The sequence below is a fragment of the Anarhichas minor genome, unplaced genomic scaffold (genome assembly GCF_050575085.1).
Source record: "Anarhichas minor isolate MPS153535 unplaced genomic scaffold, ASM5057508v1 ptg000018l, whole genome shotgun sequence".
Classification (NCBI taxonomy): domain Eukaryota; kingdom Metazoa; phylum Chordata; class Actinopteri; order Perciformes; family Anarhichadidae; genus Anarhichas; species Anarhichas minor.
The window spans coordinates 2,262,263-2,334,351 of NW_027466464.1; positions in this window are offsets into that span (position 1 = coordinate 2,262,263).

Consider the following 72,089-nt stretch of genomic DNA (forward strand, 5'->3'; position numbering starts at 1 on the left):
TTCGGGACTCCAGCGCCAACTTTCAAAATGTGTCGTCATGGGTACCTGGCCGGCCCGAGGCCCCCAGCCCAAAGCAATGGGTATTAATGACAGCCATGAACAGAGGAAGCCGCTAAAGCCACCAAACTTCGAAAACGGGCGCGACGGCATGCCAGGAGTCCACACACGGACTTTCGGGACTCCAGCGTCAACTTTCAAAATGTGTCGTAATGGTTACCTGACCAACCCTGGCCTGCCAGCCCAAAGCAATGGGTGTCAATGACAGCCATAAACAGAGGAAGCCGCTAAAGCCACCAAACTTTGAAAACGGGCGCGAAGGCATGCCAGGAGTGCACAAACGGACTTTCGGGACTTTAGCGCCAACTTTCAAAATGTGTCGTCATGGGTACCTGACCAACCCTGGCCGGCACAAGGCCACCAGCCCAAAGCAATGGGTATCAATGACAGCCATAACCAGAAGAAGCCGCTAAAGCCACCAAACTTCGCACACGGGCGCGAAGGCATGCCAGGAGTGCACACACGGACTTTCGGGACTCCAGCGCCAACTTTCAAAATGTGTCGTCATGGGTACCTGGCCGGCCCGAGGCCCCCAGCCCAAAGCAATGGGTATCAATGACAGCCATAAACAGAGGAAGCCGCTAAAGCCACCAAACTTCGAAAACGGGCGCAACGGCATGCCAGGAGTCCACACACGGACTTTCGGGACTCCAGCGCCTACATTCAAAATCTGTCGTCATGGGTACCTGACCAACCCTGGCCGGCACGAGGCCACCAGCCCAAAGCAATGGATATCAATGACAGCCATGAACAGAGGAAGCCGCTAAAGCCACCAAACTTCGAAAACGGGCACGAAGGCATGCCAGGAGTGCACAAACGGACTTTCGGGACTCTAGCGCCAACTTTCAAAATGTGTCGTCATGGGTACCTGACCAACCCTGGCCGGCACGAGGCCACCAGCCCAAAGCAATGGGTGTCAATGACAGCCATAAACAAAGGAAGCCGCTAAAGCCACCAAACTTTGAAAACGGGCGCGAAGGCATGCCAGGAGTGCACAAACGGACTTTCGGGACTCTAGCGCCAACTTTCAAAATGTGTCGTCATGGGTACCTGACCAACCCTGGCCGGCACAAGGCCACCAGCCCAAAGCAATGGGTGTCAATGACAGCCATGAACAGAGGAAGCCGCTAAAGCCACCAAACTTTGAAAACGGGTGTGAAGGCATGCCAGGAGTGCACAAACGGACTTTCGGGACTCTAGCGCCAACTTTCAAAATGTGTCGTCATGGGTACCTGATCAACCCTGGCCGGCACGAGGCCGCCAGCCCAAAGCAATGGGTGTCAATGACAGCCATGAACAGAGGAAGCCGCTAAAGCCACCAAACTTCTAAAACGGTCGCAAAGGCATGCCAGGAGTCCACAAAAGGACTCTCGGGACTCTAGTGCCAACTTTCAAAATGTGTCGTCATGGGTACCTGACCAACCCTGGCCGGCACAAGGCCACCAGCCCAAAGCAATGGGTATCAATGACAGCCATAACCAGAGGAAGCCGCTAAAGCCACCAAACTTCGCACACGGGCGCGAAGGCATGCCAGGAGTGCACACACGGACTTTCGGGACTCCAGCGCCAACTTTCAAAATGTGTCGTCATTGTTACCTGACCAACCTGGCCGACCCGAGGCCGCCAGCCCAAAGCAATGGGTGTCAATGACAGCCATACACAGAGGAAGCCGCTAAAGCCACCAAACTTCGAAAACGGGCGCGAAGGCATGCCAGGAGTGCACAAACGGACTTTCGGGACTCTAGCGCCAACTTTCAAAATGTGTCGTCATGGGTACCTGACCAACCCTGGCCGGCACGAGGCCACCAGCCCAAAGCAATGGGTATCAATGACAGCCATAAACAGACGAAGCCGCTAAAGCCACCAAACTTCGCACACGGGCGTGAAGGCATGCCAGGAGTGCACAAACGGACTTTCGGGACTCTAGCGCCAACTTTCAAAATGTGTCGTCATGGGTACCTGGCCGGCACGAGGCCACCAGCCCAAAGCAATGGGTGTCAATGACAGCCATAACCAGAGGAAGCCGCTAAAGCCACCAAACTTGGCACAATGTCATGAAGGCATGCCAGGAGTGCACAAACGGACTTTCGGGACTCCAGCGCCAACTTTCAAAATGTGTCGTCATGGGTACCTGATCAACCCTGGCCGGCACGAGGCCACCAGCCCAAAGGAATGGGTATCAATGACAGCCATGAACAGAGGAAGCCGCTATAGCCACCAAACTTCGCACACGGGCGTGAAGGCATGCCAGGAGTCCACAAACGGACTTTCGGGACTCTAGCGCCAACTTTCAAAATGTGTCGTCATGGGTACCTGACCAACCCTGGCTGGCACAAGGCCACCAGCCCAAAGCAATGGGTATCTAGACAGCCATAACCAGAGGAAGCCGCTAAAGCCACCAAACTTCGCACACGGGCGCGAAGGCATGCCAGGAGTGCACACACGGACTTTCGGGACTCCAGCGCCAACTTTCAAAATGTGTCGTCATGGTTACCTGACCAACCTGGCCGGCCCGAGGCCGCCAGCCCAAAGCAATGGGTGTCAATGACAGCCATAACCAGAGGAAGCCGCTAAAGCCACCAAACTTCTAAAACGGTCGCAAAGGCATGCCAGGAGTCCACAAACGGACTTTCGGGACTCCAGCGCCAACTTTCAAAATGTGTCGTCATGGTTACCTGACCAACCTGGCCGGCCCGAGGCCGCCAGCCCAAAGCAATGGGTGTCAATGACAGCCATAAACAGAGGAAGCCGCTAAAGCCACCAAACTTGGCACAATGTCATGAAGGCATGCCAGGAGTGCACAAACGGACTTTCGGGACTCTAGCGCCAACTTTCAAAATGTGTCGTCATGGGTACCTGGCCGGCACGAGGCCACCAGCCCAAAGCAATGGGTGTCAATGACAGCCATAACCAGAGGAAACCGCTAAAGCCACCAAACTTGGCACAATGTCATGAAGGCATGCCAGGAGTCCACACACGGACTTTCGGGACTCCAGCGCCTACTTTCAAAATTTGTCGTCATGGGTACCTGGCCGGCCCGAGGCCCCCAGCCCAAAGCAATGGGTATCAATGACAGCCATAAACAGAGGAAGCCGCTAAAGCCACCAAACTTCGAAAACGGGCGCAACGGCATGCCAGGAGTCCACACACGGACTTTCGGGACTCCAGCGCCTACTTTCAAAATGTGTCATCACGGGTACCTGACCAACCTGGCCGGCCCGAGGCCGCCAGCCCAAAGCAATGGGTGTCAATGACAGCCATAAACAGAGGAAGCCGCTAAAGCCACCAAACTTCGAAAACGGGTGCGAAGGCATGCCAGGAGTGCACAAACGGACTTTCGGGACTCTAGCGCCAACTTTCAAAATGTGTCGTCATGGGTACCTGACCAACCCTGGCCGGCACGAGGCCACCAGCCCAAAGCAATGGGTATCAATGACAGCCATAAACAGACGAAGCCGCTAAAGCCACCAAACTTGGCACAATGTCATGAAGGCATGCCAGGAGTGCACAAACGGACTTTCGGGACTCCAGCGCCAACTTTCAAAATGTGTCGTCATGGGTACCTGATCAACCCTGGACAGCACGAGGCCACCAGCCCAAAGGAATGGGTATCAATGACAGCCATGAACAGAGGAAGCCGCTATAGCCACCAAACTTCTAAAACGGTCGCAAAGGCATGCCAGGAGTCCACAAACGGACTTTTGGGACTCTAGCGCCAACTTTCAAAATGTGTCGTCATGGGTACCTGGCCGGCCCGAGGCCCCCAGCCCAAAGCAATGGGTATCAATGACAGCCATAAACAGAGGAAGCCGCTAAAGCCACCAAACTTCGAAAACGGGCGCAACGGCATGCCAGGAGTCCACACACGGACTTTCGGGACTCCAGCGCCTACTTTCAAAATGTGTCATCATGGGTACCTGACCAACCTGGCCGGCCCGAGGCCGCCAGCCCAAAGCAATGGGTGTCAATGACAGCCATAAACAGAGGAAGCCGCTAAAGCCACCAAACTTCGAAAACGGGCGCGAAGGCATGCCAGGAGTGCACAAACGGACTTTCGGGACTCTAGCGCCAACTTTCAAAATGTGTCGTCATGGGTACCTGACCAACCCTGGCCGGCACGAGGCCACCAGCCCAAAGCAATGGGTATCAATGACAGCCATAAACAGACGAAGCCGCTAAAGCCACCAAACTTGGCACAATGTCATGAAGGCATGCCAGGAGTGCACAAACGGACTTTCGGGACTCCAGCGCCAACTTTCAAAATGTGTCGTCATGGGTACCTGATCAACCCTGGACAGCACGAGGCCACCAGCCCAAAGGAATGGGTATCAATGACAGCCATGAACAGAGGAAGCCACTATAGCCACCAAACTTCTAAAACGGTCGCAAAGGCATGCCAGGAGTCCACAAACGGACTTTCGGGACTCTAGCGCCAACTTTCAAAATTTGTCGTCATGGGTACCTGACCAACCCTGGCCGGCACAAGGCCACCAGACCAAAGCAATGGGTATCTAGACAGCCATAACCAGAGGAAGCCGCTAAAGCCACCAAACTTCGCACACGGGCGTAAAGGCATGCCAGGAGTGCACACACGGACTTTCGGGACTCCAGCGCCAACTTTCAAAATGTGTCGTCATGGTTACCTGACCAACCTGGCCGGCCCGAGGCCGCCAGCCCAAAGCAATGGGTGTCAATGAAAGCCATAAACAGAGGAAGACGCTAAAGCCACCAAACTTTGAAAACGGGTGCGAAGGCATGCCAGGAGTGCACAAACAGACTTTCGGGACTCTAGCGCCAACTTTCAAAATGTGTCGTCATGGGTACCTGATCAACCCTGGCCGGCACGAGGCCGCCAGCCCAAAGCAATGGGTGTCAATGACAGCCATGAACAGAGGAAGCCGCTAAAGCCACCAAACTTCTAAAACGGTCGCAAAGGCATGCCAGGAGTCCACAAACGGACTTTCGGGACTCTAGCGCCAACTTTCAAAATGTGTCGTCATGGGTACCTGACCAACCCTGGCCGGCACAAGGCCACCAGCCCAAAGCAATGGGTATCAATGACAGCCATAACCAGAGGAAGCCGCTAAAGCCACCAAACTTCGCACACGGGCGCGAAGGCATGCCAGGAGTGCACACACGGACTTTCGGGACTCCAGCGCCAACTTTCAAAATGTGTCGTCATGGGTACCTGGCCGGCCCGAGGCCCCCAGCCCAAAGCAATGGGTATTAATGACAGCCATGAACAGAGGAAGCCGCTAAAGCCACCAAACTTCGAAAACGGGCGCGACGGCATGCCAGGAGTCCACACACGGACTTTCGGGACTCCAGCGTCAACTTTCAAAATGTGTCGTAATGGTTACCTGACCAACCCTGGCCTGCCAGCCCAAAGCAATGGGTGTCAATGACAGCCATAAACAGAGGAAGCCGCTAAAGCCACCAAACTTTGAAAACGGGCGCGAAGGCATGCCAGGAGTGCACAAACGGACTTTCGGGACTTTAGCGCCAACTTTCAAAATGTGTCGTCATGGGTACCTGACCAACCCTGGCCGGCACAAGGCCACCAGCCCAAAGCAATGGGTATCAATGACAGCCATAACCAGAAGAAGCCGCTAAAGCCACCAAACTTCGCACACGGGCGCGAAGGCATGCCAGGAGTGCACACACGGACTTTCGGGACTCCAGCGCCAACTTTCAAAATGTGTCGTCATGGGTACCTGGCCGGCCCGAGGCCCCCAGCCCAAAGCAATGGGTATCAATGACAGCCATAAACAGAGGAAGCCGCTAAAGCCACCAAACTTCGAAAACGGGCGCAACGGCATGCCAGGAGTCCACACACGGACTTTCGGGACTCCAGCGCCTACATTCAAAATCTGTCGTCATGGGTACCTGACCAACCCTGGCCGGCACGAGGCCACCAGCCCAAAGCAATGGATATCAATGACAGCCATGAACAGAGGAAGCCGCTAAAGCCACCAAACTTCGAAAACGGGCACGAAGGCATGCCAGGAGTGCACAAACGGACTTTCGGGACTCTAGCGCCAACTTTCAAAATGTGTCGTCATGGGTACCTGACCAACCCTGGCCGGCACGAGGCCACCAGCCCAAAGCAATGGGTGTCAATGACAGCCATAAACAAAGGAAGCCGCTAAAGCCACCAAACTTTGAAAACGGGCGCGAAGGCATGCCAGGAGTGCACAAACGGACTTTCGGGACTCTAGCGCCAACTTTCAAAATGTGTCGTCATGGGTACCTGACCAACCCTGGCCGGCACAAGGCCACCAGCCCAAAGCAATGGGTATCAATGACAGCCATAACCAGAGGAAGCCGCTAAAGCCACCAAACTTCGCACACGGGCGCGAAGGCATGCCAGGAGTGCACACACGGACTTTCGGGACTCCAGCGCCAACTTTCAAAATGTGTCGTCATGGGTACCTGGCCGGCCCGAGGCCCCCAGCCCAAAGCAATGGGTATCAATGACAGCCATAAACAGAGGAAGCCGCTAAAGCCACCAAACTTCGAAAACGGGCGCAACGGCATGCCAGGAGTCCACACACGGACTTTCGGGACTCTAGCGCCAACTTTCAAAATGTGTCGTCATGGGTACCTGGCCGGCCCGAGGCCCCCAGCCCAAAGCAATGGGTATCAATGACAGCCATAAACAGAGGAAGCGGCTAAAGCCACCAAACTTCGAAAACGGGCGCAACGGCATGCCAGGAGTCCACACACGGACTTTCGGGACTCCAGCGCCTACTTTCAAAATGTGTCGTCATGGGTACCTGACCAACCTGGCCGGCCCGAGGCCGCCAGCCCAAAGCAATGGGTGTCAATGACAGCCATAAACAGAGGAAGCCGCTAAAGCCACCAAACTTGGCACAATGTCATGAAGGCATGCCAGGAGTGCACAAACGGACTTTCTGGACTCTAGCGCCAACTTTCAAAATGTGTCGTCATGGGTACCTGGCCGGCCCTAGGGCCCCCTGGCCGGCCCGAGGCCCCCAGCCCAAAGCAATGGGTATCAATGACAGCCATAAACAGAGGAAGCCGCTAAAGCCACCAAACTTCGAAAACGGGCGCAACGGCATGCCAGGAGTCCACACACGGACTTTCGGGACTCCAGCGCCTACTTTAAAAATGTGTCATCATGGGTACCTGACCAACCTGGCCAGCCCGAGGCCGCCAGCCCAAAGCAATGGGTGTCAATGACAGCCATAAACAGAGGAAGCCGCTAAAGCCACCAAACTTCGCACACGGGCGCGAAGGCATGCCAGGAGTGCAAACACGGACTTTCGGGACTCCAGCGCAAACTTTCAAAATGTGTCGTCATGGTTACCTGACCAACCTGGCCGGGCCGAGGCCGCCAGCCCAAAGCAATGGGTGTCAATGACAGCCATAAACAGAGGAAGCCGCTAAAGCCACCAAACTTCGAAAACGGGCGCGAAGGCATGCCAGGAGTCCACACACGGACTTTCGGGACTCCAGCGCCAACTTTCAAAATGTGTCGTCATGGGTACCTGACCAACCTGGCCGGCCCGAGGCCGCCAGCCCAAAGCAATGGGTGTCAATGACAGCCATGAACAGAGGAAGCCGCTAAAGCCACCAAACTTCGCACACGGGCGCGAAGGCATGCCAGGAGTGCAAACACGGACTTTCGGGACTCCAGCGCCAACTTTCAAAATGTGTCGTCATGGGTACCTGACCAACCCTGGCCGGCACGAGGCCACCAGCCCAAAGCAATGGGTATCAATGACAGCCATAAACAGACGAAGCCGCTAAAGCCCCCAAACTTGGCACAATGTCATGAAGGCATGCCAGGAGTGCACAAACGGACTTTCGGGACTCTAGCGCCAACTTTCAAAATGTGTCGTCATGGGTACCTGATCAACCCTGGCCGGCACGAGGCCACCAGCCCAAAGGAATGGGTATCAATGACAGCCATGAACAGAGGAAGCCGCTAAAGCCACCAAACTTCTAAAACGGTCGCAAAGGCATGCCAGGAGTCCACAAACGGACTTTCGGGACTCTAGCGCCAACTTTCAAAATGTGTCGTCATGGGTACCTGGCCGGCCCGAGGCCCCCAGCCCAAAGCAATGGGTATCAATGACAGCCATAAACAGAGGAAGCGGCTAAAGCCACCAAACTTCGAAAACGGGCGCAACGGCATGCCAGGAGTCCACACACGGACTTTCGGGACTCCAGCGCCTACTTTCAAAATGTGTCGTCATGGGTACCTGACCAACCTGGCCGGCCCGAGGCCGCCAGCCCAAAGCAATGGGTGTCAATGACAGCCATAAACAGAGGAAGCCGCTAAAGCCACCAAACTTGGCACAATGTCATGAAGGCATGCCAGGAGTGCACAAACGGACTTTCTGGACTCTAGCGCCAACTTTCAAAATGTGTCGTCATGGGTACCTGGCCGGCCCTAGGGCCCCCTGGCCGGCCCGAGGCCCCCAGCCCAAAGCAATGGGTATCAATGACAGCCATAAACAGAGGAAGCCGCTAAAGCCACCAAACTTCGAAAACGGGCGCAACGGCATGCCAGGAGTCCACACACGGACTTTCGGGACTCCAGCGCCTACTTTAAAAATGTGTCATCATGGGTACCTGACCAACCTGGCCAGCCCGAGGCCGCCAGCCCAAAGCAATGGGTGTCAATGACAGCCATAAACAGAGGAAGCCGCTAAAGCCACCAAACTTCGCACACGGGCGCGAAGGCATGCCAGGAGTGCAAACACGGACTTTCGGGACTCCAGCGCAAACTTTCAAAATGTGTCGTCATGGTTACCTGACCAACCTGGCCGGGCCGAGGCCGCCAGCCCAAAGCAATGGGTGTCAATGACAGCCATAAACAGAGGAAGCCGCTAAAGCCACCAAACTTCGAAAACGGGCGCGAAGGCATGCCAGGAGTGCACAAACGGACTTTCGGGACTCTAGCGCCAACTTTCAAAATGTGTCGTCATGGGTACCTGACCAACCCTGGCCGGCACGAGGCCACCAGCCCAAAGCAATGGGTATCAATGACAGCCATAAACAGACGAAGCCGCTAAAGCCACCAAACTTGGCACAATGTCATGAAGGCATGCCAGGAGTGCACAAACGGACTTTCGGGACTCTAGCGCCAACTTTCAAAATGTGTCGTCATGGGTACCTGACCAACCCTGGCCGGCACAAGGCCACCAGCCCAAAGCAATGGGTATCTAGACAGCCATAACCAGAGGAAGCCGCTAAAGCCACCAAACTTCTAAAACGGTCGCAAAGGCATGCCAGGAGTCCACAAACGGACTTTCGGGACTCTAGCGCCAACTTTCAAAATGTGTCGTCATGGGTACCTGGCCGGCCCGAGGCCCCCAGCCCAAAGCAATGGGTGTCAATGACAGTCATAAACAGAGGAAGCCGCTAAAGCCACCAAACTTCGCACACGGGCGCGAAGGCATGCCAGGAGTGCAAACACGGACTTTCGGGACTCCAGCGCCAACTTTCAAAATGTGTCGTCATGGGTACCTGACCAACCCTGGCCGGCACGAGGCCACCAGCCCAAAGCAATGGGTATCAATGACAGCCATAAACAGACGAAGCCGCTAAAGCCCCCAAACTTGGCACAATGTCATGAAGGCATGCCAGGAGTGCACAAACGGACTTTCGGGACTCTAGCGCCAACTTTCAAAATGTGTCGTCATGGGTACCTGATCAACCCTGGCCGGCACGAGGCCACCAGCCCAAAGGAATGGGTATCAATGACAGCCATGAACAGAGGAAGCCGCTAAAGCCACCAAACTTCTAAAACGGTCGCAAAGGCATGCCAGGAGTCCACAAACGGACTTTCGGGACTCTAGCGCCAACTTTCAAAATGTGTCGTCATGGGTACCTGGCCGGCCCGAGGCCCCCAGCCCAAAGCAATGGGTATCAATGACAGCCATAAACAGAGGAAGCGGCTAAAGCCACCAAACTTCGAAAACGGGCGCAACGGCATGCCAGGAGTCCACACACGGACTTTCGGGACTCCAGCGCCTACTTTCAAAATGTGTCGTCATGGGTACCTGGCCGGCCCGAGGCCCCCAGCCCAAAGCAATGGGTATCAATGACAGCCATAAACAGACGAAGCCGCTAAAGCCACCAAACTTGGCACAATGTCATGAAGGCATGCCAGGAGTGCACAAACGGACTTTCGGGACTCCAGCGCTAACTTTCAAAATGTGTCGTCATGGGTACCTGATCAACCCTGGACAGCACGAGGCCACCAGCCCAAAGGAATGGGTATCAATGACAGCCATGAACAGAGGAAGCCGCTATAGCCACCAAACTTCTAAAACGGTCGCAAAGGCATGCCAGGAGTCCACAAACGGACTTTCGGGACTCTAGCGCCAACTTTCAAAATGTGTCGTCATGGGTACCTGACCAACCCTGGCCGGCACAAGGCCACCAGCCCAAAGCAATGGGTATCTAGACAGCCATAACCAGAGGAAGCCGCTAAAGCCACCAAACTTCGCACACGGGCGTGAAGGCATGCCAGGAGTGCACACACGGACTTTCGGGACTCCAGCGCCAACTTTCAAAATGTGTCGTCATGGGTACCTGACCAACCCTGGCCGGCACAAGGCCACCAGCCCAAAGCAATGGGTATCTAGACAGCCATAACCAGAGGAAGCCGCTAAAGCCACCAAACTTCGCACACGGGTGCGAAGGCATGCCAGGAGTGCACAAACAGACTTTCGGGACTCTAGCGCCAACTTTCAAAATGTGTCGTCATGGGTACCTGATCAACCCTGGCCGGCACGAGGCCGCCAGCCCAAAGCAATGGGTGTCAATGACAGCCATGAACAGAGGAAGCCGCTAAAGCCACCAAACTTCTAAAACGGTCGCAAAGGCATGCCAGGAGTCCACAAACGGACTTTCGGGACTCTAGCGCCAACTTTCAAAATGTGTCGTCATGGGTACCTGACCAACCCTGGCCGGCACAAGGCCACCAGCCCAAAGCAATGGGTATCAATGACAGCCATAACCAGAGGAAGCCGCTAAAGCCACCAAACTTCGCACACGGGCGCGAAGGCATGCCAGGAGTGCACACACGGACTTTCGGGACTCCAGCGCCAACTTTCAAAATGTGTCGTCATGGTTACCTGACCAACCTGGCCGGCCCGAGGCCGCCAGCCCAAAGCAATGGGTGTCAATGACAGCCATGAACAGAGGAAGCCGCTATAGCCACCAAACTTCTAAAACGGTCGCAAAGGCATGCCAGGAGTCCACAAACGGACTTTCGGGACTCTAGCGCCAACTTTCAAAATGTGTCGTCATGGGTACCTGACCAACCCTGGCCGGCACAAGGCCACCAGCCTAAAGCAATGGGTATCTAGACAGCCATAACCAGAGGAAGCCGCTAAAGCCACCAAACTTCGCACACGGGCGTAAAGGCATGCCAGGAGTGCACACATGGACTTTCGGGACTCCAGCGCCAACTTTCAAAATGTGTCGTCATGGTTACCTGACCAACCTGGCCGGCCCGAGGCCGCCAGCCCAAAGCAATGGGTGTCAATGACAGCCATAAACAGAGGAAGCCGCTAAAGCCACCAAACTTTGAAAACGGGTGCGAAGGCATGCCAGGAGTGCACAAACGGACTTTCGGGACTCTAGCGCCAACTTTCAAAATGTGTCATCATGGGTACCTGATCAACCCTGGCCGGCACGAGGCCGCCAGCCCAAAGCAATGGGTGTCAATGACAGCCATGAACAGAGGAAGCCGCTAAAGCCACCAAACTTCTAAAACGGTCGCAAAGGCATGCCAGGAGTCCACAAACGGACTCTCGGGACTCTAGCGCCAACTTTCAAAATGTGTCGTCATGGGTACCTGACCAACCCTGGCCGGCACAAGGCCACCAGCCCAAAGCAATGGGTATCAATGACAGCCATAACCAGAGGAAGCCGCTAAAGCCACCAAACTTCGCACACGGGCGCGAAGGCATGCCAGGAGTGCACACACGGACTTTCGGGACTCCAGCGCCAACTTTCAAAATGTGTCGTCATGGTTACCTGACCAACCTGGCCGGCCCGAGGCCGCCAGCCCAAAGCAATGGGTGTCAATGACAGCCATAAACAGAGGAAGCCGCTAAAGCCACCAAACTTCGAAAACGGGCGCGAAGGCATGCCAGGAGTGCACAAACGGACTTTCGGGACTCTAGCGCCAACTTTCAAAATGTGTCGTCATTGTTACCTGACCAACCTGGCCGACCCGAGGCCGCCAGCCCAAAGCAATGGGTGTCAATGACAGCCATAAACAGAGGAAGCCGCTAAAGCCACCAAACTTCGAAAACGGGCGCGAAGGCATGCCAGGAGTGCACAAACGGACTTTCGGGACTCTAGCGTCAACTTTCAAAATGTGTCGTCATGGGTACCTGACCAACCCTGGCCGGCACGAGGCCACCAGCCCAAAGCAATGGGTATCAATGACAGCCATAAACAGACGAAGCCGCTAAAGCCACCAAACTTCGCACACGGGCGTGAAGGCATGCCAGGAGTGCACAAACGGACTTTCGGGACTCTAGCGCCAACTTTCAAAATGTGTCGTCATGGGTACCTGGCCGGCACGAGGCCACCAGCCCAAAGCAATGGGTGTCAATGACAGCCATAACCAGAGGAAGCCGCTAAAGCCACCAAACTTGGCACAATGTCATGAAGGCATGCCAGGAGTGCACAAACGGACTTTCGGGACTCCAGCGCCAACTTTCAAAATGTGTCGTCATGGGTACCTGATCAACCCTGGCTGGCACGAGGCCACCAGCCCAAAGGAATGGGTATCAATGACAGCCATGAACAGAGGAAGCCGCTATAGCCACCAAACTTCGCACACGGGCGTGAAGGCATGCCAGGAGTCCACAAACGGACTTTCGGGACTCTAGCGCCAACTTTCAAAATGTGTCGTCATGGGTACCTGACCAACCCTGGCCGGCACAAGGCCACCAGCCCAAAGCAATGGGTATCTAGACAGCCATAACCAGAGGAAGCCGCTAAAGCCACCAAACTTCTAAAACGGTCGCAAAGGCATGCCAGGAGTCCACAAACGGACTTTCGGGACTCCAGCGCCAACTTTCAAAATGTGTCGTCATGGTTACCTGACCAACCTGGCCGGCCCGAGGCCGCCAGCCCAAAGCAATGGGTGTCAATGACAGCCATAAACAGAGGAAGCCGCTAAAGCCACCAAACTTGGCACAATGTCATGAAGGCATGCCAGGAGTGCACAAACGGACTTTCGGGACTCTAGCGCCAACTTTCAAAATGTGTCGTCATGGGTACCTGGCCGGCACGAGGCCACCAGCCCAAAGCAATGGGTGTCAATGACAGCCATAACCAGAGGAAACCGCTAAAGCCACCAAACTTGGCACAATGTCATGAAGGCATGCCAGGAGTCCACACACGGACTTTCGGGACTCCAGCGCCTACTTTCAAAATTTGTCGTCATGGGTACCTAGCCGGCCCGAGGCCCCCAGCCCAAAGCAATGGGTATCAATGACAGCCATAAACAGAGGAAGCCGCTAAAGCCACCAAACTTCGAAAACGGGCGCAACGGCATGCCAGGAGTCCACACACGGACTTTCGGGACTCCAGCGCCTACTTTCAAAATGTGTCGTCATGGGTACCTGACCAACCCTGGCCGGCACGAGGCCACCAGCCCAAAGCAATGGGTATCAATGACAGCCATAAACAGAGGAAGCCGCTAAAGCCACCAAACTTCGAAAACGGGCGCGAAGGCATGCCAGGAGTGCACAAACGGACTTTCGGGACTCTAGCGCCAACTTTCAAAATGTGTCGTCATGGGTACCTGACCAACCCTGGCCGGCACGAGGCCACCAGCCCAAAGCAATGGGTATCAAAGACAGCCATAAACAGACGAAGCCGCTAAAGCCACCAAACTTCGAAAACGGGCGCGACGGCATGCCAGGAGTCCACACACGGACTTTCGGGACTCCAGCGTCAACTTTCAAAATGTGTCGTAATGGTTACCTGACCAACCCTGGCCTGCCCGAGGCCGCCAGCCCAAAGCAATGGGTGTCAATGACAGCCATAAACAGAGGAAGCCGCTAAAGCCACCAAACTTTGAAAACGGGCGCGAAGGCATGCCAGGAGTGTACACACGGACTTTCGGGACTCCAGCGCCAACTTTCAAAATGTGTCGTCATGGGTACCTGGCCGGCCCGAGGCCCCCAGCCCAAAGCAATGGGTATCAATGACAGCCATAAACAGAGGAAGCCGCTAAAGCCACCAAACTTGGCACAATGTCATGAAGGCATGCCAGGAGTGCACAAACGGACTTTCGGGACTCTAGCGCCAACTTTCAAAATGTGTCGTCATGGGTACCTGACCAACCCTGGCCGGCACAAGGCCACCAGCCCAAAGCAATGGGTATCTAGACAGCCATAACCAGAGGAAGCTGCTAAAGCCACCAAACTTCGCACACGGGCGTGAAGGCATGCCAGGAGTGCACACACGGACTTTCGGGACTCCAGCTCCAACTTTCAAAATGTGTCGTCATGGTTACCTGACCAACCTGGCCGGCCCGAGGCCGCCAGCCCAAAGCAATGGGTGTCAATGAAAGCCATAAACAGAGGAAGCCGCTAAAGCCACCAAACTTCGCACACGGGCGCGAAGGCATGCCAGGAGTGCACACACGGACTTTCGGGACTCCAGCGCCAACTTTCAAAATGTGTCGTCATGGGTACCTGGCCGGCCCGAGGCCCCCAGCCCAAAGCAATGGGTATCAATGACAGCCATAAACAGAGGAAGCCGCTAAAGCCACCAAACTTCGAAAACGGGCGCGAAGGCATGCCAGGAGTGCACAAACGGACTTTCGGGACTCTAGCGCCAACTTTCAAAATGTGTCGTCATGGGTACCTGACCAACCCTGGCCGGCACGAGGCCACCAGCCCAAAGCAATGGGTATCAAAGACAGCCATAAACAGACGAAGCCGCTAAAGCCACCAAACTTCGAAAACGGGCGCGACAGCATGCCAGGAGTCCACACACGGACTTTCGGGACTCCAGCGTCAACTTTCAAAATGTGTCGTCATGGTTACCTGACCAACCTGGCCGGCCCGAGGCCGCCAGCCCAAAGCAATGGGTGTCAATGAAAGCCATAAACAGAGGAAGCCGCTAAAGCCACCAAACTTCACACACGGGCGCGAAGGCATGCCAGGAGTGCACACACGGACTTTCGGGACTCCAGCGCCAACTTTCAAAATGTGTCGTCATGGGTACCTGGCCGGCCCGAGGCCCCCAGCCCAAAGCAATGGGTATCAATGACAGCCATAAACAGAGGAAGCCGCTAAAGCCACCAAACTTCGAAAACGGGCGCAACGGCATGCCAGGAGTCCACACACGGACTTTCGGGACTCCAGCGCCTACTTTCAAAATGTGTCGTCATGGGTACCTGACCAACCCTGGCTGGCACGAGGCCACCAGCCCAAAGCAATGGGTATCAATGACAGCCATAAACAGAGGAAGCCGCTAAAGCCACCAAACTTCGAAAACGGGCGCAACGGCATGCCAGGAGTCCACACACGGACTTTCGGGACTCCAGCGCCTACTTTCAAAATGTGTCGTCATGGGTACCTGACCAACCCTGGCCGGCACGAGGCCACCAGCCCAAAGCAATGGGTATCAATGACAGCCATAAACAGAGGAAGCCGCTAAAGCCACCAAACTTCGAAAACGGGCGCGAAGGCATGCCAGGAGTGCACAAACGGACTTTCGGGACTCTAGCGCCAACTTTCAAAATGTGTCGTCATGGGTACCTGACCAACCCTGGCCGGCACGAGGCCACCAGCCCAAAGCAATGGGTATCAAAGACAGCCATAAACAGACGAAGCCGCTAAAGCCACCAAACTTCGAAAACGGGCGCGACGGCATGCCAGGAGTCCACACACGGACTTTCGGGACTCCAGCGTCAACTTTCAAAATGTGTCGTAATGGTTACCTGACCAACCCTGGCCTGCCCGAGGCCGCCAGCCCAAAGCAATGGGTGTCAATGACAGCCATAAACAGAGGAAGCCGCTAAAGCCACCAAACTTTGAAAACGGGCGCGAAGGCATGCCAGGAGTGTACACACGGACTTTCGGGACTCCAGCGCCAACTTTCAAAATGTGTCGTCATGGGTACCTGGCCGGCCCGAGGCCCCCAGCCCAAAGCAATGGGTATCAATGACAGCCATAAACAGAGGAAGCCGCTAAAGCCACCAAACTTGGCACAATGTCATGAAGGCATGCCAGGAGTGCACAAACGGACTTTCGGGACTCTAGCGCCAACTTTCAAAATGTGTCGTCATGGGTACCTGACCAACCCTGGCCGGCACAAGGCCACCAGCCCAAAGCAATGGGTATCTAGACAGCCATAACCAGAGGAAGCTGCTAAAGCCACCAAACTTCGCACACGGGCGTGAAGGCATGCCAGGAGTGCACACACGGACTTTCGGGACTCCAGCTCCAACTTTCAAAATGTGTCGTCATGGTTACCTGACCAACCTGGCCGGCCCGAGGCCGCCAGCCCAAAGCAATGGGTGTCAATGAAAGCCATAAACAGAGGAAGCCGCTAAAGCCACCAAACTTCGCACACGGGCGCGAAGGCATGCCAGGAGTGCACACACGGACTTTCGGGACTCCAGCGCCAACTTTCAAAATGTGTCGTCATGGGTACCTGGCCGGCCCGAGGCCCCCAGCCCAAAGCAATGGGTATCAATGACAGCCATAAACAGAGGAAGCCGCTAAAGCCACCAAACTTCGAAAACGGGCGCGAAGGCATGCCAGGAGTGCACAAACGGACTTTCGGGACTCTAGCGCCAACTTTCAAAATGTGTCGTCATGGGTACCTGACCAACCCTGGCCGGCACGAGGCCACCAGCCCAAAGCAATGGGTATCAAAGACAGCCATAAACAGACGAAGCCGCTAAAGCCACCAAACTTCGAAAACGGGCGCGACAGCATGCCAGGAGTCCACACACGGACTTTCGGGACTCCAGCGTCAACTTTCAAAATGTGTCGTCATGGTTACCTGACCAACCTGGCCGGCCCGAGGCCGCCAGCCCAAAGCAATGGGTGTCAATGAAAGCCATAAACAGAGGAAGCCGCTAAAGCCACCAAACTTCACACACGGGCGCGAAGGCATGCCAGGAGTGCACACACGGACTTTCGGGACTCCAGCGCCAACTTTCAAAATGTGTCGTCATGGGTACCTGGCCGGCCCGAGGCCCCCAGCCCAAAGCAATGGGTATCAATGACAGCCATAAACAGAGGAAGCCGCTAAAGCCACCAAACTTCGAAAACGGGCGCAACGGCATGCCAGGAGTCCACACACGGACTTTCGGGACTCCAGCGCCTACTTTCAAAATGTGTCGTCATGGGTACCTGACCAACCCTGGCCGGCACGAGGCCACCAGCCCAAAGCAATGAGTATCAATGACAGCCATAAACAGAGGAAGCCGCTAAAGCCACCAAACTTCGAAAACGGGCGCGAAGGCATGCCAGGAGTGCACAAACGGACTTTCGGGACTCTAGCGCCAACTTTCAAAATGTGTCGTCATGGGTACCTGACCAACCCTGGCCAGCACGAGGCCACCAGCCCAAAGCAATGGGTATCAAAGACAGCCATAAACAGAGGAAGCCGCTAAAGCCACCAAACTTCGAAAACGGGCGCGAAGGCATGCCAGGAGTGCACAAACGGACTTTCGGGACACCAGCGCCAACTTTCAAAATGTGTCGTCATGGGTACCTGATCAACCCTGGCTGGCACGAGGCCACCAGCCTAAAGCAATGGGTATCTAGACAGCCATAACCAGAGGAAGCCGCTAAAGCCACCAATCTTCGCACACGGGCGCGAAGGCATGCCAGGAGTGCACACACGGACTTTCGGGACTCCAGCGCCAACTTTCAAAATGTGTCGTCATGGTTACCTGACCAACCTGGCCGGCCCGAGGCCGCCAGCCCAAAGCAATGGGTGTCAATGACAGCCATAAACAGAGGAAGCCGCTAAAGCCACCAAACTTCGAAAACGGGCGCGAAGGCATGCCAGGAGTGCACAAACGGACTTTCGGGACTCTAGCGCCAACTTTCAAAATGTGTCGTCATGGTTACCTGACCAACCTGGCCGGCCCGAGGCTGCCAGCCCAAAGCAATGGGTGTCAATGACAGCCATAAACAGAGGAAGCCGCTAAAGCCACCAAACTTCTAAAACGGTCGCAAAGGCATGCCAGGAGTCCACAAACGGACTTTCGGGACTCTAGCGCCTACTTTGAAAATGTGTCATCATGGGTACCTGACCAACCTGGCCGGCCCGAGGCCGCCAGCCCAAAGCAATGGGTGTCAATGACAGCCATAAACAGAGGAAGCCGCTAAAGCCACCAAACTTCGAAAACGGGCGCGAAGGCATGCCAGGAGTGTACACACGGACTTTCGGGACTCCAGCGCCAACTTTCAAAATGTGTCGTCATGGGTACCTGGCCGGCCCGAGGCCCCCAGCCCAAAGCAATGGGTATCAATGACAGCCATAAACAGAGGAAGCCGCTAAAGCCACCAAACTTGGCACAATGTCATGAAGGCATGCCAGGAGTGCACAAACGGACTTTCGGGACTCCAGCGCCAACTTTCAAAATGTGTCGTCATGGGTACCTGGCCGGCCCGAGGCCCCCAGCCCAAAGCAATGGGTATCAATGCCAGCCATAAACAGAGGAAGCCGCTAAAGCCACCAAACTTGGCACAATGTCATGAAGGCATGCCAGGAATGCACAAACGGACTTTCGGGACTCCAGCGCCAACTTTCAAAATGTGTCGTCATGGTTACCTGACCAACCTGGCCGGCCCGAGGCCGCCAGCCCAAAGCAATGGGTATCAATGACAGCCATAAACAGAGGAAGCCGCTAAAGCCACCAAACTTTGAAAACGGGTGCGAAGGCATGCCAGGAGTGCACAAACGGACTTTCGGGACTCTAGCGCCAACTTTCAAAATGTGTCATCATGGGTACCTGATCAACCCTGGCCGGCACGAGGCCGCCAGCCCAAAGCAATGGGTGTCAATGACAGCCATGAACAGAGGAAGCCGCTAAAGCCACCAAACTTCTAAAACGGTCGCAAAGGCATGCCAGGAGTCCACAAACGGACTCTCGGGACTCTAGCGCCAACTTTCAAAATGTGTCGTCATGGGTACCTGACCAACCCTGGCCGGCACAAGGCCACCAGCCCAAAGCAATGGGTATCAATGACAGCCATAACCAGAGGAAGCCGCTAAAGCCACCAAACTTCGCACACGGGCGCGAAGGCATGCCAGGAGTGCACACACGGACTTTCGGGACTCCAGCGCCAACTTTCAAAATGTGTCGTCATGGTTACCTGACCAACCTGGCCGGCCCGAGGCCGCCAGCCCAAAGCAATGGGTGTCAATGACAGCCATAAACAGAGGAAGCCGCTAAAGCCACCAAACTTCGAAAACGGGCGCGAAGGCATGCCAGGAGTGCACAAACGGACTTTCGGGACTCTAGCGCCAACTTTCAAAATGTGTCGTCATGGGTACCTGACCAACCCTGGCCGGCACGAGGCCACCAGCCCAAAGCAATGGGTATCAATGACAGCCATAAACAGACGAAGCCGCTAAAGCCACCAAACTTCGCACACGGGCGTGAAGGCATGCCAGGAGTGCACAAACGGACTTTCGGGACTCTAGCGCCAACTTTCAAAATGTGTCGTCATGGGTACCTGGCCGGCACGAGGCCACCAGCCCAAAGCAATGGGTGTCAATGACAGCCATAACCAGAGGAAGCCGCTAAAGCCACCAAAGTTGGCACAATGTCATGAAGGCATGCCAGGAGTCCACACACGGACTTTCGGGACTCTAGCGCCAACTTTCAAAATGTGTCGTCATGGGTACCTGACCAACCCTGGCCGGCACAAGGCCACCAGCCCAAAGCAATGGGTATCTAGACAGCCATAACCAGAGGAAGCTGCTAAAGCCACCAAACTTCGCACACGGGCGTGAAGGCATGCCAGGAGTGCACACACGGACTTTCGGGACTCCAGCTCCAACTTTCAAAATGTGTCGTCATGGTTACCTGACCAACCTGGCCGGCCCGAGGCCGCCAGCCCAAAGCAATGGGTGTCAATGAAAGCCATAAACAGAGGAAGCCGCTAAAGCCACCAAACTTCGCACACGGGCGCGAAGGCATGCCAGGAGTGCACACACGGACTTTCGGGACTCCAGCGCCAACTTTCAAAATGTGTCGTCATGGGTACCTGGCCGGCCCGAGGCCCCCAGCCCAAAGCAATGGGTATCAATGACAGCCATAAACAGAGGAAGCCGCTAAAGCCACCAAACTTCGAAAACGGGCGCGAAGGCATGCCAGGAGTGCACAAACGGACTTTCGGGACTCTAGCGCCAACTTTCAAAATGTGTCGTCATGGGTACCTGACCAACCATGGCCGGCACGAGGCCACCAGCCCAAAGCAATGGGTATCAAAGACAGCCATAAACAGACGAAGCCGCTAAAGCCACCAAACTTCGAAAACGGGCGCGACAGCATGCCAGGAGTCCACACACGGACTTTCGGGACTCCAGCGTCAACTTTCAAAATGTGTCGTCATGGTTACCTGACCAACCTGGCCGGCCCGAGGCCGCCAGCCCAAAGCAATGGGTGTCAATGAAAGCCATAAACAGAGGAAGCCGCTAAAGCCACCAAACTTCACACACGGGCGCGAAGGCATGCCAGGAGTGCACACACGGACTTTCGGGACTCCAGCGCCAACTTTCAAAATGTGTCGTCATGGGTACCTGGCCGGCCCGAGGCCCCCAGCCCAAAGCAATGGGTATCAATGACAGCCATAAACAGAGGAAGCCGCTAAAGCCACCAAACTTCGAAAACGGGCGCAACGGCATGCCAGGAGTCCACACACGGACTTTCGGGACTCCAGCGCCTACTTTCAAAATGTGTCGTCATGGGTACCTGACCAACCCTGGCCGGCACGAGGCCACCAGCCCAAAGCAATGGGTATCAATGACAGCCATAAACAGAGGAAGCCGCTAAAGCCACCAAACTTCGAAAACGGGCGCGAAGGCATGCCAGGAGTGCACAAACGGACTTTCGGGACTCTAGCGCCAACTTTCAAAATGTGTCGTCATGGGTACCTGACCAACCCTGGCCAGCACGAGGCCACCAGCCCAAAGCAATGGGTATCAAAGACAGCCATAAACAGACGAAGCCGCTAAAGCCACCAAACTTTGAAAACGGGCGCGACGGCATGCCAGGAGTGCACAAACGGACTTTCGGGACTCCAGCGCCAACTTTCAAAATGTGTCGTCATGGTTACCTGACCAACCTGGCCGGCCCGAGGCCGCCAGCCCAAAGCAATGGGTGTCAATGACAGCCATCAACAGAGGAAGCCGCTAAAGCCACCAAACTTTGAAAACGGGTGCGAAGGCATGCCAGGAGTGCACAAACGGACTTTCGGGACTCTAGCGCCAACTTTCAAAATGTGTCGTCATGGGTACCTGATCAACCCTGGCCGGCACGAGGCCGCCAGCCCAAAGCAATGGGTGTCAATGACAGCCATGAACAGAGGAAGCCGCTAAAGCCACCAAACTTCTAAAACGGTCGCAAAGGCATGCCAGGAGTCCACAAACGGACTTTCGGGACTCTAGCGCCTACTTTGAAAATGTGTCATTATGGGTACCTGACCAACCTGGCCGGCCCGAGGCCGCCAGCCCAAAGCAATGGGTGTCAATGACAGCCATAAACAGAGGAAGCCGCTAAAGCCACCAAACTTCGAAAACGGGCGCGAAGGCATGCCAGGAGTGCACAAACGGACTTTCGGGACACCAGCGCCAACTTTCAAAATGTGTCGTCATGGGTACCTGATCAACCCTGGCTGGCACGAGGCCACCAGCCTAAAGCAATGGGTATCTAGACAGCCATAACCAGAGGAAGCCGCTAAAGCCACCAAACTTCGCACACGGGCGTGAAGGCATGCCAGGAGTGCACACATGGACTTTCGGGACTCCAGCGCCAACTTTCAAAATGTGTCGTCATGGTTACCTGACCAACCTGGCCGGCCCGAGGCCGCCAGCCCAAAGCAATGGGTGTCAATGACAGCCATAAACAGAGGAAGCCGCTAAAGCCACCAAACTTCTAAAACGGTCGCAAAGGCATGCCAGGAGTCCACAAACGGACTCTCGGGACTCTAGCGCCAACTTTCAAAATGTGTCGTCATGGGTACCTGACCAACCCTGGCCGGCACAAGGCCACCAGCCCAAAGCAATGGGTATCAATGACAGCCATAACCAGAGGAAGCCGCTAAAGCCACCAATCTTCGCACACGGGCGCGAAGGCATGCCAGGAGTGCACACACGGACTTTCGGGACTCCAGCGCCAACTTTCAAAATGTGTCGTCATGGTTACCTGACCAACCTGGCCGGCCCGAGGCCGCCAGCCCAAAGCAATGGGTGTCAATGACAGCCATAAACAGAGGAAGCCGCTAAAGCCACCAAACTTCGAAAACGGGCGCGAAGGCATGCCAGGAGTGCACAAACGGACTTTCGGGACTCTAGCGCCAACTTTCAAAATGTGTCGTCATGGTTACCTGACCAACCTGGCCGGCCCGAGGCTGCCAGCCCAAAGCAATGGGTGTCAATGACAGCCATAAACAGAGGAAGCCGCTAAAGCCACCAAACTTCTAAAACGGTCGCAAAGGCATGCCAGGAGTCCACAAACGGACTTTCGGGACTCTAGCGCCTACTTTGAAAATGTGTCATCATGGGTACCTGACCAACCTGGCCGGCCCGAGGCCGCCAGCCCAAAGCAATGGGTGTCAATGACAGCCATAAACAGAGGAAGCCGCTAAAGCCACCAAACTTCGAAAACGGGCGCGAAGGCATGCCAGGAGTGTACACACGGACTTTCGGGACTCCAGCGCCAACTTTCAAAATGTGTCGTCATGGGTACCTGGCCGGCCCGAGGCCCCCAGCCCAAAGCAATGGGTATCAATGACAGCCATAAACAGAGGAAGCCGCTAAAGCCACCAAACTTGGCACAATGTCATGAAGGCATGCCAGGAGTGCACAAACGGACTTTCGGGACTCCAGCGCCAACTTTCAAAATGTGTCGTCATGGGTACCTGGCCGGCCCGAGGCCCCCAGCCCAAAGCAATGGGTATCAATGCCAGCCATAAACAGAGGAAGCCGCTAAAGCCACCAAACTTGGCACAATGTCATGAAGGCATGCCAGGAATGCACAAACGGACTTTCGGGACTCCAGCGCCAACTTTCAAAATGTGTCGTCATGGTTACCTGACCAACCTGGCCGGCCCGAGGCCGCCAGCCCAAAGCAATGGGTATCAATGACAGCCATAAACAGAGGAAGCCGCTAAAGCCACCAAACTTTGAAAACGGGTGCGAAGGCATGCCAGGAGTGCACAAACGGACTTTCGGGACTCTAGCGCCAACTTTCAAAATGTGTCATCATGGGTACCTGATCAACCCTGGCCGGCACGAGGCCGCCAGCCCAAAGCAATGGGTGTCAATGACAGCCATGAACAGAGGAAGCCGCTAAAGCCACCAAACTTCTAAAACGGTCGCAAAGGCATGCCAGGAGTCCACAAACGGACTCTCGGGACTCTAGCGCCAACTTTCAAAATGTGTCGTCATGGGTACCTGACCAACCCTGGCCGGCACAAGGCCACCAGCCCAAAGCAATGGGTATCAATGACAGCCATAACCAGAGGAAGCCGCTAAAGCCACCAAACTTCGCACACGGGCGCGAAGGCATGCCAGGAGTGCACACACGGACTTTCGGGACTCCAGCGCCAACTTTCAAAATGTGTCGTCATGGTTACCTGACCAACCTGGCCGGCCCGAGGCCGCCAGCCCAAAGCAATGGGTGTCAATGACAGCCATAAACAGAGGAAGCCGCTAAAGCCACCAAACTTCGAAAACGGGCGCGAAGGCATGCCAGGAGTGCACAAACGGACTTTCGGGACTCTAGCGCCAACTTTCAAAATGTGTCGTCATGGGTACCTGACCAACCCTGGCCGGCACGAGGCCACCAGCCCAAAGCAATGGGTATCAATGACAGCCATAAACAGACGAAGCCGCTAAAGCCACCAAACTTCGCACACGGGCGTGAAGGCATGCCAGGAGTGCACAAACGGACTTTCGGGACTCTAGCGCCAACTTTCAAAATGTGTCGTCATGGGTACCTGGCCGGCACGAGGCCACCAGCCCAAAGCAATGGGTGTCAATGACAGCCATAACCAGAGGAAGCCGCTAAAGCCACCAAAGTTGGCACAATGTCATGAAGGCATGCCAGGAGTCCACACACGGACTTTCGGGACTCCAGCGCCTACTTTCAAAATGTGTCGTCATGGGTACCTGACCAACCCTGGCCGGCACGAGGCCACCAGCCCAAAGCAATGGGTATCAATGACAGCCATAAACAGACGAAGCCGCTATAGCCACCAAACTTCGCACACGGGCGTGAAGGCATGCCAGGAGTCCACAAACGGACTTTCGGGACTCTAGCGCCAACTTTCAAAATGTGTCGTCATGGGTACCTGACCAACCCTGGCCGGCACAAGGCCACCAGCCCAAAGCAATGGGTATCTAGACAGCCATAACCAGAGTAAGCCGCTAAAGCCACCAAACTTCGCACACGGGTGCGAAGGCATGCCAGGAGTGCACAAACGGACTTTCGGGACTCTAGCGCCAACTTTCAAAATGTGTCGTCATGGGTACCTGATCAACCCTGGCCGGCACGAGGCCGCCAGCCCAAAGCAATGGGTGTCAATGACAGCCATGAACAGAGGAAGCCGCTAAAGCCACCAAACTTCTAAAACGGTCGCAAAGGCATGCCAGGAGTCCACAAACGGACTTTCGGGACTCTAGCGCCAACTTTCAAAATGTGTCGTCATGGGTACCTGACCAACCCTGGCCGGCACAAGGCCACCAGCCCAAAGCAATGGGTATCAATGACAGCCATAACCAGAGGAAGCCGCTAAAGCCACCAAAGTTGGCACAATGTCATGAAGGCATGCCAGGAGTCCACACACGGACTTTCGGGACTCCAGCGCCTACTTTCAAAATGTGTCGTCATGGGTACCTGACCAACCCTGGCCGGCACGAGGCCACCAGCCCAAAGCAATGGGTATCAATGACAGCCATAAACAGACGAAGCCGCTATAGCCACCAAACTTCGCACACGGGCGTGAAGGCATGCCAGGAGTCCACAAACGGACTTTCGGGACTCTAGCGCCAACTTTCAAAATGTGTCGTCATGGGTACCTGACCAACCCTGGCCGGCACAAGGCCACCAGCCCAAAGCAATGGGTATCTAGACAGCCATAACCAGAGTAAGCCGCTAAAGCCACCAAACTTCGCACACGGGTGCGAAGGCATGCCAGGAGTGCACAAACGGACTTTCGGGACTCTAGCGCCAACTTTCAAAATGTGTCGTCATGGGTACCTGATCAACCCTGGCCGGCACGAGGCCGCCAGCCCAAAGCAATGGGTGTCAATGACAGCCATGAACAGAGGAAGCCGCTAAAGCCACCAAACTTCTAAAACGGTCGCAAAGGCATGCCAGGAGTCCACAAACGGACTTTCGGGACTCTAGCGCCAACTTTCAAAATGTGTCGTCATGGGTACCTGACCAACCCTGGCCGGCACAAGGCCACCAGCCCAAAGCAATGGGTATCAATGACAGCCATAACCAGAGGAAGCCGCTAAAGCCACCAAACTTCGCACACGGGCGCGAAGGCATGCCAGGAGTGCACACACGGACTTTCGGGACTCCAGCGCCAACTTTCAAAATGTGTCGTCATGGTTACCTGACCAACCTGGCCGGCCCGAGGCCGCCAGCCCAAAGCAATGGGTGTCAATGACAGCCATGAACAGAGGAAGCCGCTATAGCCACCAAACTTCTAAAACGGTCGCAAAGGCATGCCAGGAGTCCACAAACGGACTTTCGGGACTCTAGCGCCAACTTTCAAAATGTGTCGTCATGGGTACCTGACCAACCCTGGCCGGCACAAGGCCACCAGCCTAAAGCAATGGGTATCTAGACAGCCATAACCAGAGGAAGCCGCTAAAGCCACCAAACTTCGCACACGGGCGTAAAGGCATGCCAGGAGTGCACACATGGACTTTCGGGACTCCAGCGCCAACTTTCAAAATGTGTCGTCATGGTTACCTGACCAACCTGGCCGGCCCGAGGCCGCCAGCCCAAAGCAATGGGTGTCAATGACAGCCATAAACAGAGGAAGCCGCTAAAGCCACCAAACTTTGAAAACGGGTGCGAAGGCATGCCAGGAGTGCACAAACGGACTTTCGGGACTCTAGCGCCAACTTTCAAAATGTGTCATCATGGGTACCTGATCAACCCTGGCCGGCACGAGGCCGCCAGCCCAAAGCAATGGGTGTCAATGACAGCCATGAACAGAGGAAGCCGCTAAAGCCACCAAACTTCTAAAACGGTCGCAAAGGCATGCCAGGAGTCCACAAACGGACTCTCGGGACTCTAGCGCCAACTTTCAAAATGTGTCGTCATGGGTACCTGACCAACCCTGGCCGGCACAAGGCCACCAGCCCAAAGCAATGGGTATCAATGACAGCCATAACCAGAGGAAGCCGCTAAAGCCACCAAACTTCGCACACGGGCGCGAAGGCATGCCAGGAGTGCACACACGGACTTTCGGGACTCCAGCGCCAACTTTCAAAATGTGTCGTCATGGTTACCTGACCAACCTGGCCGGCCCGAGGCCGCCAGCCCAAAGCAATGGGTGTCAATGACAGCCATAAACAGAGGAAGCCGCTAAAGCCACCAAACTTCGAAAACGGGCGCGAAGGCATGCCAGGAGTGCACAAACGGACTTTCGGGACTCTAGCGCCAACTTTCAAAATGTGTCGTCATGGGTACCTGGCCGGCACGAGGCCACCAGCCCAAAGCAATGGGTGTCAATGACAGCCATAACCAGAGGAAGCCGCTAAAGCCACCAAAGTTGGCACAATGTCATGAAGGCATGCCAGGAGTCCACACACGGACTTTCGGGACTCCAGCGCCTACTTTCAAAATGTGTCGTCATGGGTACCTGACCAACCCTGGCCGGCACGAGGCCACCAGCCCAAAGCAATGGGTATCAATGACAGCCATAAACAGACGAAGCCGCTATAGCCACCAAACTTCGCACACGGGCGTGAAGGCATGCCAGGAGTCCACAAACGGACTTTCGGGACTCTAGCGCCAACTTTCAAAATGTGTCGTCATGGGTACCTGACCAACCCTGGCCGGCACAAGGCCACCAGCCCAAAGCAATGGGTATCTAGACAGCCATAACCAGAGTAAGCCGCTAAAGCCACCAAACTTCGCACACGGGTGCGAAGGCATGCCAGGAGTGCACAAACGGACTTTCGGGACTCTAGCGCCAACTTTCAAAATGTGTCGTCGTGGGTACCTGATCAACCCTGGCCGGCACGAGGCCGCCAGCCCAAAGCAATGGGTGTCAATGACAGCCATGAACAGAGGAAGCCGCTAAAGCCACCAAACTTCTAAAACGGTCGCAAAGGCATGCCAGGAGTCCACAAACGGACTTTCGGGACTCTAGCGCCAACTTTCAAAATGTGTCGTCATGGGTACCTGACCAACCCTGGCCGGCCCGAGGCCCCCAGCCCAAAGCAATGGGAATCAATGACAGCCATAAACAGAGGAAGCCGCTAAAGCCACCAAACTTCGAAAACGGGCGCAACGGCATGCCAGGAGTCCACACACGGACTTTCGGGACTCCAGCGCCTACTTTCAAAATGTGTCATCATGGGTACCTGACCAACCTGGCCGGCCCGAGGCCGCCAGCCCAAAGCAATGGGTGTCAATGACAGCCATGAACAGAGGAAGCCGCTATAGCCACCAAACTTCTAAAACGGTCGCAAAGGCATGCCAGGAGTCCACAAACGGACTTTCGGGACTCTAGCGCCAACTTTCAAAATGTGTCGTCATGGGTACCTGATCAACCCTGGCCGGCACGAGGCCGCCAGCCCAAAGCAATGGGTGTCAATGACAGCCATGAACAGAGGAAGCCGCTAAAGCCACCAAACTTCTAAAACGGTCGCAAAGGCATGCCAGGAGTCCACAAAAGGACTCTCGGGACTCTAGCGCCAACTTTCAAAATGTGTCGTCATGGGTACCTGACCAACCCTGGCCGGCACAAGGCCACCAGCCCAAAGCAATGGGTATCAATGACAGCCATAACCAGAGGAAGCCACTAAAGCCACCAAACTTCGCACACGGGCGCGAAGGCATGCCAGGAGTGCACACACGGACTTTCGGGACTCCAGCGCCAACTTTCAAAATGTGTCGTCATTGTTACCTGACCAACCTGGCCGACCCGAGGCCGCCAGCCCAAAGCAATGGGTGTCAATGACAGCCATAAACAGAGGAAGCCGCTAAAGCCACCAAACTTCGAAAACGGGCGCGAAGGCATGCCAGGAGTGCACAAACGGACTTTCGGGACTCTAGCGTCAACTTTCAAAATGTGTCATCATGGGTACCTGACCAACCCTGGCCGGCACGAGGCCACCAGCCCAAAGCAATGGGTATCAATGACAGCCATAAACAGACGAAGCCGCTAAAGCCACCAAACTTCGCACACGGGCGTGAAGGCATGCCAGGAGTGCACAAACGGACTTTCGGGACTCTAGCGCCAACTTTCAAAATGTGTCGTCATGGGTACCTGGCCGGCACGAGGCCACCAGCCCAAAGCAATGGGTGTCAATGACAGCCATAACCAGAGGAAGCCGCTAAAGCCACCAAACTTGGCACAATGTCATGAAGGCATGCCAGGAGTGCACAAACGGACTTTCGGGACTCCAGCGCCAACTTTCAAAATGTGTCGTCATGGGTACCTGATCAACCCTGGCTGGCACGAGGCCACCAGCCCAAAGGAATGGGTATCAATGACAGCCATGAACAGAGGAAGCCGCTATAGCCACCAAACTTCGCACACGGGCGTGAAGGCATGCCAGGAGTCCACAAACGGACTTTCGGGACTCTAGCGCCAACTTTCAAAATGTGTCGTCATGGGTACCTGACCAACCCTGGCCGGCACAAGGCCACCAGCCCAAAGCAATGGGTATCTAGACAGCCATAACCAGAGGAAGCCGCTAAAGCCACCAAACTTCTAAAACGGTCGCAAAGGCATGCCAGGAGTCCACAAACGGACTTTCGGGACTCCAGCGCCAACTTTCAAAATGTGTCGTCATGGTTACCTGACCAACCTGGCCGGCCCGAGGCCGCCAGCCCAAAGCAATGGGTGTCAATGACAGCCATAAACAGAGGAAGCCGCTAAAGCCACCAAACTTGGCACAATGTCATGAAGGCATGCCAGGAGTGCACAAACGGACTTTCGGGACTCTAGCGCCAACTTTCAAAATGTGTCGTCATGGGTACCTGGCCGGCACGAGGCCACCAGCCCAAAGCAATGGGTGTCAATGACAGCCATAAACAGACGAAGCCGCTAAAGCCACCAAACTTCGCACACGGGCGTGAAGGCATGCCAGGAGTGCACAAACGGACTTTCGGGACTCTAGCGCCAACTTTCAAAATGTGTCGTCATGGGTACCTGGCCGGCACGAGGCCACCAGCCCAAAGCAATGGGTGTCAATGACAGCCATAACCAGAGGAAGCCGCTAAAGCCACCAAACTTGGCACAATGTCATGAAGGCATGCCAGGAGTGCACAAACGGACTTTCGGGACTCCAGCGCCAACTTTCAAAATGTGTCGTCATGGGTACCTGATCAACCCTGGCTGGCACGAGGCCACCAGCCCAAAGGAATGGGTATCAATGACAGCCATGAACAGAGGAAGCCGCTATAGCCACCAAACTTCGCACACGGGCGTGAAGGCATGCCAGGAGTCCACAAACGGACTTTCGGGACTCTAGCGCCAACTTTCAAAATGTGTCGTCATGGGTACCTGACCAACCCTGGCCGGCACAAGGCCACCAGCCCAAAGCAATGGGTATCTAGACAGCCATAACCAGAGGAAGCCGCTAAAGCCACCAAACTTCTAAAACGGTCGCAAAGGCATGCCAGGAGTCCACAAACGGACTTTCGGGACTCCAGCGCCAACTTTCAAAATGTGTCGTCATGGTTACCTGACCAACCTGGCCGGCCCGAGGCCGCCAGCCCAAAGCAATGGGTGTCAATGACAGCCATAAACAGAGGAAGCCGCTAAAGCCACCAAACTTGGCACAATGTCATGAAGGCATGCCAGGAGTGCACAAACGGACTTTCGGGACTCTAGCGCCAACTTTCAAAATGTGTCGTCATGGGTACCTGGCCGGCACGAGGCCACCAGCCCAAAGCAATGGGTGTCAATGACAGCCATAACCAGAGGAAACCGCTAAAGCCACCAAACTTGGCACAATGTCATGAAGGCATGCCAGGAGTCCACACACGGACTTTCGGGACTCCAGCGCCTACTTTCAAAATTTGTCGTCATGGGTACCTAGCCGGCCCGAGGCCCCCAGCCCAAAGCAATGGGTATCAATGACAGCCATAAACAGAGGAAGCCGCTAAAGCCACCAAACTTCGAAAACGGGCGCAACGGCATGCCAGGAGTCCACACACGGACTTTCGGGACTCCAGCGCCTACTTTCAAAATGTGTCATCATGGGTACCTGACCAACCTGGCCGGCCCGAGGCCGCCAGCCCAAAGCAATGGGTGTCAATGACAGCCATAAACAGAGGAAGCCGCTAAAGCCACCAAACTTCGAAAACGGGCGCGAAGGCATGCCAGGAGTGCACAAACGGACTTTCGGGACTCTAGCGCCAACTTTCAAAATGTGTCGTCATGGGTACCTGACCAACCCTTGCCGGCACGAGGCCACCAGCCCAAAGCAATGGGTATCAATGACAGCCATAAACAGACGAAGCCGCTAAAGCCACCAAACTTGGCACAATGTCATGAAGGCATGCCAGAAGTGCACAAACGGACTTTCGGGACTCCAGCGCCAACTTTCAAAATGTGTCGTCATGGGTACCTGATCAACCCTGGACAGCACGAGGCCACCAGCCCAAAGGAATGGGTATCAATGACAGCAATGAACAGAGGAAGCCGCTATAGCCACCAAACTTCTAAAACGGTCGCAAAGGCATGCCAGGAGTCCACAAACGGACTTTCGGGACTCTAGCGCCAACTTTCAAAATGTGTCGTCATGGGTACCTGGCCGGCCCGAGGCCCCCAGCCCAAAGCAATGGGTATCAATGACAGCCATAAACAGAGGAAGCCGCTAAAGCCACCAAACTTCGAAAACGGGCGCAACGGCATGCCAGGAGTCCACACACGGACTTTCGGGACTCCAGCGCCTACTTTCAAAATGTGTCATCATGGGTACCTGACCAACCTGGCCGGCCCGAGGCCGCCAGCCCAAAGCAATGGGTGTCAATGACAGCCATAAACAGAGGAAGCCGCTAAAGCCACCAAACTTCGAAAACGGGCGCGTAGGCATGCCAGGAGTGCACAAACGGACTTTCGGGACTCTAGCGCCAACTTTCAAAATGTGTCGTCATGGGTACCTGACCAACCCTGGCCGGCACGAGGCCACCAGCCCAAAGCAATGGGTATCAATGACAGCCATAAACAGACGAAGCCGCTAAAGCCACCAAACTTGGCACAATGTCATGAAGGCATGCCAGGAGTGCACAAACGGACTTTCGGGACTCCAGCGCCAACTTTCAAAATGTGTCGTCATGGGTACCTGATCAACCCTGGACAGCACGAGGCCACCAGCCCAAAGGAATGGGTATCAATGACAGCCATGAACAGAGGAAGCCACTATAGCCACCAAACTTCTAAAACGGTCGCAAAGGCATGCCAGGAGTCCACAAACGGACTTTCGGGACTCTAGCGCCAACTTTCAAAATGTGTCGTCATGGGTACCTGACCAACCCTGGCCGGCACAAGGCCACCAGCCCAAAGCAATGGGTATCTAGACAGCCATAACCAGAGGAAGCCGCTAAAGCCACCAAACTTCGCACACGGGCATGAAGGCATGCCAGGAGTGCACACACGGACTTTCGGGACTCCAGCGCCAACTTTCAAAATGTGTCGTCATGGTTACCTGACCAACCTGGCCGGCCCGAGGCCGCCAGCCCAAAGCAATGGGTGTCAATGAAAGCCATAAACAGAGGAAGCCGCTAAAGCCACCAAACTTTGAAAACGGGTGCGAAGGCATGCCAGGAGTGCACAAACAGACTTTCGGGACTCTAGCGCCAACTTTCAAAATGTGTCGTCATGGGTACCTGATCAACCCTGGCCGGCACGAGGCCGCCAGCCCAAAGCAATGGGTGTCAATGACAGCCATGAACAGAGGAAGCCGCTAAAGCCACCAAACTTCTAAAACGGTCGCAAAGGCATGCCAGGAGTGCACAAACGGACTTTCGGGACTCCAGCGCCAACTTTCAAAATGTGTCGTCATGGGTACCTGACCAACCCTGGCCGGCACAAGGCCACCAGCCCAAAGCAATGGGTATCTAGACAGCCATAACCAGAGTAAGCCGCTAAAGCCACCAAACTTCGCACACGGGTGCGAAGGCATGCCAGGAGTGCACAAACGGACTTTCGGGACTCTAGCGCCAACTTTCAAAATGTGTCGTCGTGGGTACCTGATCAACCCTGGCCGGCACGAGGCCGCCAGCCCAAAGCAATGGGTGTCAATGACAGCCATGAACAGAGGAAGCCGCTAAAGCCACCAAACTTCTAAAACGGTCGCAAAGGCATGCCAGGAGTCCACAAACGGACTTTCGGGACTCTAGCGCCAACTTTCAAAATGTGTCGTCATGGGTACCTGACCAACCCTGGCCGGCACAAGGCCACCAGCCCAAAGCAATGGGTATCAATGACAGCCATAACCAGAGGAAGCCGCTAAAGCCACCAAACTTCGCACACGGGCGCGAAGGCATGCCAGGAGTGCACACACGGACTTTCGGGACTCCAGCGCCAACTTTCAAAATGTGTCGTCATGGTTACCTGACCAACCTGGCCGGCCCGAGGCCGCCAGCCCAAAGCAATGGGTGTCAATGACAGCCATGAACAGAGGAAGCCGCTATAGCCACCAAACTTCTAAAACGGTCGCAAAGGCATGCCAGGAGTCCACAAACGGACTTTCGGGACTCTAGCGCCAACTTTCAAAATGTGTCGTCATGGGTACCTGATCAACCCTGGCCGGCACGAGGCCGCCAGCCCAAAGCAATGGGTGTCAATGACAGCCATGAACAGAGGAAGCCGCTAAAGCCACCAAACTTCTAAAACGGTCGCAAAGGCATGCCAGGAGTCCACAAAAGGACTCTCGGGACTCTAGCGCCAACTTTCAAAATGTGTCGTCATGGGTACCTGACCAACCCTGGCCGGCACAAGGCCACCAGCCCAAAGCAATGGGTATCAATGACAGCCATAACCAGAGGAAGCCACTAAAGCCACCAAACTTCGCACACGGGCGCGAAGGCATGCCAGGAGTGCACACACGGACTTTCGGGACTCCAGCGCCAACTTTCAAAATGTGTCGTCATTGTTACCTGACCAACCTGGCCGACCCGAGGCCGCCAGCCCAAAGCAATGGGTGTCAATGACAGCCATAAACAGAGGAAGCCGCTAAAGCCACCAAACTTCGAAAACGGGCGCGAAGGCATGCCAGGAGTGCACAAACGGACTTTCGGGACTCTAGCGTCAACTTTCAAAATGTGTCATCATGGGTACCTGACCAACCCTGGCCGGCACGAGGCCACCAGCCCAAAGCAATGGGTATCAATGACAGCCATAAACAGACGAAGCCGCTAAAGCCACCAAACTTCGCACACGGGCGTGAAGGCATGCCAGGAGTGCACAAACGGACTTTCGGGACTCTAGCGCCAACTTTCAAAATGTGTCGTCATGGGTACCTGGCCGGCACGAGGCCACCAGCCCAAAGCAATGGGTGTCAATGACAGCCATAACCAGAGGAAGCCGCTAAAGCCACCAAACTTGGCACAATGTCATGAAGGCATGCCAGGAGTGCACAAACGGACTTTCGGGACTCCAGCGCCAACTTTCAAAATGTGTCGTCATGGGTACCTGATCAACCCTGGCTGGCACGAGGCCACCAGCCCAAAGGAATGGGTATCAATGACAGCCATGAACAGAGGAAGCCGCTATAGCCACCAAACTTCGCACACGGGCGTGAAGGCATGCCAGGAGTCCACAAACGGACTTTCGGGACTCTAGCGCCAACTTTCAAAATGTGTCGTCATGGGTACCTGACCAACCCTGGCCGGCACAAGGCCACCAGCCCAAAGCAATGGGTATCTAGACAGCCATAACCAGAGGAAGCCGCTAAAGCCACCAAACTTCTAAAACGGTCGCAAAGGCATGCCAGGAGTCCACAAACGGACTTTCGGGACTCCAGCGCCAACTTTCAAAATGTGTCGTCATGGTTACCTGACCAACCTGGCCGGCCCGAGGCCGCCAGCCCAAAGCAATGGGTGTCAATGACAGCCATAAACAGAGGAAGCCGCTAAAGCCACCAAACTTGGCACAATGTCATGAAGGCATGCCAGGAGTGCACAAACGGACTTTCGGGACTCTAGCGCCAACTTTCAAAATGTGTCGTCATGGGTACCTGGCCGGCACGAGGCCACCAGCCCAAAGCAATGGGTGTCAATGACAGCCATAACCAGAGGAAACCGCTAAAGCCACCAAACTTGGCACAATGTCATGAAGGCATGCCAGGAGTCCACACACGGACTTTCGGGACTCCAGCGCCTACTTTCAAAATTTGTCGTCATGGGTACCTAGCCGGCCCGAGGCCCCCAGCCCAAAGCAATGGGTATCAATGACAGCCATAAACAGAGGAAGCCGCTAAAGCCACCAAACTTCGAAAACGGGCGCAACGGCATGCCAGGAGTCCACACACGGACTTTCGGGACTCCAGCGCCTACTTTCAAAATGTGTCATCATGGGTACCTGACCAACCTGGCCGGCCCGAGGCCGCCAGCCCAAAGCAATGGGTGTCAATGACAGCCATAAACAGAGGAAGCCGCTAAAGCCACCAAACTTCGAAAACGGGCGCGAAGGCATGCCAGGAGTGCACAAACGGACTTTCGGGACTCTAGCGCCAACTTTCAAAATGTGTCGTCATGGGTACCTGACCAACCCTTGCCGGCACGAGGCCACCAGCCCAAAGCAATGGGTATCAATGACAGCCATAAACAGACGAAGCCGCTAAAGCCACCAAACTTGGCACAATGTCATGAAGGCATGCCAGGAGTGCACAAACGGACTTTCGGGACTCCAGCGCCAACTTTCAAAATGTGTCGTCATGGGTACCTGATCAACCCTGGACAGCACGAGGCCACCAGCCCAAAGGAATGGGTATCAATGACAGCAATGAACAGAGGAAGCCGCTATAGCCACCAAACTTCTAAAACGGTCGCAAAGGCATGCCAGGAGTCCACAAACGGACTTTCGGGACTCTAGCGCCAACTTTCAAAATGTGTCGTCATGGGTACCTGGCCGGCCCGAGGCCCCCAGCCCAAAGCAATGGGTATCAATGACAGCCATAAACAGAGGAAGCCGCTAAAGCCACCAAACTTCGAAAACGGGCGCAACGGCATGCCAGGAGTCCACACACGGACTTTCGGGACTCCAGCGCCTACTTTCAAAATGTGTCATCATGGGTACCTGACCAACCTGGCCGGCCCGAGGCCGCCAGCCCAAAGCAATGGGTGTCAATGACAGCCATAAACAGAGGAAGCCGCTAAAGCCACCAAACTTCGAAAACGGGCGCGTAGGCATGCCAGGAGTGCACAAACGGACTTTCGGGACTCTAGCGCCAACTTTCAAAATGTGTCGTCATGGGTACCTGACCAACCCTGGCCGGCACGAGGCCACCAGCCCAAAGCAATGGGTATCAATGACAGCCATAAACAGACGAAGCCGCTAAAGCCACCAAACTTGGCACAATGTCATGAAGGCATGCCAGGAGTGCACAAACGGACTTTCGGGACTCCAGCGCCAACTTTCAAAATGTGTCGTCATGGGTACCTGATCAACCCTGGACAGCACGAGGCCACCAGCCCAAAGGAATGGGTATCAATGACAGCCATGAACAGAGGAAGCCACTATAGCCACCAAACTTCTAAAACGGTCGCAAAGGCATGCCAGGAGTCCACAAACGGACTTTCGGGACTCTAGCGCCAACTTTCAAAATGTGTCGTCATGGGTACCTGACCAACCCTGGCCGGCACAAGGCCACCAGCCCAAAGCAATGGGTATCTAGACAGCCATAACCAGAGGAAGCCGCTAAAGCCACCAAACTTCGCACACGGGTGTGAAGGCATGCCAGGAGTGCACACACGGACTTTCGGGACTCCAGCGCCAACTTTCAAAATGTGTCGTCATGGTTACCTGACCAACCTGGCCGGCCCGAGGCCGCCAGCCCAAAGCAATGGGTGTCAATGAAAGCCATAAACAGAGGAAGCCGCTAAAGCCACCAAACTTCGCACACGGGCGTAAAGGCATGCCAGGAGTGCACACATGGACTTTCGGGACTCCAGCGCCAACTTTCAAAATGTGTCGTCATGGTTACCTGACCAACCTGGCCGGCCCGAGGCCGCCAGCCCAAAGCAATGGGTGTCAATGACAGCCATAAACAGAGGAAGCCGCTAAAGCCACCAAACTTTGAAAACGGGTGCGAAGGCATGCCAGGAGTGCACAAACGGACTTTCGGGACTCTAGCGCCAACTTTCAAAATGTGTCATCATGGGTACCTGATCAACCCTGGCCGGCACGAGGCCGCCAGCCCAAAGCAATGGGTGTCAATGACAGCCATGAACAGAGGAAGCCGCTAAAGCCACCAAACTTCTAAAACGGTCGCAAAGGCATGCCAGGAGTCCACAAACGGACTCTCGGGACTCTAGCGCCAACTTTCAAAATGTGTCGTCATGGGTACCTGACCAACCCTGGCCGGCACAAGGCCACCAGCCCAAAGCAATGGGTATCAATGACAGCCATAACCAGAGGAAGCCGCTAAAGCCACCAAACTTCGCACACGGGCGCGAAGGCATGCCAGGAGTGCACACACGGACTTTCGGGACTCCAGCGCCAACTTTCAAAATGTGTCGTCATGGTTACCTGACCAACCTGGCCGGCCCGAGGCCGCCAGCCCAAAGCAATGGGTGTCAATGACAGCCATAAACAGAGGAAGCCGCTAAAGCCACCAAACTTCGAAAACGGGCGCGAAGGCATGCCAGGAGTGCACAAACGGACTTTCGGGACTCTAGCGCCAACTTTCAAAATGTGTCGTCATGGGTACCTGGCCGGCACGAGGCCACCAGCCCAAAGCAATGGGTGTCAATGACAGCCATAACCAGAGGAAGCCGCTAAAGCCACCAAAGTTGGCACAATGTCATGAAGGCATGCCAGGAGTCCACACACGGACTTTCGGGACTCCAGCGCCTACTTTCAAAATGTGTCGTCATGGGTACCTGACCAACCCTGGCCGGCACGAGGCCACCAGCCCAAAGCAATGGGTATCAATGACAGCCATAAACAGACGAAGCCGCTATAGCCACCAAACTTCGCACACGGGCGTGAAGGCATGCCAGGAGTCCACAAACGGACTTTCGGGACTCTAGCGCCAACTTTCAAAATGTGTCGTCATGGGTACCTGACCAACCCTGGCCGGCACAAGGCCACCAGCCCAAAGCAATGGGTATCTAGACAGCCATAACCAGAGTAAGCCGCTAAAGCCACCAAACTTCGCACACGGGTGCGAAGGCATGCCAGGAGTGCACAAACGGACTTTCGGGACTCTAGCGCCAACTTTCAAAATGTGTCGTCGTGGGTACCTGATCAACCCTGGCCGGCACGAGGCCGCCAGCCCAAAGCAATGGGTGTCAATGACAGCCATGAACAGAGGAAGCCGCTAAAGCCACCAAACTTCTAAAACGGTCGCAAAGGCATGCCAGGAGTCCACAAACGGACTTTCGGGACTCCAGCGCCAACTTTCAAAATGTGTCGTCATGGGTACCTGATCAACCCTGGCCGGCACGAGGCCGCCAGCCCAAAGCAATGGGTGTCAATGACAGCCATGAACAGAGGAAGCCGCTAAAGCCACCAAACTTCTAAAACGGTCGCAAAGGCATGCCAGGAGTCCACAAAAGGACTCTCGGGACTCTAGCGCCAACTTTCAAAATGTGTCGTCATGGGTACCTGACCAACCCTGGCCGGCACAAGGCCACCAGCCCAAAGCAATGGGTATCAATGACAGCCATAACCAGAGGAAGCCACTAAAGCCACCAAACTTCGCACACGGGCGCGAAGGCATGCCAGGAGTGCACACACGGACTTTCGGGACTCCAGCGCCAACTTTCAAAATGTGTCGTCATTGTTACCTGACCAACCTGGCCGACCCGAGGCCGCCAGCCCAAAGCAATGGGTGTCAATGACAGCCATAAACAGAGGAAGCCGCTAAAGCCACCAAACTTCGAAAACGGGCGCGAAGGCATGCCAGGAGTGCACAAACGGACTTTCGGGACTCTAGCGTCAACTTTCAAAATGTGTCGTCATGGGTACCTGACCAACCCTGGCCGGCACGAGGCCACCAGCCCAAAGCAATGGGTATCAATGACAGCCATAAACAGACGAAGCCGCTAAAGCCACCAAACTTCGCACACGGGCGTGAAGGCATGCCAGGAGTGCACAAACGGACTTTCGGGACTCTAGCGCCAACTTTCAAAATGTGTCGTCATGGGTACCTGGCCGGCACGAGGCCACCAGCCCAAAGCAATGGGTGTCAATGACAGCCATAACCAGAGGAAGCCGCTAAAGCCACCAAACTTGGCACAATGTCATGAAGGCATGCCAGGAGTGCACAAACGGACTTTTGGGACTCCAGCGCCAACTTTCAAAATGTGTCGTCATGGGTACCTGATCAACCCTGGCTGGCACGAGGCCACCAGCCCAAAGGAATGGGTATCAATGACAGCCATGAACAGAGGAAGCCGCTATAGCCACCAAACTTCGCACACGGGCGTGAAGGCATGCCAGGAGTCCACAAACGGACTTTCGGGACTCTAGCGCCAACTTTCAAAATGTGTCGTCATGGGTACCTGACCAACCCTGGCCGGCACAAGGCCACCAGCCCAAAGCAATGGGTATCTAGACAGCCATAACCAGAGGAAGCCGCTAAAGCCACCAAACTTCTAAAACGGTCGCAAAGGCATGCCAGGAGTCCACAAACGGACTTTCGGGACTCCAGCGCCAACTTTCAAAATGTGTCGTCATGGTTACCTGACCAACCTGGCCGGCCCGAGGCCGCCAGCCCAAAGCAATGGGTGTCAATGACAGCCATAAACAGAGGAAGCCGCTAAAGCCACCAAACTTGGCACAATGTCATGAAGGCATGCCAGGAGTGCACAAACGGACTTTCGGGACTCTAGCGCCAACTTTCAAAATGTGTCGTCATGGGTACCTGGCCGGCACGAGGCCACCAGCCCAAAGCAATGGGTGTCAATGACAGCCATAACCAGAGGAAACCGCTAAAGCCACCAAACTTGGCACAATGTCATGAAGGCATGCCAGGAGTCCACACACGGACTTTCGGGACTCCAGCGCCTACTTTCAAAATTTGTCGTCATGGGTACCTAGCCGGCCCGAGGCCCCCAGCCCAAAGCAATGGGTATCAATGACAGCCATAAACAGAGGAAGCCGCTAAAGCCACCAAACTTCGAAAACGGGCGCAACGGCATGCCAGGAGTCCACACACGGACTTTCGGGACTCCAGCGCCTACTTTCAAAATGTGTCATCATGGGTACCTGACCAACCTGGCCGGCCCGAGGCCGCCAGCCCAAAGCAATGGGTGTCAATGACAGCCATAAACAGAGGAAGCCGCTAAAGCCACCAAACTTCGAAAACGGGCGCGAAGGCATGCCAGGAGTGCACAAACGGACTTTCGGGACTCTAGCGCCAACTTTCAAAATGTGTCGTCATGGGTACCTGACCAACCCTTGCCGGCACGAGGCCACCAGCCCAAAGCAATGGGTATCAATGACAGCCATAAACAGACGAAGCCGCTAAAGCCACCAAACTTGGCACAATGTCATGAAGGCATGCCAGGAGTGCACAAACGGACTTTCGGGACTCCAGCGCCAACTTTCAAAATGTGTCGTCATGGGTACCTGATCAACCCTGGACAGCACGAGGCCACCAGCCCAAAGGAATGGGTATCAATGACAGCAATGAACAGAGGAAGCCGCTATAGCCACCAAACTTCTAAAACGGTCGCAAAGGCATGCCAGGAGTCCACAAACGGACTTTCGGGACTCTAGCGCCAACTTTCAAAATGTGTCGTCATGGGTACCTGGCCGGCCCGAGGCCCCCAGCCCAAAGCAATGGGTATCAATGACAGCCATAAACAGAGGAAGCCGCTAAAGCCACCAAACTTCGAAAACGGGCGCAACGGCATGCCAGGAGTCCACACACGGACTTTCGGGACTCCAGCGCCTACTTTCAAAATGTGTCATCATGGGTACCTGACCAACCTGGCCGGCCCGAGGCCGCCAGCCCAAAGCAATGGGTGTCAATGACAGCCATAAACAGAGGAAGCCGCTAAAGCCACCAAACTTCGAAAACGGGCGCGAAGGCATGCCAGGAGTGCACAAACGGACTTTCGGGACTCTAGCGCCAACTTTCAAAATGTGTCGTCATGGGTACCTGACCAACCCTGGCCGGCACGAGGCCACCAGCCCAAAGCAATGGGTATCAATGACAGCCATAAACAGACGAAGCCGCTAAAGCCACCAAACTTGGCACAATGTCATGAAGGCATGCCAGGAGTGCACAAACGGACTTTCGGGACTCCAGCGCCAACTTTCAAAATGTGTCGTCATGGGTACCTGATCAACCCTGGACAGCACGAGGCCACCAGCCCAAAGGAATGGGTATCAATGACAGCCATGAACAGAGGAAGCCACTATAGCCACCAAACTTCTAAAACGGTCGCAAAGGCATGCCAGGAGTCCACAAACGGACTTTCGGGACTCTAGCGCCAACTTTCAAAATGTGTCGTCATGGGTACCTGACCAACCCTGGCCGGCACAAGGCCACCAGCCCAAAGCAATGGGTATCTAGACAGCCATAACCAGAGGAAGCCGCTAAAGCCACCAAACTTCGCACACGGGCGTGAAGGCATGCCAGGAGTGCACACACGGACTTTCGGGACTCCAGCGCCAACTTTCAAAATGTGTCGTCATGGTTACCTGACCAACCTGGCCGGCCCGAGGCCGCCAGCCCAAAGCAATGGGTGTCAATGAAAGCCATAAACAGAGGAAGCCGCTAAAGCCACCAAACTTTGAAAACGGGTGCGAAGGCATGCCAGGAGTGCACAAACAGACTTTCGGGACTCTAGCGCCAACTTTCAAAATGTGTCGTCATGGGTACCTGATCAACCCTGGCCGGCACGAGGCCGCCAGCCCAAAGCAATGGGTGTCAATGACAGCCATGAACAGAGGAAGCCGCTAAAGCCACCAAACTTCTAAAACGGTCGCAAAGGCATGCCAGGAGTCCACAAACGGACTTTCGGGACTCTAGCGCCAACTTTCAAAATGTGTCGTCATGGGTACCTGACCAACCCTGGCCGGCACAAGGCCACCAGCCCAAAGCAATGGGTATCAATGACAGCCATAACCAGAGGAAGCCGCTAAAGCCACCAAACTTCGCACACGGGCGCGAAGGCATGCCAGGAGTGCACACACGGACTTTCGGGACTCCAGCGCCAACTTTCAAAATGTGTCGTCATGGGTACCTGGCCGGCCCGAGGCCCCCAGCCCAAAGCAATGGGTATCAATGACAGCCATAAACAGAGGAAGCCGCTAAAGCCACCAAACTTCGAAAACGGGTGCGACGGCATGCCAGGAGTCCACACACGGACTTTCGGGACTCCAGCGTCAACTTTCAAAATGTGTCGTAATGGTTACCTGACCAACCCTGGCCTGCCCGAGGCCGCCAGCCCAAAGCAATGGGTGTCAATGACAGCCATAAACAGAGGAAGCCGCTAAAGCCACCAAACTTTGAAAACGGGCGCGAAGGCATGCCAGGAGTGCACAAACGGACTTTCGGGACTTTAGCGCCAACTTTCAAAATGTGTCGTCATGGGTACCTGACCAACCCTGGCCGGCACAAGGCCACCAGCCCAAAGCAATGGGTATCAATGACAGCCATAACCAGAAGAAGCCGCTAAAGCCACCAAACTTCGCACACGGGCGCGAAGGCATGCCAGGAGTGCACACACGGACTTTCGGGACTCCAGCGCCAACTTTCAAAATGTGTCGTCATGGGTACCTGGCCGGCCCGAGGCCCCCAGCCCAAAGCAATGGGTATCAATGACAGCCATAAACAGAGGAAGCCGCTAAAGCCACCAAACTTCGCACACGGGCGTGAAGGCATGCCAGGAGTGCACACACGGACTTTCGGGACTCCAGCGCCAACTTTCAAAATGTGTCGTCATGGTTACCTGACCAACCTGGCCGGCCCGAGGCCGCCAGCCCAAAGCAATGGGTGTCAATGAAAGCCATAAACAGAGGAAGCCGCTAAAGCCACCAAACTTTGAAAACGGGTGCGAAGGCATGCCAGGAGTGCACAAACAGACTTTCGGGACTCTAGCGCCAACTTTCAAAATGTGTCGTCATGGGTACCTGATCAACCCTGGCCGGCACGAGGCCGCCAGCCCAAAGCAATGGGTGTCAATGACAGCCATGAACAGAGGAAGCCGCTAAAGCCACCAAACTTCTAAAACGGTCGCAAAGGCATGCCAGGAGTCCACAAACGGACTTTCGGGACTCTAGCGCCAACTTTCAAAATGTGTCATCATGGGTACCTGACCAACCCTGGCCGGCACAAGGCCACCAGCCCAAAGCAATGGGTATCAATGACAGCCATAACCAGAGGAAGCCGCTAAAGCCACCAAACTTCGCACACGGGCGCGAAGGCATGCCAGGAGTGCACACACGGACTTTCGGGACTCCAGCGCCAACTTTCAAAATGTGTCATCATGGGTACCTGGCCGGCCCGAGGCCCCCAGCCCAAAGCAATGGGTATCAATGACAGCCATAAACAGAGGAAGCCGCTAAAGCCACCAAACTTCGAAAACGGGTGCGACCGCATGCCAGGAGTCCACACACGGACTTTCGGGACTCCAGCGTCAACTTTCAAAATGTGTCGTAATGGTTACCTGACCAACCCTGGCCTGCCCGAGGCCGCCAGCCCAAAGCAATGGGTGTCAATGACAGCCATAAACAGAGGAAGCCGCTAAAGCCACCAAACTTTGAAAACGGGCGCGAAGGCATGCCAGGAGTGCACAAACGGACTTTCGGGACTTTAGCGCCAACTTTCAAAATGTGTCGTCATGGGTACCTGACCAACCCTGGCCGGCACAGGGCCACCAGCCCAAAGCAATGGGTATCAATGACAGCCATAACCAGAAGAAGCCGCTAAAGCCACCAAACTTCGCACACGGGCGCGAAGGCATGCCAGGAGTGCACACACGGACTTTCGGGACTCCAGCGCCAACTTTCAAAATGTGTCGTCATGGGTACCTGGCCGGCCCGAGGCCCCCAGCCCAAAGCAATGGGTATCAATGACAGCCATAAACAGAGGAAGCCGCTAAAGCCACCAAACTTCGAAAACGGGCGCAACGGCATGCCAGGAGTCCACACACGGACTTTCGGGACTCCAGCGTCAACTTTCAAAATCTGTCGTCATGGGTACCTGACCAACCCTGGCCGGCACGAGGCCACCAGCCCAAAGCAATGGATATCAATGACAGCCATAAACAGAGGAAGCCGCTATAGCCACCAAACTTCGAAAACGGGCACGAAGGCATGCCAGGAGTGCACAAACGGACTTTCGGGACTCTAGCGCCAACTTTCAAAATGTGTCGTCATGGGTACCTGACCAACCCTTGCCGGCACGAGGCCACCAGCCCAAAGCAATGGGTATCAATGACAGCCATAAACAGACGAAGCCGCTAAAGCCACCAAACTTGGCACAATGTCATGAAGGCATGCCAGAAGTGCACAAACGGACTTTCGGGACTCCAGCGCCAACTTTCAAAATGTGTCGTCATGGGTACCTGATCAACCCTGGACAGCACGAGGCCACCAGCCCAAAGGAATGGGTATCAATGACAGCAATGAACAGAGGAAGCCGCTATAGCCACCAAACTTCTAAAACGGTCGCAAAGGCATGCCAGGAGTCCACAAACGGACTTTCGGGACTCTAGCGCCAACTTTCAAAATGTGTCGTCATGGGTACCTGGCCGGCCCGAGGCCCCCAGCCCAAAGCAATGGGTATCAATGACAGCCATAAACAGAGGAAGCCGCTAAAGCCACCAAACTTCGAAAACGGGCGCAACGGCATGCCAGGAGTCCACACACGGACTTTCGGGACTCCAGCGCCTACTTTCAAAATGTGTCATCATGGGTACCTGACCAACCTGGCCGGCCCGAGGCCGCCAGCCCAAAGCAATGGGTGTCAATGACAGCCATAAACAGAGGAAGCCGCTAAAGCCACCAAACTTCGAAAACGGGCGCGTAGGCATGCCAGGAGTGCACAAACGGACTTTCGGGACTCTAGCGCCAACTTTCAAAATGTGTCGTCATGGGTACCTGACCAACCCTGGCCGGCACGAGGCCACCAGCCCAAAGCAATGGGTATCAATGACAGCCATAAACAGACGAAGCCGCTAAAGCCACCAAACTTGGCACAATGTCATGAAGGCATGCCAGGAGTGCACAAACGGACTTTCGGGACTCCAGCGCCAACTTTCAAAATGTGTCGTCATGGGTACCTGATCAACCCTGGACAGCACGAGGCCACCAGCCCAAAGGAATGGGTATCAATGACAGCCATGAACAGAGGAAGCCACTATAGCCACCAAACTTCTAAAACGGTCGCAAAGGCATGCCAGGAGTCCACAAACGGACTTTCGGGACTCTAGCGCCAACTTTCAAAATGTGTCGTCATGGGTACCTGACCAACCCTGGCCGGCACAAGGCCACCAGCCCAAAGCAATGGGTATCTAGACAGCCATAACCAGAGGAAGCCGCTAAAGCCACCAAACTTCGCACACGGGCATGAAGGCATGCCAGGAGTGCACACACGGACTTTCGGGACTCCAGCGCCAACTTTCAAAATGTGTCGTCATGGTTACCTGACCAACCTGGCCGGCCCGAGGCCGCCAGCCCAAAGCAATGGGTGTCAATGAAAGCCATAAACAGAGGAAGCCGCTAAAGCCACCAAACTTTGAAAACGGGTGCGAAGGCATGCCAGGAGTGCACAAACAGACTTTCGGGACTCTAGCGCCAACTTTCAAAATGTGTCGTCATGGGTACCTGATCAACCCTGGCCGGCACGAGGCCGCCAGCCCAAAGCAATGGGTGTCAATGACAGCCATGAACAGAGGAAGCCGCTAAAGCCACCAAACTTCTAAAACGGTCGCAAAGGCATGCCAGGAGTGCACAAACGGACTTTCGGGACTCCAGCGCCAACTTTCAAAATGTGTCGTCATGGGTACCTGACCAACCCTGGCCGGCACAAGGCCACCAGCCCAAAGCAATGGGTATCTAGACAGCCATAACCAGAGTAAGCCGCTAAAGCCACCAAACTTCGCACACGGGTGCGAAGGCATGCCAGGAGTGCACAAACGGACTTTCGGGACTCTAGCGCCAACTTTCAAAATGTGTCGTCGTGGGTACCTGATCAACCCTGGCCGGCACGAGGCCGCCAGCCCAAAGCAATGGGTGTCAATGACAGCCATGAACAGAGGAAGCCGCTAAAGCCACCAAACTTCTAAAACGGTCGCAAAGGCATGCCAGGAGTCCACAAACGGACTTTCGGGACTCTAGCGCCAACTTTCAAAATGTGTCGTCATGGGTACCTGACCAACCCTGGCCGGCACAAGGCCACCAGCCCAAAGCAATGGGTATCAATGACAGCCATAACCAGAGGAAGCCGCTAAAGCCACCAAACTTCGCACACGGGCGCGAAGGCATGCCAGGAGTGCACACACGGACTTTCGGGACTCCAGCGCCAACTTTCAAAATGTGTCGTCATGGTTACCTGACCAACCTGGCCGGCCCGAGGCCGCCAGCCCAAAGCAATGGGTGTCAATGACAGCCATGAACAGAGGAAGCCGCTATAGCCACCAAACTTCTAAAACGGTCGCAAAGGCATGCCAGGAGTCCACAAACGGACTTTCGGGACTCTAGCGCCAACTTTCAAAATGTGTCGTCATGGGTACCTGATCAACCCTGGCCGGCACGAGGCCGCCAGCCCAAAGCAATGGGTGTCAATGACAGCCATGAACAGAGGAAGCCGCTAAAGCCACCAAACTTCTAAAACGGTCGCAAAGGCATGCCAGGAGTCCACAAAAGGACTCTCGGGACTCTAGCGCCAACTTTCAAAATGTGTCGTCATGGGTACCTGACCAACCCTGGCCGGCACAAGGCCACCAGCCCAAAGCAATGGGTATCAATGACAGCCATAACCAGAGGAAGCCACTAAAGCCACCAAACTTCGCACACGGGCGCGAAGGCATGCCAGGAGTGCACACACGGACTTTCGGGACTCCAGCGCCAACTTTCAAAATGTGTCGTCCTTGTTACCTGACCAACCTGGCCGACCCGAGGCCGCCAGCCCAAAGCAATGGGTGTCAATGACAGCCATAAACAGAGGAAGCCGCTAAAGCCACCAAACTTCGAAAACGGGCGCGAAGGCATGCCAGGAGTGCACAAACGGACTTTCGGGACTCTAGCGTCAACTTTCAAAATGTGTCATCATGGGTACCTGACCAACCCTGGCCGGCACGAGGCCACCAGCCCAAAGCAATGGGTATCAATGACAGCCATAAACAGACGAAGCCGCTAAAGCCACCAAACTTCGCACACGGGCGTGAAGGCATGCCAGGAGTGCACAAACGGACTTTCGGGACTCTAGCGCCAACTTTCAAAATGTGTCGTCATGGGTACCTGGCCGGCACGAGGCCACCAGCCCAAAGCAATGGGTGTCAATGACAGCCATAACCAGAGGAAGCCGCTAAAGCCACCAAACTTGGCACAATGTCATGAAGGCATGCCAGGAGTGCACAAACGGACTTTCGGGACTCCAGCGCCAACTTTCAAAATGTGTCGTCATGGGTACCTGATCAACCCTGGCTGGCACGAGGCCACCAGCCCAAAGGAATGGGTATCAATGACAGCCATGAACAGAGGAAGCCGCTATAGCCACCAAACTTCGCACACGGGCGTGAAGGCATGCCAGGAGTCCACAAACGGACTTTCGGGACTCTAGCGCCAACTTTCAAAATGTGTCGTCATGGGTACCTGACCAACCCTGGCCGGCACAAGGCCACCAGCCCAAAGCAATGGGTATCTAGACAGCCATAACCAGAGGAAGCCGCTAAAGCCACCAAACTTCTAAAACGGTCGCAAAGGCATGCCAGGAGTCCACAAACGGACTTTCGGGACTCCAGCGCCAACTTTCAAAATGTGTCGTCATGGTTACCTGACCAACCTGGCCGGCCCGAGGCCGCCAGCCCAAAGCAATGGGTGTCAATGACAGCCATAAACAGAGGAAGCCGCTAAAGCCACCAAACTTGGCACAATGTCATGAAGGCATGCCAGGAGTGCACAAACGGACTTTCGGGACTCTAGCGCCAACTTTCAAAATGTGTCGTCATGGGTACCTGGCCGGCACGAGGCCACCAGCCCAAAGCAATGGGTGTCAATGACAGCCATAACCAGAGGAAACCGCTAAAGCCACCAAACTTGGCACAATGTCATGAAGGCATGCCAGGAGTCCACACACGGACTTTCGGGACTCCAGCGCCTACTTTCAAAATTTGTCGTCATGGGTACCTAGCCGGCCCGAGGCCCCCAGCCCAAAGCAATGGGTATCAATGACAGCCATAAACAGAGGAAGCCGCTAAAGCCACCAAACTTCGAAAACGGGCGCAACGGCATGCCAGGAGTCCACACACGGACTTTCGGGACTCCAGCGCCTACTTTCAAAATGTGTCATCATGGGTACCTGACCAACCTGGCCGGCCCGAGGCCGCCAGCCCAAAGCAATGGGTGTCAATGACAGCCATAAACAGAGGAAGCCGCTAAAGCCACCAAACTTCGAAAACGGGCGCGAAGGCATGCCAGGAGTGCACAAACGGACTTTCGGGACTCTAGCGCCAACTTTCAAAATGTGTCGTCATGGGTACCTGACCAACCCTTGCCGGCACGAGGCCACCAGCCCAAAGCAATGGGTATCAATGACAGCCATAAACAGACGAAGCCGCTAAAGCCACCAAACTTGGCACAATGTCATGAAGGCATGCCAGGAGTGCACAAACGGACTTTCGGGACTCCAGCGCCAACTTTCAAAATGTGTCGTCATGGGTACCTGATCAACCCTGGACAGCACGAGGCCACCAGCCCAAAGGAATGGGTATCAATGACAGCAATGAACAGAGGAAGCCGCTATAGCCACCAAACTTCTAAAACGGTCGCAAAGGCATGCCAGGAGTCCACAAACGGACTTTCGGGACTCTAGCGCCAACTTTCAAAATGTGTCGTCATGGGTACCTGGCCGGCCCGAGGCCCCCAGCCCAAAGCAATGGGTATCAATGACAGCCATAAACAGAGGAAGCCGCTAAAGCCACCAAACTTCGAAAACGGGCGCAACGGCATGCCAGGAGTCCACACACGGACTTTCGGGACTCCAGCGCCTACTTTCAAAATGTGTCATCATGGGTACCTGACCAACCTGGCCGGCCCGAGGCCGCCAGCCCAAAGCAATGGGTGTCAATGACAGCCATAAACAGAGGAAGCCGCTAAAGCCACCAAACTTCGAAAACGGGCGCGTAGGCATGCCAGGAGTGCACAAACGGACTTTCGGGACTCTAGCGCCAACTTTCAAAATGTGTCGTCATGGGTACCTGACCAACCCTGGCCGGCACGAGGCCACCAGCCCAAAGCAATGGGTATCAATGACAGCCATAAACAGACGAAGCCGCTAAAGCCACCAAACTTGGCACAATGTCATGAAGGCATGCCAGGAGTGCACAAACGGACTTTCGGGACTCCAGCGCCAACTTTCAAAATGTGTCGTCATGGGTACCTGATCAACCCTGGACAGCACGAGGCCACCAGCCCAAAGGAATGGGTATCAATGACAGCCATGAACAGAGGAAGCCACTATAGCCACCAAACTTCTAAAACGGTCGCAAAGGCATGCCAGGAGTCCACAAACGGACTTTCGGGACTCTAGCGCCAACTTTCAAAATGTGTCGTCATGGGTACCTGACCAACCCTGGCCGGCACAAGGCCACCAGCCCAAAGCAATGGGTATCTAGACAGCCATAACCAGAGGAAGCCGCTAAAGCCACCAAACTTCGCACACGGGTGTGAAGGCATGCCAGGAGTGCACACACGGACTTTCGGGACTCCAGCGCCAACTTTCAAAATGTGTCGTCATGGTTACCTGACCAACCTGGCCGGCCCGAGGCCGCCAGCCCAAAGCAATGGGTGTCAATGAAAGCCATAAACAGAGGAAGCCGCTAAAGCCACCAAACTTCGCACACGGGCGTAAAGGCATGCCAGGAGTGCACACATGGACTTTCGGGACTCCAGCGCCAACTTTCAAAATGTGTCGTCATGGTTACCTGACCAACCTGGCCGGCCCGAGGCCGCCAGCCCAAAGCAATGGGTGTCAATGACAGCCATAAACAGAGGAAGCCGCTAAAGCCACCAAACTTTGAAAACGGGTGCGAAGGCATGCCAGGAGTGCACAAACGGACTTTCGGGACTCTAGCGCCAACTTTCAAAATGTGTCATCATGGGTACCTGATCAACCCTGGCCGGCACGAGGCCGCCAGCCCAAAGCAATGGGTGTCAATGACAGCCATGAACAGAGGAAGCCGCTAAAGCCACCAAACTTCTAAAACGGTCGCAAAGGCATGCCAGGAGTCCACAAACGGACTCTCGGGACTCTAGCGCCAACTTTCAAAATGTGTCGTCATGGGTACCTGACCAACCCTGGCCGGCACAAGGCCACCAGCCCAAAGCAATGGGTATCAATGACAGCCATAACCAGAGGAAGCCGCTAAAGCCACCAAACTTCGCACACGGGCGCGAAGGCATGCCAGGAGTGCACACACGGACTTTCGGGACTCCAGCGCCAACTTTCAAAATGTGTCGTCATGGTTACCTGACCAACCTGGCCGGCCCGAGGCCGCCAGCCCAAAGCAATGGGTGTCAATGACAGCCATAAACAGAGGAAGCCGCTAAAGCCACCAAACTTCGAAAACGGGCGCGAAGGCATGCCAGGAGTGCACAAACGGACTTTCGGGACTCTAGCGCCAACTTTCAAAATGTGTCGTCATGGGTACCTGGCCGGCACGAGGCCACCAGCCCAAAGCAATGGGTGTCAATGACAGCCATAACCAGAGGAAGCCGCTAAAGCCACCAAAGTTGGCACAATGTCATGAAGGCATGCCAGGAGTCCACACACGGACTTTCGGGACTCCAGCGCCTACTTTCAAAATGTGTCGTCATGGGTACCTGACCAACCCTGGCCGGCACGAGGCCACCAGCCCAAAGCAATGGGTATCAATGACAGCCATAAACAGACGAAGCCGCTATAGCCACCAAACTTCGCACACGGGCGTGAAGGCATGCCAGGAGTCCACAAACGGACTTTCGGGACTCTAGCGCCAACTTTCAAAATGTGTCGTCATGGGTACCTGACCAACCCTGGCCGGCACAAGGCCACCAGCCCAAAGCAATGGGTATCTAGACAGCCATAACCAGAGTAAGCCGCTAAAGCCACCAAACTTCGCACACGGGTGCGAAGGCATGCCAGGAGTGCACAAACGGACTTTCGGGACTCTAGCGCCAACTTTCAAAATGTGTCGTCGTGGGTACCTGATCAACCCTGGCCGGCACGAGGCCGCCAGCCCAAAGCAATGGGTGTCAATGACAGCCATGAACAGAGGAAGCCGCTAAAGCCACCAAACTTCTAAAACGGTCGCAAAGGCATGCCAGGAGTCCACAAACGGACTTTCGGGACTCCAGCGCCAACTTTCAAAATGTGTCGTCATGGGTACCTGATCAACCCTGGCCGGCACGAGGCCGCCAGCCCAAAGCAATGGGTGTCAATGACAGCCATGAACAGAGGAAGCCGCTAAAGCCACCAAACTTCTAAAACGGTCGCAAAGGCATGCCAGGAGTCCACAAAAGGACTCTCGGGACTCTAGCGCCAACTTTCAAAATGTGTCGTCATGGGTACCTGACCAACCCTGGCCGGCACAAGGCCACCAGCCCAAAGCAATGGGTATCAATGACAGCCATAACCAGAGGAAGCCACTAAAGCCACCAAACTTCGCACACGGGCGCGAAGGCATGCCAGGAGTGCACACACGGACTTTCGGGACTCCAGCGCCAACTTTCAAAATGTGTCGTCATTGTTACCTGACCAACCTGGCCGACCCGAGGCCGCCAGCCCAAAGCAATGGGTGTCAATGACAGCCATAAACAGAGGAAGCCGCTAAAGCCACCAAACTTCGAAAACGGGCGCGAAGGCATGCCAGGAGTGCACAAACGGACTTTCGGGACTCTAGCGTCAACTTTCAAAATGTGTCGTCATGGGTACCTGACCAACCCTGGCCGGCACGAGGCCACCAGCCCAAAGCAATGGGTATCAATGACAGCCATAAACAGACGAAGCCGCTAAAGCCACCAAACTTCGCACACGGGCGTGAAGGCATGCCAGGAGTGCACAAACGGACTTTCGGGACTCTAGCGCCAACTTTCAAAATGTGTCGTCATGGGTACCTGGCCGGCACGAGGCCACCAGCCCAAAGCAATGGGTGTCAATGACAGCCATAACCAGAGGAAGCCGCTAAAGCCACCAAACTTGGCACAATGTCATGAAGGCATGCCAGGAGTGCACAAACGGACTTTCGGGACTCCAGCGCCAACTTTCAAAATGTGTCGTCATGGGTACCTGATCAACCCTGGCTGGCACGAGGCCACCAGCCCAAAGGAATGGGTATCAATGACAGCCATGAACAGAGGAAGCCGCTATAGCCACCAAACTTCGCACACGGGCGTGAAGGCATGCCAGGAGTCCACAAACGGACTTTCGGGACTCTAGCGCCAACTTTCAAAATGTGTCGTCATGGGTACCTGACCAACCCTGGCCGGCACAAGGCCACCAGCCCAAAGCAATGGGTATCTAGACAGCCATAACCAGAGGAAGCCGCTAAAGCCACCAAACTTCTAAAACGGTCGCAAAGGCATGCCAGGAGTCCACAAACGGACTTTCGGGACTCCAGCGCCAACTTTCAAAATGTGTCGTCATGGTTACCTGACCAACCTGGCCGGCCCGAGGCCGCCAGCCCAAAGCAATGGGTGTCAATGACAGCCATAAACAGAGGAAGCCGCTAAAGCCACCAAACTTGGCACAATGTCATGAAGGCATGCCAGGAGTGCACAAACGGACTTTCGGGACTCTAGCGCCAACTTTCAAAATGTGTCGTCATGGGTACCTGGCCGGCACGAGGCCACCAGCCCAAAGCAATGGGTGTCAATGACAGCCATAACCAGAGGAAACCGCTAAAGCCACCAAACTTGGCACAATGTCATGAAGGCATGCCAGGAGTCCACACACGGACTTTCGGGACTCCAGCGCCTACTTTCAAAATTTGTCGTCATGGGTACCTAGCCGGCCCGAGGCCCCCAGCCCAAAGCAATGGGTATCAATGACAGCCATAAACAGAGGAAGCCGCTAAAGCCACCAAACTTCGAAAACGGGCGCAACGGCATGCCAGGAGTCCACACACGGACTTTCGGGACTCCAGCGCCTACTTTCAAAATGTGTCATCATGGGTACCTGACCAACCTGGCCGGCCCGAGGCCGCCAGCCCAAAGCAATGGGTGTCAATGACAGCCATAAACAGAGGAAGCCGCTAAAGCCACCAAACTTCGAAAACGGGCGCGAAGGCATGCCAGGAGTGCACAAACGGACTTTCGGGACTCTAGCGCCAACTTTCAAAATGTGTCGTCATGGGTACCTGACCAACCCTTGCCGGCACGAGGCCACCAGCCCAAAGCAATGGGTATCAATGACAGCCATAAACAGACGAAGCCGCTAAAGCCACCAAACTTGGCACAATGTCATGAAGGCATGCCAGGAGTGCACAAACGGACTTTCGGGACTCCAGCGCCAACTTTCAAAATGTGTCGTCATGGGTACCTGATCAACCCTGGACAGCACGAGGCCACCAGCCCAAAGGAATGGGTATCAATGACAGCAATGAACAGAGGAAGCCGCTATAGCCACCAAACTTCTAAAACGGTCGCAAAGGCATGCCAGGAGTCCACAAACGGACTTTCGGGACTCTAGCGCCAACTTTCAAAATGTGTCGTCATGGGTACCTGGCCGGCCCGAGGCCCCCAGCCCAAAGCAATGGGTATCAATGACAGCCATAAACAGAGGAAGCCGCTAAAGCCACCAAACTTCGAAAACGGGCGCAACGGCATGCCAGGAGTCCACACACGGACTTTCGGGACTCCAGCGCCTACTTTCAAAATGTGTCATCATGGGTACCTGACCAACCTGGCCGGCCCGAGGCCGCCAGCCCAAAGCAATGGGTGTCAATGACAGCCATAAACAGAGGAAGCCGCTAAAGCCACCAAACTTCGAAAACGGGCGCGAAGGCATGCCAGGAGTGCACAAACGGACTTTCGGGACTCTAGCGCCAACTTTCAAAATGTGTCGTCATGGGTACCTGACCAACCCTGGCCGGCACAAGGCCACCAGCCCAAAGCAATGGGTATCTAGACAGCCATAACCAGAGGAAGCCGCTAAAGCCACCAAACTTCTAAAACGGTCGCAAAGGCATGCCAGGAGTCCACAAACGGACTTTCGGGACTCCAGCGCCAACTTTCAAAATGTGTCGTCATGGTTACCTGACCAACCTGGCCGGCCCGAGGCCGCCAGCCCAAAGCAATGGGTGTCAATGACAGCCATAAACAGAGGAAGCCGCTAAAGCCACCAAACTTGGCACAATGTCATGAAGGCATGCCAGGAGTGCACAAACGGACTTTCGGGACTCTAGCGCCAACTTTCAAAATGTGTCGTCATGGGTACCTGGCCGGCACGAGGCCACCAGCCCAAAGCAATGGGTGTCAATGACAGCCATAACCAGAGGAAACCGCTAAAGCCACCAAACTTGGCACAATGTCATGAAGGCATGCCAGGAGTCCACACACGGACTTTCGGGACTCCAGCGCCTACTTTCAAAATTTGTCGTCATGGGTACCTAGCCGGCCCGAGGCCCCCAGCCCAAAGCAATGGGTATCAATGACAGCCATAAACAGAGGAAGCCGCTAAAGCCACCAAACTTCGAAAACGGGCGCAACGGCATGCCAGGAGTCCACACACGGACTTTCGGGACTCCAGCGCCTACTTTCAAAATGTGTCATCATGGGTACCTGACCAACCTGGCCGGCCCGAGGCCGCCAGCCCAAAGCAATGGGTGTCAATGACAGCCATAAACAGAGGAAGCCGCTAAAGCCACCAAACTTCGAAAACGGGCGCGAAGGCATGCCAGGAGTGCACAAACGGACTTTCGGGACTCTAGCGCCAACTTTCAAAATGTGTCGTCATGGGTACCTGACCAACCCTTGCCGGCACGAGGCCACCAGCCCAAAGCAATGGGTATCAATGACAGCCATAAACAGACGAAGCCGCTAAAGCCACCAAACTTGGCACAATGTCATGAAGGCATGCCAGGAGTGCACAAACGGACTTTCGGGACTCCAGCGCCAACTTTCAAAATGTGTCGTCATGGGTACCTGATCAACCCTGGACAGCACGAGGCCACCAGCCCAAAGGAATGGGTATCAATGACAGCAATGAACAGAGGAAGCCGCTATAGCCACCAAACTTCTAAAACGGTCGCAAAGGCATGCCAGGAGTCCACAAACGGACTTTCGGGACTCTAGCGCCAACTTTCAAAATGTGTCGTCATGGGTACCTGGCCGGCCCGAGGCCCCCAGCCCAAAGCAATGGGTATCAATGACAGCCATAAACAGAGGAAGCCGCTAAAGCCACCAAACTTCGAAAACGGGCGCAACGGCATGCCAGGAGTCCACACACGGACTTTCGGGACTCCAGCGCCTACTTTCAAAATGTGTCATCATGGGTACCTGACCAACCTGGCCGGCCCGAGGCCGCCAGCCCAAAGCAATGGGTGTCAATGACAGCCATAAACAGAGGAAGCCGCTAAAGCCACCAAACTTCGAAAACGGGCGCGAAGGCATGCCAGGAGTGCACAAACGGACTTTCGGGACTCTAGCGCCAACTTTCAAAATGTGTCGTCATGGGTACCTGACCAACCCTGGCCGGCACGAGGCCACCAGCCCAAAGCAATGGGTATCAATGACAGCCATAAACAGACGAAGCCGCTAAAGCCACCAAACTTGGCACAATGTCATGAAGGCATGCCAGGAGTGCACAAACGGACTTTCGGGACTCCAGCGCCAACTTTCAAAATGTGTCGTCATGGGTACCTGATCAACCCTGGACAGCACGAGGCCACCAGCCCAAAGGAATGGGTATCAATGACAGCCATGAACAGAGGAAGCCACTATAGCCACCAAACTTCTAAAACGGTCGCAAAGGCATGCCAGGAGTCCACAAACGGACTTTCGGGACTCTAGCGCCAACTTTCAAAATGTGTCGTCATGGGTACCTGACCAACCCTGGCCGGCACAAGGCCACCAGCCCAAAGCAATGGGTATCTAGACAGCCATAACCAGAGGAAGCCGCTAAAGCCACCAAACTTCGCACACGGGCGTGAAGGCATGCCAGGAGTGCACACACGGACTTTCGGGACTCCAGCGCCAACTTTCAAAATGTGTCGTCATGGTTACCTGACCAACCTGGCCGGCCCGAGGCCGCCAGCCCAAAGCAATGGGTGTCAATGAAAGCCATAAACAGAGGAAGCCGCTAAAGCCACCAAACTTTGAAAACGGGTGCGAAGGCATGCCAGGAGTGCACAAACAGACTTTCGGGACTCTAGCGCCAACTTTCAAAATGTGTCGTCATGGGTACCTGATCAACCCTGGCCGGCACGAGGCCGCCAGCCCAAAGCAATGGGTGTCAATGACAGCCATGAACAGAGGAAGCCGCTAAAGCCACCAAACTTCTAAAACGGTCGCAAAGGCATGCCAGGAGTCCACAAACGGACTTTCGGGACTCTAGCGCCAACTTTCAAAATGTGTCGTCATGGGTACCTGACCAACCCTGGCCGGCACAAGGCCACCAGCCCAAAGCAATGGGTATCAATGACAGCCATAACCAGAGGAAGCCGCTAAAGCCACCAAACTTCGCACACGGGCGCGAAGGCATGCCAGGAGTGCACACACGGACTTTCGGGACTCCAGCGCCAACTTTCAAAATGTGTCGTCATGGGTACCTGGCCGGCCCGAGGCCCCCAGCCCAAAGCAATGGGTATCAATGACAGCCATAAACAGAGGAAGCCGCTAAAGCCACCAAACTTCGAAAACGGGTGCGACGGCATGCCAGGAGTCCACACACGGACTTTCGGGACTCCAGCGTCAACTTTCAAAATGTGTCGTAATGGTTACCTGACCAACCCTGGCCTGCCCGAGGCCGCCAGCCCAAAGCAATGGGTGTCAATGACAGCCATAAACAGAGGAAGCCGCTAAAGCCACCAAACTTTGAAAACGGGCGCGAAGGCATGCCAGGAGTGCACAAACGGACTTTCGGGACTTTAGCGCCAACTTTCAAAATGTGTCGTCATGGGTACCTGACCAACCCTGGCCGGCACAAGGCCACCAGCCCAAAGCAATGGGTATCAATGACAGCCATAACCAGAAGAAGCCGCTAAAGCCACCAAACTTCGCACACGGGCGCGAAGGCATGCCAGGAGTGCACACACGGACTTTCGGGACTCCAGCGCCAACTTTCAAAATGTGTCGTCATGGGTACCTGGCCGGCCCGAGGCCCCCAGCCCAAAGCAATGGGTATCAATGACAGCCATAAACAGAGGAAGCCGCTAAAGCCACCAAACTTCGCACACGGGCGTGAAGGCATGCCAGGAGTGCACACACGGACTTTCGGGACTCCAGCGCCAACTTTCAAAATGTGTCGTCATGGTTACCTGACCAACCTGGCCGGCCCGAGGCCGCCAGCCCAAAGCAATGGGTGTCAATGAAAGCCATAAACAGAGGAAGCCGCTAAAGCCACCAAACTTTGAAAACGGGTGCGAAGGCATGCCAGGAGTGCACAAACAGACTTTCGGGACTCTAGCGCCAACTTTCAAAATGTGTCGTCATGGGTACCTGATCAACCCTGGCCGGCACGAGGCCGCCAGCCCAAAGCAATGGGTGTCAATGACAGCCATGAACAGAGGAAGCCGCTAAAGCCACCAAACTTCTAAAACGGTCGCAAAGGCATGCCAGGAGTCCACAAACGGACTTTCGGGACTCTAGCGCCAACTTTCAAAATGTGTCATCATGGGTACCTGACCAACCCTGGCCGGCACAAGGCCACCAGCCCAAAGCAATGGGTATCAATGACAGCCATAACCAGAGGAAGCCGCTAAAGCCACCAAACTTCGCACACGGGCGCGAAGGCATGCCAGGAGTGCACACACGGACTTTCGGGACTCCAGCGCCAACTTTCAAAATGTGTCATCATGGGTACCTGGCCGGCCCGAGGCCCCCAGCCCAAAGCAATGGGTATCAATGACAGCCATAAACAGAGGAAGCCGCTAAAGCCACCAAACTTCGAAAACGGGTGCGACCGCATGCCAGGAGTCCACACACGGACTTTCGGGACTCCAGCGTCAACTTTCAAAATGTGTCGTAATGGTTACCTGACCAACCCTGGCCTGCCCGAGGCCGCCAGCCCAAAGCAATGGGTGTCAATGACAGCCATAAACAGAGGAAGCCGCTAAAGCCACCAAACTTTGAAAACGGGCGCGAAGGCATGCCAGGAGTGCACAAACGGACTTTCGGGACTTTAGCGCCAACTTTCAAAATGTGTCGTCATGGGTACCTGACCAACCCTGGCCGGCACAGGGCCACCAGCCCAAAGCAATGGGTATCAATGACAGCCATAACCAGAAGAAGCCGCTAAAGCCACCAAACTTCGCACACGGGCGCGAAGGCATGCCAGGAGTGCACACACGGACTTTCGGGACTCCAGCGCCAACTTTCAAAATGTGTCGTCATGGGTACCTGGCCGGCCCGAGGCCCCCAGCCCAAAGCAATGGGTATCAATGACAGCCATAAACAGAGGAAGCCGCTAAAGCCACCAAACTTCGAAAACGGGCGCAACGGCATGCCAGGAGTCCACACACGGACTTTCGGGACTCCAGCGTCAACTTTCAAAATCTGTCGTCATGGGTACCTGACCAACCCTGGCCGGCACGAGGCCACCAGCCCAAAGCAATGGATATCAATGACAGCCATAAACAGAGGAAGCCGCTATAGCCACCAAACTTCGAAAACGGGCACGAAGGCATGCCAGGAGTGCACAAACGGACTTTCGGGACTCTAGCGCCAACTTTCAAAATGTGTCGTCATGGGTACCTGACCAACCCTGGCCGGCACGAGGCCACCAGCCCAAAGCAATGGGTGTCAATGACAGCCATAAACAGAGGAAGCCGCTAAAGCCACCAAACTTTGAAAACGGGCGCGAAGGCATGCCAGGAGTGCACAAACGGACTTTCGGGACTCTAGCGCCAACTTTCAAAATGTGTCGTCATGGGTACCTGACCAACCCTGGCCGGCACAAGGCCACCAGCCCAAAGCAATGGGTATCAATGACAGCCATAACCAGAGGAAGCCGCTAAAGCCACCAAACTTCTAAAACGGTCGCAAAGGCATGCCAGGAGTCCACAAACGGACTTTCGGGACTCTAGCGCCAACTTTCAAAATGTGTCGTCATGGGTACCTGACCAACCCTGGCCGGCACAAGGCCACCAGCCCAAAGCAATGGGTATCTAGACAGCCATAACCAGAGGAAGCTGCTAAAGCCACCAAACTTCGCACACGGGCGTGAAGGCATGCCAGGAGTGCACACACGGACTTTCGGGACTCCAGCTCCAACTTTCAAAATGTGTCGTCATGGTTACCTGACCAACCTGGCCGGCCCGAGGCCGCCAGCCCAAAGCAATGGGTGTCAATGAAAGCCATAAACAGAGGAAGCCGCTAAAGCCACCAAACTTCGCACACGGGCGCGAAGGCATGCCAGGAGTGCACACACGGACTTTCGGGACTCCAGCGCCAACTTTCAAAATGTGTCGTCATGGGTACCTGGCCGGCCCGAGGCCCCCAGCCCAAAGCAATGGGTATCAATGACAGCCATAAACAGAGGAAGCCGCTAAAGCCACCAAACTTCGAAAACGGGCGCGAAGGCATGCCAGGAGTGCACAAACGGACTTTCGGGACTCTAGCGCCAACTTTCAAAATGTGTCGTCATGGGTACCTGACCAACCCTGGCCGGCACGAGGCCACCAGCCCAAAGCAATGGGTATCAAAGACAGCCATAAACAGACGAAGCCGCTAAAGCCACCAAACTTCGAAAACGGGCGCGACAGCATGCCAGGAGTCCACACACGGACTTTCGGGACTCCAGCGTCAACTTTCAAAATGTGTCGTCATGGTTACCTGACCAACCTGGCCGGCCCGAGGCCGCCAGCCCAAAGCAATGGGTGTCAATGAAAGCCATAAACAGAGGAAGCCGCTAAAGCCACCAAACTTCGCACACGGGCGCGAAGGCATGCCAGGAGTGTACACACGGACTTTCGGGACTCCAGCGCCAACTTTCAAAATGTGTCGTCATGGGTACCTGGCCGGCCCGAGGCCCCCAGCCCAAAGCAATGGGTATCAATGACAGCCATAAACAGAGGAAGCCGCTAAAGCCACCAAACTTCGAAAACGGGCGCAACGGCATGCCAGGAGTCCACACACGGACTTTCGGGACTCCAGCGCCTACTTTCAAAATGTGTCGTCATGGGTACCTGACCAACCCTGGCCGGCAGGAGGCCACCAGCCCAAAGCAATGGGTATCAATGACAGCCATAAACAGAGGAAGCCGCTAAAGCCACCAAACTTCGAAAACGGGCGCGAAGGCATGCCAGGAGTGCACAAACGGACTTTCGGGACTCTAGCGCCAACTTTCAAAATGTGTCGTCATGGGTACCTGACCAACCCTGGCCGGCACGAGGCCACCAGCCCAAAGCAATGGGTATCAAAGACAGCCATAAACAGACGAAGCCGCTAAAGCCACCAAACTTCGAAAACGGGCGCGACGGCATGCCAGGAGTCCACACACGGACTTTCGGGACTCCAGCGTCAACTTTCAAAATGTGTCGTAATGGTTACCTGACCAACCCTGGCCTGCCCGAGGCCGCCAGCCCAAAGCAATGGGTGTCAATGACAGCCATAAACAGAGGAAGCCGCTAAAGCCACCAAACTTTGAAAACGGGCGCGAAGGCATGCCAGGAGTGTACACACGGACTTTCGGGACTCCAGCGCCAACTTTCAAAATGTGTCGTCATGGGTACCTGGCCGGCCCGAGGCCCCCAGCCCAAAGCAATGGGTATCAATGACAGCCATAAACAGAGGAAGCCGCTAAAGCCACCAAACTTCGAAAACGGGCGCAACGGCATGCCAGGAGTCCACACACGGACTTTCGGGACTCCAGCGCCTACTTTCAAAATGTGTCGTCATGGGTACCTGACCAACCCTGGCCGGCACGAGGCCACCAGCCCAAAGCAATGGGTATCAATGACAGCCATAAACAGAGGAAGCCGCTAAAGCCACCAAACTTCGAAAACGGGCGCGAAGGCATGCCAGGAGTGCACAAACGGACTTTCGGGACTCTAGCGCCAACTTTCAAAATGTGTCGTCATGGGTACCTGATCAACCCTGGCCGGCACGAGGCCACCAGCCCAAAGGAATGGGTATCAATGACAGCCATGAACAGAGGAAGCCGCTATAGCCACCAAACTTCGCACACGGGCGTGAAGGCATGCCAGGAGTCCACAAACGGACTTTCGGGACTCTAGCGCCAACTTTCAAAATGTGTCGTCATGGGTACCTGACCAACCCTGGCCGGCACAAGGCCACCAGCCCAAAGCAATGGGTATCTAGACAGCCATAAACAGAGGAAGCCGCTAAAGCCACCAAACTTCGAAAACGGGCGCGAAGGCATGCCAGGAGTGCACAAACGGACTTTCGGGACTCTAGCGCCAACTTTCAAAATGTGTCGTCATGGGTACCTGACCAACCCTTGCCGGCACGAGGCCACCAGCCCAAAGCAATGGGTATCAATGACAGCCATAAACAGACGAAGCCGCTAAAGCCACCAAACTTGGCACAATGTCATGAAGGCATGCCAGGAGTGCACAAACGGACTTTCGGGACTCCAGCGCCAACTTTCAAAATGTGTCGTCATGGGTACCTGATCAACCCTGGACAGCACGAGGCCACCAGCCCAAAGGAATGGGTATCAATGACAGCAATGAACAGAGGAAGCCGCTATAGCCACCAAACTTCTAAAACGGTCGCAAAGGCATGCCAGGAGTCCACAAACGGACTTTCGGGATTCTAGCGCCAACTTTCAAAATGTGTCGTCATGGGTACCTGGCCGGCCCGAGGCCCCCAGCCCAAAGCAATGGGTATCAATGACAGCCATAAACAGAGGAAGCCGCTAAAGCCACCAAACTTCGAAAACGGGCGCAACGGCATGCCAGGAGTCCACACACGGACTTTCGGGACTCCAGCGCCTACTTTCAAAATGTGTCATCATGGGTACCTGACCAACCTGGCCGGCCCGAGGCCGCCAGCCCAAAGCAATGGGTGTCAATGACAGCCATAAACAGAGGAAGCCGCTAAAGCCACCAAACTTCGAAAACGGGCGCGAAGGCATGCCAGGAGTGCACAAACGGACTTTCGGGACTCTAGCGCCAACTTTCAAAATGTGTCGTCATGGGTACCTGACCAACCCTGGCCGGCACGAGGCCACCAGCCCAAAGCAATGGGTATCAATGACAGCCATAAACAGACGAAGCCGCTAAAGCCACCAAACTTGGCACAATGTCATGAAGGCATGCCAGGAGTGCACAAATGGACTTTCGGGACTCCAGCGCCAACTTTCAAAATGTGTCGTCATGGGTACCTGATCAACCCTGGACAGCACGAGGCCACCAGCCCAAAGGAATGGGTATCAATGACAGCCATGAACAGAGGAAGCCACTATAGCCACCAAACTTCTAAAACGGTCGCAAAGGCATGCCAGGAGTCCACAAACGGACTTTCGGGACTCTAGCGCCAACTTTCAAAATGTGTCGTCATGGATACCTGACCAACCCTGGCCGGCACGAGGCCACCAGCCCAAAGCAATGGGTATCAAAGACAGCCATAAACAGACGAAGCCGCTAAAGCCACCAAACTTCGAAAACGGGCGCGACAGCATGCCAGGAGTCCACACACGGACTTTCGGGACTCCAGCGTCAACTTTCAAAATGTGTCGTCATGGTTACCTGACCAACCTGGCCGGCCCGAGGCCGCCAGCCCAAAGCAATGGGTGTCAATGAAAGCCATAAACAGAGGAAGCCGCTAAAGCCACCAAACTTCGCACACGGGCGCGAAGGCATGCCAGGAGTGCACACACGGACTTTCGGGACTCCAGCGCCAACTTTCAAAATGTGTCGTCATGGGTACCTGGCCGGCCCGAGGCCCCCAGCCCAAAACAATGGGTATCAATGACAGCCATAAACAGAGGAAGCCGCTAAAGCCACCAAACTTGGCACAATGTCATGAAGGCATGCCAGGAGTGCACAAACGGACTTTCGGGACTCCAGCGCCAACTTTCAAAATGTGTCGTCATGGTTACCTGACCAACCTGGCCGGCCCGAGGCCGCCAGCCCAAAGCAATGGGTGTCAATGACAGCCATCAACAGAGGAAGCCGCTAAAGCCACCAAACTTTGAAAACGGGTGCGAAGGCATGCCAGGAGTGCACAAACGGACTTTCGGGACTCTAGCGCCAACTTTCAAAATGTGTCGTCATGGGTACCTGATCAACCCTGGCCGGCACGAGGCCGCCAGCCCAAAGCAATGGGTGTCAATGACAGCCATGAACAGAGGAAGCAGCTAAAGCCACCAAACTTCTAAAACGGTCGCAAAGGCATGCCAGGAGTCCACAAACGGACTTTCGGGACTCTAGCGCCAACTTTCAAAATGTGTCGTCATGGGTACCTGACCAACCCTGGCCGGCACGAGGCCACCAGCCCAAAGCAATGGGTGTCAATGACAGCCATAAACAGAGGAAGCCGCTAAAGCCACCAAACTTTGAAAACGGGCGCGAAGGCATGCCAGGAGTGCACAAACGGACTTTCGGGACTCTAGCGCCAACTTTCAAAATGTGTCGTCATGGGTACCTGACCAACCCTGGCCGGCACAAGGCCACCAGCCCAAAGCAATGGGTATCTAGACAGCCATAACCAGAGGAAGCTGCTAAAGCCACCAAACTTCGCACACGGGCGTGAAGGCATGCCAGGAGTGCACACACGGACTTTCGGGACTCCAGCTCCAACTTTCAAAATGTGTCGTCATGGTTACCTGACCAACCTGGCCGGCCCGAGGCCGCCAGCCCAAAGCAATGGGTGTCAATGAAAGCCATAAACAGAGGAAGCCGCTAAAGCCACCAAACTTCGCACACGGGCGCGAAGGCATGCCAGGAGTGCACACACGGACTTTCGGGACTCCAGCGCCAACTTTCAAAATGTGTCGTCATGGGTACCTGGCCGGCCCGAGGCCCCCAGCCCAAAGCAATGGGTATCAATGACAGCCATAAACAGAGGAAGCCGCTAAAGCCACCAAACTTCGAAAACGGGCGCAACGGCATGCCAGGAGTCCACACACGGACTTTCGGGACTCCAGCGCCTACTTTCAAAATGTGTCGTCATGGGTACCTGACCAACCCTGGCCGGCACGAGGCCACCAGCCCAAAGCAATGGGTATCAATGACAGCCATAAACAGAGGAAGCCGCTAAAGCCACCAAACTTCGAAAACGGGCGCGAAGGCATGCCAGGAGTGCACAAACGGACTTTCGGGACTCTAGCGCCAACTTTCAAAATGTGTCGTCATGGGTACCTGACCAACCCTGGCCGGCACGAGGCCACCAGCCCAAAGCAATGGGTATCAAAGACAGCCATAAACAGACGAAGCCGCTAAAGCCACCAAACTTCGAAAACGGGCGCGACAGCATGCCAGGAGTCCACACACGGACTTTCGGGACTCCAGCGTCAACTTTCAAAATGTGTCGTCATGGTTACCTGACCAACCTGGCCGGCCCGAGGCCGCCAGCCCAAAGCAATGGGTGTCAATGAAAGCCATAAACAGAGGAAGCCGCTAAAGCCACCAAACTTCGCACACGGGCGCGAAGGCATGCCAGGAGTGCACACACGGACTTTCGGGACTCCAGCGCCAACTTTCAAAATGTGTCGTCATGGGTACCTGGCCGGCCCGAGGCCCCCAGCCCAAAGCAATGGGTATCAATGACAGCCATAAACAGAGGAAGCCGCTAAAGCCACCAAACTTGGCACAATGTCATGAAGGCATGCCAGGAGTGCACAAACGGACTTTCGGGACTCCAGCGCCAACTTTCAAAATGTGTCGTCATGGTTACCTGACCAACCTGGCCGGCCCGAGGCCGCCAGCCCAAAGCAATGGGTGTCAATGACAGCCATCAACAGAGGAAGCCGCTAAAGCCACCAAACTTTGAAAACGGGTGCGAAGGCATGCCAGGAGTGCACAAACGGACTTTCGGGACTCTAGCGCCAACTTTCAAAATGTGTCGTCATGGGTACCTGATCAACCCTGGCCGGCACGAGGCCGCCAGCCCAAAGCAATGGGTGTCAATGACAGCCATGAACAGAGGAAGCAGCTAAAGCCACCAAACTTCTAAAACGGTCGCAAAGGCATGCCAGGAGTCCACAAACGGACTTTCGGGACTCTAGCGCCTACTTTGAAAATGTGTCATCATGGGTACCTGACCAACCTGGCCGGCCCGAGGCCGCCAGCCCAAAGCAATGGGTGTCAATGAAAGCCATAAACAGAGGAAGCCGCTAAAGCCACCAAACTTCGCACACGGGCGCGAAGGCATGCCAGGAGTGCACACACGGACTTTCGGGACTCCAGCGCCAACTTTCAAAATGTGTCGTCATGGGTACCTGGCCGAACCGAGGCCCCCAGCCCAAAGCAATGGGTATCAATGACAGCCATAAACAGAGGAAGCCGCTAAAGCCACCAAACTTCGAAAACGGGCGCAACGGCATGCCAGGAGTCCACACACGGACTTTCGGGACTCCAGCACCTACTTTCAAAATGTGTCGTCATGGGTACCTGACCAACCCTGGCCGGCACGAGGCCACCAGCCCAAAGCAATGGGTATCAATGACAGCCATAAACAGAGGAAGCCGCTAAAGCCACCAAACTTCTAAAACGGGCGCGAAGGCATGCCAGGAGTGCATAAACGGACTTTCGGGACTCTAGCGCCAACTTTCAAAATGTGTCGTCATGGGTACCTGACCAACCCTGGCCGGCACGAGGCCACCAGCCCAAAGCAATGGGTATCAAAGACAGCCATAAACAGACGAAGCCGCTAAAGCCACCAAACTTCGAAAACGGGCGCGACAGCATGCCAGGAGTCCACACACGGACTTTCGGGACTCCAGCGTCAACTTTCAAAATGTGTCGTCATGGTTACCTGACCAACCTGGCCGGCCCGAGGCCGCCAGCCCAAAGCAATGGGTGTCAATGAAAGCCATAAACAGAGGAAGCCGCTAAAGCCACCAAACTTCGCACACGGGCGCGAAGGCATGCCAGGAGTGCACACACGGACTTTCGGGACTCCAGCGCCAACTTTCAAAATATGTCGTCATGGGTACCTGGCCGGCCCGAGGCCCCCAGCCCAAAGCAATGGGTATCAATGACAGCCATAAACAGAGGAAGCCGCTAAAGCCACCAAACTTCGAAAACGGGCGCAACGGCATGCCAGGAGTCCACACACGGACTTTCGGGACTCCAGCGCCTACTTTCAAAATGTGTCGTCATGGGTACCTGACCAACCCTGGCCGGCACGAGGCCACCAGCCCAAAGCAATGGGTATCAATGACAGCCATAAACAGAGGAAGCCGCTAAAGCCACCAAACTTCGAAAACGGGCGCGAAGGCATGCCAGGAGTGCACAAACGGACTTTCGGGACTCTAGCGCCAACTTTCAAAATGTGTCGTCATGGGTACCTGACCAACCCTGGCCGGCACGAGGCCACCAGCCCAAAGCAATGGGTATCAAAGACAGCCATAAACAGACGAAGCCGCTAAAGCCACCAAACTTCGAAAACGGGCGCGACGGCATGCCAGGAGTCCACACACGGACTTTCGGGACTCCAGCGTCAACTTTCAAAATGTGTCGTAATGGTTACCTGACCAACCCTGGCCTGCCCGAGGCCGCCAGCCCAAAGCAATGGGTGTCAATGACAGCCATAAACAGAGGAAGCCGCTAAAGCCACCAAACTTTGAAAACGGGCGCGAAGGCATGCCAGGAGTGTACACACGGACTTTCGGGACTCCAGCGCCAACTTTCAAAATGTGTCGTCATGGGTACCTGGCCGGCCCGAGGCCCCCAGCCCAAAGCAATGGGTATCAATGACAGCCATAAACAGAGGAAGCCGCTAAAGCCACCAAACTTGGCACAATGTCATGAAGGCATGCCAGGAGTGCACAAACGGACTTTCGGGACTCCAGCGCCAACTTTCAAAATGTGTCTTCATGGTTACCTGACCAACCTGGCCGGCCCGAGGCCGCCAGCCCAAAGCAATGGGTGTCAATGACAGCCATCAACAGAGGAAGCCGCTAAAGCCACCAAACTTTGAAAACGGGTGCGAAGGCATGCCAGGAGTGCACAAACGGACTTTCGGGACTCTAGCGCCAACTTTCAAAATGTGTCGTCATGGGTACCTGATCAACCCTGGCCGGCACGAGGCCGCCAGCCCAAAGCAATGGGTGTCAATGACAGCCATGAACAGAGGAAGCCGCTAAAGCCACCAAACTTCTAAAACGGTCGCAAAGGCATGCCAGGAGTCCACAAACGGACTTTCGGGACTCTAGCGCCTACTTTGAAAATGTGTCATCATGGGTACCTGACCAACCTGGCCGGCCCGAGGCCGCCAGCCCAAAGCAATGGGTGTCAATGACAGCCATAAACAGAGGAAGCCGCTAAAGCCACCAAACTTCGAAAACGGGCGCGAAGGCATGCCAGGAGTGCACAAACGGACTTTCGGGACACCAGCGCCAACTTTCAAAATGTGTCGTCATGGGTACCTGATCAACCCTGGCTGGCACGAGGCCACCAGCCCAAAGGAATGGGTATCAATGACAGCCATGAACAGAGGAAGCCGCTATAGACACCAAACTTCTAAAACGGTCGCAAAGGCATGCCAGGAGTCCACAAACGGACTTTCGGGACTCTAGCGCCAACTTTCAAAATGTGTCGTCATGGGTACCTGACCAACCCTGGCCGGCACAAGGCCACCAGCCCAAAGCAATGGGTATCTAGACAGCCATAACCAGAGGAAGCCGCTAAAGCCACCAAACTTCGCACACGGGCGTGAAGGCATGCCAGGAGTGCACACACGGACTTTCGGGACTCCAGCGCCAACTTTCAAAATGTGTCGTCATGGTTACCTGACCAACCTGGCCGGCCCGAGGCCGCCAGCCCAAAGCAATGGGTGTCAATGACAGCCATAAACAGAGGAAGCCGCTAAAGCCACCAAACTTTGAAAACGGGTGCGAAGGCATGCCAGGAGTGCACAAACGGACTTTCGGGACTCTAGCGCCAACTTTCAAAATGTGTCATCATGGGTACCTGATCAACCCTGGCCGGCACGAGGCCGCCAGCCCAAAGCAATGGGTGTCAATGACAGCCATGAACAGAGGAAGCCGCTAAAGCCACCAAACTTCTAAAACGGTCGCAAAGGCATGCCAGGAGTCCACAAACGGACTCTCGGGACTCTAGCGCCAACTTTCAAAATGTGTCGTCATGGGTACCTGACCAACCCTGGCCGGCACAAGGCCACCAGCCCAAAGCAATGGGTATCAATGACAGCCAAAACCAGAGGAAGCCGCTAAAGCCACCAAACTTCGCACACGGGCGCGAAGGCATGCCAGGAGTGCACACACGGACTTTCGGGACTCCAGCGCCAACTTTCAAAATGTGTCATCATGGTTACCTGACCAACCTGGCCGGCCCGAGGCCGCCAGCCCAAAGCAATGGGTGTCAATGACAGCCATGAACAGAGGAAGCCGCTATAGCCACCAAACTTCTAAAACGGTCGCAAAGGCATGCCAGGAGTCCACAAACGGACTTTCGGGACTCTAGCGCCAACTTTCAAAATGTGTCGTCATGGGTACCTGACCAACCCTGGCCAGCACAAGGCCACCAGCCCAAAGCAATGGGTATCTAGACAGCCATAACCAGAGGAAGCCGCTAAAGCCACCAAACTTTGAAAACGGGCGCGAAGGCATGCCAGGAGTGTACACACGGACTTTCGGGACTCCAGCGCCAACTTTCAAAATGTGTCGTCATGGGTACCTGGCCGGCCTGAGGCCACCAGCCCAAAGCAATGGGTATCAATGACAGCCATAAACAGAGGAAGCCGCTAAAGCCACCAAACTTGGCACAATGTCATGAAGGCATGCCAGGAGTGCACAAACGGACTTTCGGGACTCCAGCGCCAACTTTCAAAATGTGTCGTCATGGTTACCTGACCAACCTGGCCGGCCCGAGGCCGCCAGCCCAAAGCAATGGCTGTCAATGACAGCCATCAACAGAGGAAGCCGCTAAAGCCACCAAACTTTGAAAACGGGTGCGAAGGCATGCCAGGAGTGCACAAACGGACTTTCGGGACTCTAGCGCCAACTTTCAAAATGTGTCGTCATGGGTACCTGATCAACCCTGGCCGGCACGAGGCCGCCAGCCCAAAGCAATGGGTGTCAATGACAGCCATGAACAGAGGAAGCCGCTAAAGCCACCAAACTTCTAAAACGGTCGCAAAGGCATGCCAGGAGTCCACAAACGGACTTTCGGGACTCTAGCGCCTACTTTGAAAATGTGTCATCATGGGTACCTGACCAACCTGGCCGGCCCGAGGCCGCCAGCCCAAAGCAATGGGTGTCAATGACAGCCATAAACAGAGGAAGCCGCTAAAGCCACCAAACTTCGAAAACGGGCGCGAAGGCATGCCAGGAGTGCACAAACGGACTTTCGGGACACCAGCGCCAACTTTCAAAATGTGTCGTCATGGGTACCTGATCAACCCTGGCTGGCATGAGGCCACCAGCCCAAAGGAATGGGTATCAATGACAGCCATGAACAGAGGAAGCCGCTATAGCCACCAAACTTCTAAAACGGTCGCAAAGGCATGCCAGGAGTCCACAAACGGACTTTCGGGACTCTAGCGCCAACTTTCAAAATGTGTCGTCATGGGTACCTGACCAACCCTGGCCGGCACAAGGCCACCAGCCCAAAGCAATGGGTATCTAGACAGCCATAACCAGAGGAAGCCGCTAAAGCCACCAAACTTCGCACACGGGCGTGAAGGCATGCCAGGAGTGCACACACGGACTTTCGGGACTCCAGCGCCAACTTTCAAAATGTGTCGTCATGGTTACCTGACCAACCTGGCCGGCCCGAGGCCGCCAGCCCAAAGCAATGGGTGTCAATGACAGCCATAAACAGAGGAAGCCGCTAAAGCCACCAAACTTTGAAAACGGGTGCGAAGGCATGCCAGGAGTGCACAAACGGACTTTCGGGACTCTAGCGCCAACTTTCAAAATGTGTCATCATGGGTACCTGATCAACCCTGGCCGGCACGAGGCCGCCAGCCCAAAGCAATGGGTGTCAATGACAGCCATGAACAGAGGAAGCCGCTAAAGCCACCAAACTTCTAAAACGGTCGCAAAGGCATGCCAGGAGTCCACAAACGGACTCTCGGGACTCTAGCGCCAACTTTCAAAATGTGTCGTCATGGGTACCTGACCAACCCTGGCCGGCACAAGGCCACCAGCCCAAAGCAATGGGTATCAATGACAGCCAAAACCAGAGGAAGCCGCTAAAGCCACCAAACTTCGCACACGGGCGCGAAGGCATGCCAGGAGTGCACACACGGACTTTCGGGACTCCAGCGCCAACTTTCAAAATGTGTCATCATGGTTACCTGACCAACCTGGCCGGCCCGAGGCCGCCAGCCCAAAGCAATGGGTGTCAATGACAGCCATGAACAGAGGAAGCCGCTATAGCCACCAAACTTCTAAAACGGTCGCAAAGGCATGCCAGGAGTCCACAAACGGACTTTCGGGACTCTAGCGCCAACTTTCAAAATGTGTCGTCATGGGTACCTGATCAACCCTGGCTGGCATGAGGCCACCAGCCCAAAGGAATGGGTATCAATGACAGCCATGAACAGAGGAAGCCGCTATAGCCACCAAACTTCTAAAACGGTCGCAAAGGCATGCCAGGAGTCCACAAACGGACTTTCGGGACTCTAGCGCCAACTTTCAAAATGTGTCGTCATGGGTACCTGACCAACCCTGGCCGGCACAAGGCCACCAGCCCAAAGCAATGGGTATCTAGACAGCCATAACCAGAGGAAGCCGCTAAAGCCACCAAACTTCGCACACGGGCGTGAAGGCATGCCAGGAGTGCACACACGGACTTTCGGGACTCCAGCGCCAACTTTCAAAATGTGTCGTCATGGTTACCTGACCAACCTGGCCGGCCCGAGGCCGCCAGCCCAAAGCAATGGGTGTCAATGACAGCCATAAACAGAGGAAGCCGCTAAAGCCACCAAACTTTGAAAACGGGTGCGAAGGCATGCCAGGAGTGCACAAACGGACTTTCGGGACTCTAGCGCCAACTTTCAAAATGTGTCATCATGGGTACCTGATCAACCCTGGCCGGCACGAGGCCGCCAGCCCAAAGCAATGGGTGTCAATGACAGCCATGAACAGAGGAAGCCGCTAAAGCCACCAAACTTCGCACACGGGCGTGAAGGCATGCCAGGAGTGCACACACGGACTTTCGGGACACCAGCGCCAACTTTCAAAATGTGTCGTCATGGGTACCTGATCAACCCTGGCTGGCATGAGGCCACCAGCCCAAAGGAATGGGTATCAATGACAGCCATGAACAGAGGAAGCCGCTATAGCCACCAAACTTCTAAAACGGTCGCAAAGGCATGCCAGGAGTCCACAAACGGACTTTCGGGACTCTAGCGCCAACTTTCAAAATGTGTCGTCATGGGTACCTGACCAACCCTGGCCGGCACAAGGCCACCAGCCCAAAGCAATGGGTATCTAGACAGCCATAACCAGAGGAAGCCGCTAAAGCCACCAAACTTCGCACACGGGCGTGAAGGCATGCCAGGAGTGCACACACGGACTTTCGGGACTCCAGCGCCAACTTTCAAAATGTGTCGTCATGGTTACCTGACCAACCTGGCCGGCCCGAGGCCGCCAGCCCAAAGCAATGGGTGTCAATGACAGCCATAAACAGAGGAAGCCGCTAAAGCCACCAAACTTTGAAAACGGGTGCGAAGGCATGCCAGGAGTGCACAAACGGACTTTCGGGACTCTAGCGCCAACTTTCAAAATGTGTCATCATGGGTACCTGATCAACCCTGGCCGGCACGAGGCCGCCAGCCCAAAGCAATGGGTGTCAATGACAGCCATGAACAGAGGAAGCCGCTATAGCCACCAAACTTCTAAAACGGTCGCAAAGGCATGCCAGGAGTCCACAAACGGACTTTCGGGACTCTAGCGCCAACTTTCAAAATGTGTCGTCA